The sequence below is a fragment of the Ictidomys tridecemlineatus genome, chromosome 2 (assembly GCF_052094955.1).
Source record: "Ictidomys tridecemlineatus isolate mIctTri1 chromosome 2, mIctTri1.hap1, whole genome shotgun sequence".
Lineage (NCBI taxonomy): Eukaryota > Metazoa > Chordata > Mammalia > Rodentia > Sciuridae > Ictidomys > Ictidomys tridecemlineatus.
In genome coordinates, this window is record NC_135478.1 from 69662098 (window position 1) to 69734186 (window position 72089).

At 43.4% G+C, this 72089-nt stretch overlaps 2 pseudogenes; both read right to left on the reverse strand.

The window, feature by feature from the left end:
• Positions 1-520: 520 nt before the first annotated feature.
• Positions 521-5849, reverse strand: LOC144368170 (endonuclease V-like; annotated as a pseudogene).
• Positions 5850-25869: 20020 nt separating this feature from the next.
• Positions 25870-27364, reverse strand: LOC101960088 (transcriptional repressor p66-alpha pseudogene; annotated as a pseudogene).
• Positions 27365-72089: the final 44725 nt, after the last annotated feature.

Consider the following 72089-nt stretch of genomic DNA (forward strand, 5'->3'; position numbering starts at 1 on the left):
AAATAGGGCCTGGAAGCCAGGCTGTTACTGCAGCCTGTGCTACTGCTTACTTACATATTGGGCCTAAATTTCTTCAACTATACAATCCAGTACCTGCCTCGTGGTGAGGCTGCCATCGGACTTTGCTAGCCCATCTATAGTCCTCACAACAGGACTGTGTTGTGACACCTGGGACCAGAATTACTGTACTGCCTCACAGATGAGAAAAAGAGGGCCAGGCTGCATGTGATATAGCTAGTTGTGAAGAGCTACCAGAGGCCATGTCATTTCTGTGAAACCCAAGGCAGGATCCCTTGAATGTAAAGTGGACTATGAGAAGCTGGGATAACCCTGCAAGGAGACAAGTTTTGGGTCAGTTATTTCCAGAGAGTTCCCAAAAAGCCAGGAGTCTGTCTCACTCTCCTCCCCCTTTAGAGACCTCTCCTGTGTTCCTGGCCAGTTCATAGCCACAACACTGCAGCAGAAAGAGGCTGGCCACTAAAAGCAGTAACCTGTGAGCAGCCTGAGCCTCCCCTAGTGCTCACCTCTTCTGCACTTGTGCAGATGGCATGAAGTGACCCAGAGTCCTTCAAATGTGTTCTCAAGAGCAGATGACACTCTGAAGGAGATAGAGCTTGGTAAGATGTGATGGCGATTCTGAGCCAGACTCTGGACACACCTTTCCTGACCAACAGTCTGCAATACCCTCACACCTCAGGCCCAGCTTTCCATATATTAGGAATAACAGCCACTGGTGTGTGGGTGACAGGGATGCCAAGAACCTCAGTGTTGAGGCTCTGAAACAGATGAATAGGGTCCTAGGGTCCTCCCTATATGAGCAGCTCCCCACATGAGTGAAGTCTGAAGACTTCACTCAACTCTCTTTTGAGGACTCCCAGTAGAGCTAGTCTATCATTCCAACTGTGACTCCTGCCATTTATAGAATGTTCAGCAAGGATATCAGAGTGAAAGAGGGCTTATGTGTCACAAGTGGAGACTGGGAAAGACCCTGGTGAGAAGAGATATGGAACAGGGCACAGTCCCAAGTGGGACCTTGGCCTCAAGAAGCCCCCATGATCCTAGCTCAGATGGGTTTAGCTTAGCTTTGGGGCCACATGACTCATAGACAGCAGCAGCTAATCTTCAAATGGCTTCTGCTTCACTGTGGAAGAAGGTGAGATGGGCAGTGAATGTCTGAGAGGCAGCAGCCCAGCATGACAGGAATACTTGCACCTGGCACTGGCAATGTAGCAGTATCTATGACCAGGTGTCCACCAAGCAGTAGGAGGGAGACTCAACTCCAAGACCATCTCTCACATTATCTAGGAGGGCTGAGAGGCCAATAGGCCGAGAAAGAAAATGCGAGGCCTGCAGGACCCATACCCATCCCAGTAGATACAGGGACACGGGCTTCTGGATGCAAGGGGCTTTTCTCTGATTTGTGAGTTTAGGACTTAGTGGGCTCTTCTTCAGCTCAAGGCACATGACCCTGTCTATTTCTAGGTGGACAAAGTACTTTTCATGTGGCTGACACCTCAGCTGCAAGAACAGGGGTCATTCATTGGTAAGCTGAGAAGAGGACAGAGACCTGCCCAGCAGGTCTGGGATAGCAAAATCCAGAGTTCTGGGGTTGAGGGCCTCTGAGCGAATCTCCTGGATTTTTTTCTCATTAGGCCAATGCAAAAGAATGTAAGAGAAAAGGCCTCTTGGGGATGGGGATGTACTCAGGTTAGACAGCCCAGCCTAAGACTTCAGCAACATCCTGGATGGGAGAGAGTGAGGCTTTTGCTGGTGGACATCCACAAGCCCACTCATCCACCACCTCTTTGCAAAGCTGCCCCAGGAACACAGCCATGGTGGTATGCAGGCTGCTGTTGCCACCTAGAGGTCATTCTGCACACCTGCAATCAGGCCCAGGCAGGGCTGAAGCCCACTTTCAAAAGAATGTGCTTGGTGGTTGCCTCCATCCACTCAGTACAGGCAACAGGCCCAGAAGTTGGGAGATCAGAATTAGCAGAAAGAGAGGGGAGGCTTCTGGTCCCTCTGCCCCACCTCGCAGTAGTCTCCAAGGCTGTGCTGAGAAAGGAAGGTACAGACCATATCCCCAACTCCTGCCAAAGGCCCAAGGGCCTGGTAGTACACTGGGAGCTGCTGCCCCAAAAGACAGATCTGAAAGCCCTGAACACTGGCTTCTGAATCCCTGCAGTGAGGTCTGCAGTATGAAAGCTTAAGATACAAACTGGCTCCTGTTTGCTTTATACACTCCCCCACCCACCGTCATCTGGCTGAGCTGCCTAATCAAACTCCTACCTGAGCCAGGGCCTTTGCAAATGCTGTTCCTGAGCCAGATATCTTCTTTATCATGGCTTCCCTTAGATTTTCACCTTATGGCTTCTGTGGAACACTTACTGGCATGTGACTGGCATCCCCTCATCATAACTGAATGTGAAAGTGAGCTGTGGGCATCATGTGCTCAGCTGTAGGCTTAGTTCCTCTCAGCTGAGCCAACTGGCTCATTAGAGTGCTGATCCCCTGACCTCTGAGCACCAGTTTAGGTGTTGAGTACCTGGTATAGCCACACCCTAGAGTTCCTGATGCCATAAGTCTTCCTCAGTGCTCTCCCCCAGTGTTCCTGCATGTGTCCTCAGCTAAGAAATGCTCCTTCTGAGCTCCTGATTGGGGACTAGTGGAGCACCCTGCCATCAGAGATAACATCAAATGATCCTCCAGAAAACTTGGTACCTGGGTGAAGGAGGTTGAAGTACAGGAGAAGCTGAGTGTCGGGCACAGTGGCTTCTGAAGTACAGGCCGGGAATTCTCAGTATAGAATTCCTGAGAACTCTGCATCCTCCTGTCTACCCTCCTGTCTCTAGGGACCATTATGTACATACCAGGTTCCCCAGCAAGGGGCTCATGGGATTGTCCTCAGCCCAGGGCCTTCTTGTCCTCAAACTACTGCTCTGTGACTCCAACTGAGCTGAAAAATGGTGAGAAGTTTAGGAGAAAGTGCTGGACCCCACCTGGTACAAGGGTTCTGGAATCTGGCACCTGCAGCAGCATCAGGTTAAGTGCACAGATGTCTCCAGGCTCATCTTGTGGCCCACAGAGATGTAAAGAAGCTTGGTGCTAAGGCTGTGTCTCTTCACAGCCTATAGCATGAAAGGTAGGTCAGAGAAATATGGGACACATGCCCTTGGGTCCAGGCAAGCCACAGGGGCTAAAGGCTCTGATGAGGTCCTGAGTGTAAGCAGGAAACTCTTGGACTCCTGTCCCTTAGGCTCCTTCCCAGTGCCTGTACCCAGGCACGGTGGGCAAGTGCTGACAGCAGAGGGTCTGAAGTGCATGTGTGCGACTGCATGCACTGCCTCTGACCTCGCAGAGTAGGGTGAAGGTCCAAGCCAGTCACCATTCCCAAGATAGTGCCAGAGCCTCCTGAGAGAAGGAAAGCATCTCCTTCAGTCCACAGAAGCTGAATCTAGAAAATGGGTAGAAAATTTTAAAAGAACTTCTTTCCTTGGTGAAGTGCTGATGTGAGCCTCTTTCTCTTAAAAACCTAGTTACAAGCCAGGAAAGGGAAGGGCTCTATCTTGCATGGATACTGTACCCAAGGAAAGCCATCTGCTGAGACAGCCTTGAGTGTATCTAAGGCCTGACCTTAAAACAGGATTTGAGATGGGCAGAAGCTCATTTTGGAACATAGCACTGGTAAGTAGAGGAGTGGTCTGGGGCACAAGGGGCCACCCTGGCAGCAGGCTATGGCCAGGACTGAGCTTTTACCTTCCTTCTGCTTCCTCTCCTACCAGGAGATTGGGCATGTGTGGGTCACCTCCATACTTTCCTTTGGCAGGGAAAAGGTGAGCCCAGAGTGTATCACATTGGCCTGGGTAGAGTCTGGACCTCTGCACACTCCACTGATGTTGATGGAGTGAGTGCTCCTCACAAGCTCCTGAGCTAGAGGAAAGGACAGATTGGGTCTCAGCTCTTGGAATTTGCTGTCCAATGGAAGAGCCAAAGTGTTAATGTCACCTTCCCAGTTCAGTTTGCAGGGCCAGAGGAGGGAGATGAAGGAGTGAGAAAGAGTGGATGTAGTCACAGTCAGGAGCAGCAGTCCAAAGCATAGGCAGCACCATGAGCAGGGGCTGGAGGCTGAGCTAGGTGAGCACCCAAGGGGGACAGGCAGCTGGGATGGCCTCGGGGTGACTGGAGAACAAAATCTACAGTAACCTATGTGAGTGTGGTAACAGCACAGAGGTGGAGATGGAAGACTAATCATAGCAAAGGGAGAAGTCCAGGAGCCCAAGGGGTTGTAAGCTACAGGCTAGGATGTACTACCCAGGGCCTCATGGATGGAGGCACCAAGAGAACACCAGGTGTGCTTTACTCCAGGCCAGGATTTAGGCACAGAGAGGTATGCAGAAGGTAGCTGACCAATCCTTCCCATCCCCAGGGCCATTCCAGGCACCTTCTGGCTGGGCTCAGGCTGTCCAGCCCTCCTTACCTTTTCATTGTGCAGGGTGCTGTTCTCCAGCCCATCTACATGCAGGAGTTTCTTGGCCACTCCAGCACAGGTCAGCTCTGTGAAGACACCAAGGTAGAAGGCCACTCCAAAGCTTGGCAGTTGGCAGAGGAGGGTGAACTGGTGAAGTGGGGTTGGCCAGCAGTAAGCCATGCAGCCTGCAAATGGGCACAGTATGAGAGATTAACAGAATCTCACCATCTGCAGACCTGCAGAGCACTCAGGGCCCAGACTCCAAGACCCTCTGTGCCCTGACTTCATTGGTGAGGTTGGTACAGAGGAAGCCTTCTTCCTTTACAGGCCTAGTAGCCTAATTAGCATCCTCACAACACTTCACCCTCTTCTTCCTTTCATCTTATGGCAATTTTCTTTTTCCTCTCCCCTTTACTGCTGCCCTCAGGCCTATGTATATGTTCCCATGCCCTGGGTTTCCATGCCCAAAAGCAGCCTGCTGCTCTCAAGACTAGCATCCAGGTCAACATGAGTTTATCCTTTGGCTTTGGGGCCATGGGGTCCAAGGGCAGTGGCCAGGATGATCAACAACCTCAGCACCCTCCTGGACCAAGGTCTATTTATCCACAGTCCTGATTATGCAAAGAGGCCATTCTGTCCACTTCATGGATGGTAGTGAGGGTAGGGCTCTCTGAGTTCAGACCCTGTGACTTTTCTCAGTGGCCAGGTTGGCACTAGATCATGGTCCTGGAGATGGGCCAGTGTAGGGTGCTGTGGAGAAGAGGAGGGTAGGCAGTGAAGGTGGGGTAAAAAGGGGGCTCTTCTCTGGGTGGGGGATCTGTCCTGTGTCTCATGGCCTGATGGTGAAAATGAGTCCAGAATGGAGCCATCAAAGTTCTGCTGGCAGAAGATGCTCTTGCCATGGGGTTGGAAGTGCCCTCTCTGGTCCTTCCCAGCACCCACCCTGACCTCTTTTGGGAGCAAGAGTACCTTGATGGTAGAGCATCAAATTTCCACACACAAGGAGGACCTACAGAGCCACAGGGGAGTCACAGTCAGCTAAGCTGATTCTCACTCCTCAGTATGGGCTGTCCTTGAGGCAGCACTAAAAGGAACTGCCCAGGGGTCCAGGTTTTTAGAAAATTCTCTTCTTTTCTGGCTCTGGGTATTGGTGGCTCACAGGAGCCTCCCCCTGTGACCAGGCTGAAGCAGAGGGGCCACTTTACTGCCCTGAAATGAGGCATCTGCCTGGGGCATGAGGCCTGGCTTCTATAGCCATTGCACCAAATCCACCAGGAAGGACAACTCTTGGAAGGCCATGAGGCTAACCATTCATCTCTCTTCATACACCAACTGCCACCAGGCATGCAGGTCAGCAGGCACCCGAGGCCACCTGCTTCCTGCCTCCATTTTCTCTGCCCTGTTGCTCACTTCCAAAAACAAACCTCCCATCTCTACCCCACCCATGGCCTCCTTCTCTGCCTCACCCATGGGTAGGACATGCAAGGTAAAAGATTTGAAAAAAGTGACAAGATAACCTTCCCCAAAAATGGTGGTGGGGATTGAGTTCAAAGGTGAGTTCTCAGTTCAAAGGTGCCCACCTGGGACCTGGTATGTTTGAGGATCCCCAACTCCATTTCCCAGGAGCTGTTCTAAAGGTGGTGGTTAGCCTCACCCCTGCTTGCCCCTTCCCTCCTGGCCTTCTTGTAAGTCAATGCTGACTTTACCACTTGCAATGGCTGCTGGAGGCTCAAAGACAAGGCACTGGAAGGCACTAGCATGAAGGCAGCATCATGTGGACACTGGGAGAGATGAGAAACGCTGGGTCTCCTGGAGGCTGTGACAATGAGGTTACCACACTGACTTTATGAAAAGACCTCTAATAATCTAATAAGTTGGGCATGCCTTCAGAGCTAGGAAGTCTGAGAGAATAGGGGTTTGCAGGGACAAGATAGCGTAGAGACACAGAGGGAGGAGGGGAGTGCACCCTGGTGTGCAGCTGCAAGGACAGAAGATGAACTGACTCTGAAGACTTTTCCCTTGATGTTAGGAGGTGTGGGTGTGGAGGACAGAGGGCTCAGATGGACCGGGCATTCTGGAATGACTGGGAACAACCCAGAAAGCTTTTAAAGTTCAGCTCCTTTTCTTAGGCTTCTCTGGCAAACAGACTGTTTCAAACCCCAAAGACCCTACCCTACAGTGGAAGAGGGTGGCTGGTTATAACCTGGTAGAGCATATAGGTCAACCTCTGCTCTAGAGCAGATAGGTAAACCTCTGCCTACAGCACATGAGTGTGGGGCTCTTCACTCTCTTTTCATTTGTCTCCCTGGCCTGAGCTACTTTGTAGCTTGGTCTGTTCATTTTCCCCAGGGGGCACAGTGACATCTGTAATAGGCTCATCTTATGTCATAGGCCTCAGAAATGAGAGGGGGCTTTCCTTTCTTGCTCTCTGGTTTTTGGAGCTTGTGTGGAGAAATTCTAATTAAGCCAACCTGAGAGGACTGTGGGTGTAGGGAATAGGGTGTGGGAAAGATAGTAGTGGTGGGAGCCCAGCCTACAGGGTCATATCAAACAGGGGACACATCACAAAGGGCTGCAAGCCACTGTCAATAAGTGTTTACTTGATTTACCTTGAGGTTATAGGAAGGACACTGAAGTCCAGTTAAGAGGACTTATGGTGACATGATTCCACTTTTTTTAAAGGAAATTACTCCTAGCCTTGTGTATCAAGGAGTAAGATTTGGGGTGGGGAGCCCATGGCCATTTGCCTTAGTAACCTACAGAGGCAGAGATGGCAGAACAGACAGGGAAGAGGGTAAGGGGAGGCAGACAAGAGGGCAGATTCCAGCAAGATTTAAAAAGCTGAAACTATGAAGATGACATCAGACAAGATGTGAGAGGAAGGGAGGAATCCAAGAAGAGACTGAGATTTGCAGCTTGGGCAGGTCTGAGTGTGTGCTGCCTGTCACTGAGGTGAGCACCCAAAGCTGACAACCATACTTGGAGGTAAAGACCATGAGTTGGTCATTAGCAGTCACAGAATTCCCTTAATCTTTTATCTTTTCATTTTTTCCCTTTCAAACACTTCTCACCTGTTAATGAAATTCTATGAAAGGTGAGCTGCAGATGTGGCTTAGTAGTAGAGTACTTGCCTGGCAATATGCCAGGTCCTGAGTTTGGACCCCAGTATCAAAAAGGAGAAAAGGAAACAAAGAAACCTATATACCATTAAGCTCTGAGAGAGCTCTGCATTTTATTAATATTGGCTTTAGGTCTTATTTTATTTATTTACTTATTTACTGCTGTGTTGTCTAAGCTCTCACACTCCTGGACTCAAGCCATCTTCCTGCCTCAGTCTCCTGAGGAGCTGGGACTGTAGGTGTGTACTTCCACCCATGGTTAGATCATATTTTAAAGCAACAGCACATATAAATCCATCTGTTGCAACACAGGCTGCCCTTTCTGGTCAAGTTCCCCCTTGGCTCCCAGGTAATCACATTCCTAAGCTTCTCTGAGGTTTTCTGTGCCTGTGTAAACATCCTGCAGATCACTGGCATTAACCACTGTATGGCAGCACCCATGAAAATTCAGATACCTGTTTCCAATAAGGGGTACTTAATGTGTATTTGGGTTTTCACAATTCTGAAAGTGATTTTCAGTGCTGTACTAATACTCTAGCATATGTTTGCTTCAGTAAAAACAGGAATTTGGGCTGGGGAATGCTGGTATGAATAAAGCTCTGAGTTCCACCTGAGCACCACAAAATAAATCAAAGTGTCTCCAGGACTTTCATTTAGAAATGCACATCTCCAGCAATGCAGGACAGTGAATTTAATGATTTAATGGCTGTTTCTGAGAGTTTGTGGTCAGGTATAATATTGAAGCCAGAATTAGACACTCAGATAGGCAAGGGTCAATCCAGAGAATGGAAGGATTGAAATGTTAATTCCTTCAGAACACTTCCTCCACCCTTATCAACATAACCCGCCCTGTTCCAACCTGTTTCTAAGGTAACCCGTCCCAGGGATATATAGGGAGATTTAATAAGCCCTCTTCCTGCCTAAATCACTCTGCTTTGGCTCCTCCAGCCCATCTGCATCTCACCTTTTGGCCATCCATCTCCTGAGCCTTGTCACTTACACAGGAAGGAGAGAGATAAGGGAGAAGAGATCTGGAGAACAAAGAAAGCCTAGGACATATAAAAAGGCAGAACACCCTCACTTCTTGGGATACCAGGATACTGGCTATGGCCCCCTTTGTCCCTCCTGGGAGAAGTCTATGTTATCCCTTTTTAAATAAACCCTGCTTTGTACACTTGCCTCTGCATGTTTCTCTAATGTTCAAACTTCAACATTTGAGGAAGCAGAACTTGTCACTGGTAACCTGTGGTATCAATGTTAGTACAGATGTTCCTATAGGAAGTAGTCCACTGGGCATTATACAAGTAAAGACTGATCCCTATTTCTACTTTGCTGAGGTTATATTTTTTCTAAATTATACATTTTGTCAAATGTTCTCTATACCTATTGGAATTATCACTTATTGTTTAGCTTATATAACTGATGATATTTATAGATATTTTTGAGCTATCCTTGAATTCCCAGAATTTATCATATTTGGAAATGATGTGTGTTAATTATCCTGATAAATTTGATTTGTTAATTAACAAACAAACTCAGCAATGGGCAAAAGACTTAGCCATTTCTTCAAAGATACATAAATACCCAAAAAGCACAAGAAAAGGTGCTCAACAAAACTAACTATTATGGCAATGCATACTCTGAGGACCAGGTTAGAAGCTCAGTGGTAGATCACTTGCCTAGCATGTGTGAAGCACTGGGTTCTATCCTCAACACCACATTAAAATTAAGAAATAAATAAAAGTATTCTAAAAAATTGAAATGTTCATTATTTAAAAAAACCCAACAAAACAAAACAAAATTCTGAACCAGGCAAGGTGGCACATACCCAGCAACAAAGAAGGCTGAGGCAGGAGAATCATGTGTTCAAGGCCAGTCTCAGCAACTTAGCCAAATCCTGACTCAAAATTTTAAAAGGGGCTGAAATGTAGCTCAGTGGTGGAGCACCCCTGCATTCAATCTCCAGCACCTACCCCCCAAAAAGAGAGAGAGAAAAATTTAATAAATTGATACAGTGAGTCATCTTCTAGGTATATATCCAAAAGAATTAAAGCAGATCTCAAATGTTGATGAACACCAAAGTTCACAGCAATCATAACAGCCAGAAGATGCAGAAGGTGGAAGCAGCCTGAGTGTCTATTAACATATGAGTGGACAGTCTCAGTATCCACCCATATAGTAGCATTCATTATCTAGCTATAAGAAAGTTGAATGCTGATACATTTCACCATATAGATGAACCTTGAAAACATCATGCTAGGTGACACAAGCCAGACAAATGCTGAGCTATTCTATTTATGTGAGGTATCTGAGGCAGTCAGAGTGACAGAAAGTAGAGCAGGAATCTCCAGGGGCTGGGGTGGGGCAGGGGAGTCCTTGTTGGGTGGGGAAGGTGAGGACACTCTGGAGCAGGATCTGGTGGCTGTGTAACACCTCTATGCTTGAAACCACTGACAATACATTTAAAAGTGGTTACACGGTGCATTTGGTGTAATGGGTATTTTAGCACATTTTTTTAAAAAAAGCAGCAGGGGCCCAGTGGTGGGGTGATAGTTAGGAACATTAGGGATAGGACAGAAGGGAAAGCCAGTTCCCAGTTACCTGTAGAAAATATGCATGAGTCACAAGAATTGGTCTCCCTAGCATCTTTCTCTGCAGCTGGCCTACTGCCTAACAGCTACCTCTGTGTACAATGTCTAACCCTCCTGTCAGAGCTGACAAGAAGACTTGAATACCGATCACATGCTGGCTATTGTCAGCTTTTACCAATACCCAGGGTGTATAGGCTAACTGTAGGGGGCAGCTCTGAAGTGGCCATCTGCAGGAGGTTTGACTGGAGTTCTCAGGCATCCCTCAGCTTCCAGCCAGAGAAGAGAAACTTGTAGCAAAGATCAATGCACGACAGCACCCTTCCCAGGCATCAGGTAGCCAATGAATGGCCCTGGAGCTTCTCTATAGCTGGAGGAGACACACAGAGCAGAGGCCAGTGTACAGCACAGACTTTAAGTTTGTAAACTAACTGGGTACCATCTGTGGTTGAGATTATTTGCACAGGGATCTGACTAGAAGAAAGTGATCCAGAAACCCATGAAGTTTTTGAAGTCATTTCATTGGGGAAAAAAGTCTCCCACCATCTATAAACATCCACATGCTGGCTCTCAGGATCAGAAGACCCATCTGTCAGCTAGCAGGCTACCTGACCACCGGAGACCACACTGGACCTGGATAAGTGGCCAGTACATCCCCAGAGGTCTGAAAGTGCTGCATGGGACAGTAAAACTTGGAGAGAACTGTGTCCAGGCCATGTGGGAAGGTAGTCAAGGATGCCTCTGGGACAGGAGTCCCTTGTGTTTCTCCTTTGCCAGCAGAGTAATAAAACTTGTTTTTCCTTTTTCTCAAGGGAAAAATAAAACCGTCTATGATTAATGGTACATAAGCACACTCTGCAAACAGTTTCTCGCTGCCTTTCAACTAGATGAGGCCAAGGTACTTAGTTTAGAGCCATGAAATATGAGCTGGTGTGTGTGTGTGTGTGTGTGTGTGTCTGTGTGTCTGTGTGTCTGTGTGTGTGTGTATGTGCATGCATGCAAAAGTGTGCTCACTGGGCTGTGTTTAAAAGGCACTGTGTGCAGGAGCTGAGGTAAGCTTCAGTGGCAGGAAGCCAACCTAGCATACATCAAGCCCTTGGTTCCATCCCTGGCATTGCCACTCCCTTCTTTTTCTCTCCAGTATATGACAGCAAGAACAGGCTTCAAAGACCAGCAGCTGGAAGTTGGATGTAAAGGAGGACAGAGGGTCAAATGGGAAGCAATATGGGCACCTGGCTCCTTGGAGCTGTGAGCAAGCCCTGGCCTACACAGGCTGTCCTGCACAAGGCCTCTGACATTTTGGTCAAGTTTTTATGCCCATCTCTTTCTGTGTACCTGCCTGCATTTCAAAGGCTACATACCTGTCTATAATTGCCTTTCTCAGACACTTGGACAGTGGACACTTTGGAGGGCAATGGGATGAGATCATGAAACAATTACCCTAGCCCAGGCCACGGGGTAAAAGAGGTGGGAACCTTGTTGTGCTGAGTGACCATTGTTACTGGATAGCCTGGCTACAGAGATGGTGGCTTTCTCTGAGGGGCACAGGTTATGCTATCATTGGCTTTATCTGGTGTTGGGAGCAGAGGCTCAGTGGTTTCCTGTTTCCATGGTCCCATGGATAGCATATATTTTGATGTCCCAGCTCCAGTGGCACTCTCTTGCACCACTGTCATCCTGCCGAGTATGATGGTGACTTTGGCCCCAAGGGCTAGGCTACTGGCTTGCTCTAGGTCATCCTGTAGGTGGGTGGAGCCTAATCCTTCAGCTCTTGCAAAGCATCTGCAAGCAAGTTCCTGAAGAAATCCCTTTCTGTACAGTCATTCCTGTCCCTAAGTAATATGCCCTGACTCAGCTATCAGGGAGGGCAAATTCTTGAACTGAGCTTATCTATGCAATGGCCAGCTGATGAGCCACATTCCCCCATGGGACTGGATGAGGGCCCAGCACTAACCTGCAGGTGAGGGCATAGTGGACTCCCAAACTCTGCATTCCACCAAGAGAAGTGCCCAGTGCTCACATTGTCTAGTGAAAGATGTACTTGTGTCACCAGCTGACACAGCTCAGGAATCTGGCTCTCGGTCCCCAGAAGCATGTGCTACACAAAGAGTGCAATGGAGAAAACCTGATTCCACTGGGTTCTTTCAAGAGAGGGTGTTATACACTCAGCTCCAAAAAAGGACTCTGAGGCAGGAGGAGGGGATGAGAAGGCAGGTGTGAGGCAACACTGAAGGATGAACTGACAGGAAAAGTTATCCACCAGCCCTGTCCTCAGCACTCCCACAGCTCTCCATGCAGGCAGGACTTGGGGTCTCACTTTGCTACCTCAGCATATGAGGTACTGCCACTGTGCCCACTGTCTCATAATCCTGCACACGGTGAGTCCCTCTTGATCCTCATGGCCCAGCACAGGTTGGGACCCTCCCCAACCATGAAGGCCTGCCCCTCTGCTTGCCCTATCTGCCTCTGTCTGTTCTCATGGCTCCCTGCCACCAAAGTGGTTCTCAAAGTGCAGCTTAAAAACCTGCCTGACTTTCTGTGGCCCTGGGGCACCATGGCCTTCCTGAATGTGTTTTTTCTGTTTCTCCAGCACTAACGAGATGCCTGGCACTTGACATGGTTCATCAACGTAAGAGTGAGTGCACAAAAAGCCCCTCCCATGGCAAGAGCACCTGCTTACCCTCCTGCCAACTGTACCAGGACCTGGATTCCACTGATGGGCACAGGCCAAGCATGCCAGGGTGAGCCGGGCTCCAGGTCTCACCTGACCTCTTCAGTGACAGCTCTGGCTGTGCTCCTGCTGTCTTGAAAGTACCAATCTGGGCAGACAAGCTCCAGTGGTATAAACAGCTTCTTTCCCAGATGCATCCAGGCCTGGGAACTTGGCTTTAGGGTGTGTCTTGTCAGAATTTCAGCACAAGTCATTGCAGCAAACACATCTAGTGTCTGAGAAGATCAGAGCAACCATGTGACCCCACAGGGTCCCTGCTTCTCCACCCACCTGCTTCATTGGCTGTAGTTCCCATAGGCCAGAGCTTCTGGCAGGAGCAGTGTGTCCTTGCATTCTAGGTTTTTAACCTGCTCTTTTGGGTCTTGGGAAACAGGAAGCACTAGCCAGCTGTTCCCAAAATCTCTCAGATATGCCCCTGAAGGGTCTTTTCTTGTGCTCCTGTGGACAGACCAGGGACTGGGCCTCCCTCCCAACTCACTGCCAACTGTGTTATGCTTTTGTGCAGCTTCAGTGAGGCTCTGCAGAACCTGCAGGTGGATGGTCACAATTCTGGAGAATTTGTGCAGCCAGGTCCTGAAATGCAGATAGGCAAGGTGCACCCACAGCAAGCAGAGCCCATCCTTGGGCCTCCCTGAGGCTGCTCATAGCTCACAGATACAGGACCATAGGACCATCTGCAGAAATTGAGGTTTTAAAAATTTTTCAATATGTATTTTTAAATCATAAAGATATGTTTTCCTATGGGAAATCAAAACTATTCAAAAATCATGAGAAAGAAAATTACAAGCCAGACTTCCTATCTGCTGACTTGCTTTTCAGTACAGCCTCTAGCCATTTTCCCAGCTGTGTCTTTCCTCAGAATCATCCTCAAATCAGAATCACTCTGTTCCTGGTTTTTTTCCGCTCAGGATTAGATTATAAGAGTACTTCTATCACTTATTTTCTGTGAAAATATTGTTTTCAATGGTTGCAATAAAAATTATAGCTAGTTCTCCAAGAGGTATATCAGTAATTTCACCAGGAGATAGAATAGCACAGTTATTAATAATACCCAGCCTGCATGATAAATTTTCCAGTCATACTGTAGAAAGAGATTCCAGGGTATTAGACTCCATAGGTGTAGATTGGGCTATGCTGTCTTTAAATTTAGATTCTTGCCCAAAAAGTAAATACTTAAGGATGTGAATTTAATGGGGTACTGGACACAGGTGCAGACCTTAACATCATATGTCGTCAAGAGTGGCCAAAACATTGGCCATTACAACAGGCCACTCAAATGCTTCGAGGCCTAGGAGTGGCAACTAATCCCCATAGAAGTGCAATGGTATTAGATTGGAAGAATCCTGAAGGATGTGAAGGAACTATACAGCCATATGCATTGGATCATCTTCCTATAAATTTATGGGGACGAGATGTCCTAGATCAATTAGGTTTGATATTAACAAATAACATCAATCCAAATGTGCCCACTATTAGGGCTAGACAAGGTTTTAGGAAAGAAAAATGATTAGGAGAACAAGAAAAAGATATAGCAGCACAAATTAAAATAGATCAAGGAATAAACAGACAAGGATTGGGTTTTCAGAAGGGGTCACTGGGACAATAAAAATTACTTGGAAATTAGAAAGACTAGTATGGGTTCCTCAGTGGCCCCTGACTAAAGAAAGATACAAGTAGCCTATGACCTGGTCAAACAACAATTAGTGAAGGGACATATACAACCTTCTGTATCTCCCCATAATACTCCCATTTTTGTCATTAAAAAGAAATTTGGTAAATGGAGATTATTGCAAGATTTAAGAGCCATTAATAATGAGATGGTTATTATGGTACCTGCTCAGTTGGGGATTCCCCAATTGTCTGCTTTGCCAAAAACCTGGTATGTTTTAGCTATACATATTAAAGATTGTTTTTTTTTCAATTCCAATTCATCCTGAGGATAGTCCACGTTTTGCATTTACTATCCCTGCACTGAATCATGAAGGTCCCGATTAGAGATATTAATGGAAAGTACTCCCTCAAGGGATGGCTAACAGTCCAACTATGTGTCAAATTTATGTTAAAAAAAAAGCAATCCAGCCACTTAGAAATCAAAATTCTGAACTACAAATATTTCACTATATGGATGATGTATTGTTAGCACACAAATATAAAAACACATTGCTAGAATGTTATGCCACACTTACGGGCCACCAAATGCTGCAATCCGGCTGGGCACGAGCCGCCACAAAGCCTTGTAAGTTCAAACAGCAACTACTTTATTTTAACTCTCACCAGCACTGCTTGCATGCTTTTCCGCCAACGCCACCCATGCGGCCCTTCCAGAAACCCCCCACACCGGAAATCCCTCCTCTGGCACTTCCCCAAACAATGGAAACTCTCTGGGAATCCCCATGAGAACTCCAAAGTAGTGGGCATCCAAGGCAGCAAGAGCCACCCCATTGCCCAAAGGTCAAATATACAATACACTCAATCCAGCATCACAGCAATTATATATAGCTTAACTCAAATCATTATCTCAATGGTTCGCTGGTGTCACCTTTCAAACATTCCCTCTGGCAAATGCCGGGTGTCATTCTGAATGGCCTTGGCTCTCAACAGTTTATAGAATAGCGAAAGTATGCAACCACCCAACCTGTATGACAACAAATGAATGCATAAAAAATAGGGTATAGTTTTTAATTTATCAGATGACTTATCATCAAATATTACATATACATACCATATCCAAAAATGCTGGAAGAATATTTTTTTCAGCAATTGTGTGATCCATTTTCTCTTTTGACACATTATATGTAACTAAATATAATGAGATTAAGTCTTTCTCAGCAGCAGTAGGGCAATAAAAAATTGTGTTGATAACTTTATGTCTTTTTTCTTTCTTTGAAAAATATTCAAGAGGCTTATCAATAAAAGATCAGCAAGTTGAGTTTCCAAATATCTCTTATATTTAAAAGTTTTAAGCTTTCATTTGCAGAAAAATAATTACAAATAATACACTGAGGCCTATCATTTTCAAAAGTATTTTGCATTTGATAAAACTATATATATATATATATATATATATATATATATATATATATATATATATATATATATATATATATTCTTTTTTGAAAGTTTTTAATTGATTTTTTAAAATAAATGACAGTATAATGCATTACAATTCTTATTACACATATACAGTGCCATAGTCCAGCAAGAGGTGACAAACAACTTGAAGTTTGAAGCAGGAACTACTTTATTTTGAGTGAACTCAGCAGGAACTGAGTGGGAAATCAAAGTAGTGGGCACCCAAGGTAGCAGGAGCCGCCTCTCTGCCAGACAGCAGAGGTATACATGCTTAACTAATTACACACAGCTTAACTTAATTAACATCATCTAGATACAGCAGTCAGCCAATAAGGAATCTTTATCATCATAATGGCTCTCTGGTGTTGCTTCACAAACCCACTCCTCCTGGCAAACTGCCAGGAGCCATTTTGACTTGATTCGTGGCCCTCAACAATACAGCACAATTTTTCATATCTCTAGTTGTATATAAAGTATGTTCACACCAATTCATGTCTTCACACATGTACTTTGGATAATGATGTCCATCACATTTCACCACCCTTGCTAACCCCCTTTCCCCTCCCTTGCCCTCCCACCTCTCGGCTCTATGTAAAGTTCCTCTATTCCTCCCATGCTCCCTCTCTCTACACCACTATAAATCAGTCTCCTAATATCAGAAAAAAAAAACATTTGGCATTTGTTTTTGGCGGGTTGAATATCTTCTCTTAGCATTATCTTCTCCAAAGGATAAAATCATATTTAAGTAATCTTCATTATAACCTCTTGTAATTATTTTTTTTTTTTGAAATGTGGCTCAAATGAAAAAGTTGAATTTGGAAGATCATAGTCAATATTTTTTACAATGGCCTCAATTTTCACACTTCCAGTTGCAGAACATACTTTCTGACATTTCATTTCATTATTCCTCTTTCTTCTAATAAAGAAATGATCCATTTTAACAATAATTTATTCAAGTTTGATTAAAATGTTATAACTGCTAGTAATTCAAAAATAAATAAAAGGAAAAAATATATAGCCTATATATTTATAACATCTTTACAAATATGTACTGAAAGTCTGCAAATTAATCTCAGATTTCACATCCAGTTGCAAGTCATGGTAATGTAAAGCCAGACTGCACATTAACCTTGTTGTCATGGACACCAAGTGACACCCATTACCAAATTACTGAAAGCCATTCCTTAGTCAATATATACTCTATTTATCATATTCCTTCTATCAATATTTTTCTCATATATTAAATTGGATCTCAATATTCCTAAAGATGTGCATTATTTAAGCAAAAAATCTATACAAAGCAGTCTGGGACTTTATATTTTATTGTCTTTTAAAAACATTCTTACAGTTACTCACAGAATTGATTTCATGACTCTAACAGGTCACTGTGAAAAACATTGATAAAAAGACATTTTTGTGATTTCTTCTGTGTTGGTGGCTTGAGTATTTGCTTGATAATGAAAGAAACTGATATGCTAGATATTGTTGGCTTTTACAGGAACTTCTTGAAGTGGTAGGAATATATCTTTGATTTTCATTCCTGCTACTTTTGAAAGAAATAATTCTTGAGAATGCCAGTTATAGTCAGATCTAGTGAGGTTCCAATAAGTTTTTCCATGGCTATCTTTACTATGAGTTTGGAGCTGATGATAGTGTTCTATGAAGCTTTTCTGAAATATATTCTTTACCTCCAGCCACCAGAATCAGGGCTGGCCCAGTGTCACAGGCTTCACATTTCACCCATGCAGTGGCAGCTTAGTGTATCTCCTATTCATTATCATTTGTATTCTTAATTACGGACATTCCAATTGGTGTGAGATGAAATCTGAGTGTAGTTTTGGTTTGCATTTCCTTAATTGCTAATTATGTTGAATATTTTCAGTTATTTCTTGGCAATTTCTATTTCTTCTTTTGAGAAGTATCTGTTTAATTCATTCCATTATTTATTAACTGGGTAATTTGGTTTTCTATTGTTAAGTTTGTTGAACTTTGCATATATTCTAGACATTAATCCTGCGTCAGAAGAGTAGTTAGTAAAGATTTTATCCCATTCTGTGGGTTCTCTCTTCACATTTATAATTGCTCCCTTAATTTGATGTCATCTCCCTTATTAACCCTTAGCAGCATTTCTTGGGCTTTAAGGGTTCTATTGAGAAATTCAATGCCTGTGCCTAAAAGCTGGAGTCTGGACCCTACACTTTCTTCTAGAAGTTGCATAGACTCTGGTCAAAGTTTGAAGTCATTGATCCAGACTAAGTTGATTTCAGGGTCAGAGATAAGGGTCTCATTTTATTCTTTTACATACAAACAGTTGTCCCAGCAGCATTTGTAAAAAAGGTTGTATATCTTAAATGTATGTTTTTGGCACCTTTAATAAGGATCCGATGACTGTATCTGTGTGGTTTTGTCTCTTTTCTGTTTTATACCATTGTTCTGTGTATCTGTTTTTAGGCCAGTACCAATGCCTGTTTCACTCATGTTCTGCTAGGTACACCCTGGATCACATGGTAGGTGATTGCTGGGGCAATATGTCAATGCTTGCTGTGATATCCATGCTCCCGCAGCAGCACCTATAGTGTGGCTGCTTCAAGATGTCTCCTGCATTGGTTCAAAATGGGCAGTTGAGAGAAACAGAGCCCTTTTTAAAACACCAATTCAGGTTGCAGCCTCTGGATCAGCTAAGTTCAGGCTGCTTTTCTGATCTCAGGTTCTTTTCCATATCAAATCTATCCACAGTTTTCCCTCCCTCTATGGTGATCCAGTACTTTTACCACTGCCACCATTGAGGATGTAGCTCAATGGTGAACCATAAATGGATCAATCCCTCATGCAATATGTACATTTATATTTTTGCTTATACATAAATTTATACCATAGTTTTAAGAAATCCCTCAAAATTTACCATCTAGGAAAAAACTCAGACATATACAAGACAACTCAACCAGGCAAATGATCCTAAAAGATAAAAAAAAAAAATTGAAGGAGATCTTGTAAGAATAACAAGGAGAGATTGCTTTTAAGGGCTCACAGAAGGCCTTTTTAAAATAATTTGTTCTTCTTTACTATACATCACAGTAGAATGTATTATGACATATTACACAAACACATAGCATCACTTCCCATTCACGTGGTTGTACATGATGTGGAGTTACACTGGTTGTCTATTCATATGTGAACATAGGAATGTGATGTCCAAGTCATTCTATTGTCTTTCCCATTCTTATCCCTGCTCACTTCCCTTCATTCCTTTGTGGAATCCAAAGTATTTCTATTTTTCCCTCCCCTTTCATTATGTATTAGCATCTGCCTATCAGAGAGAACACTTGGCCTTTGCCTTTTGGGATTGGCTTATTTCATCTGCACAACAGTCTCCAATTTCATTCTTTTACTGGAAAATATCACAATTTCATTCTTCTTTATACTTGAGTAACATTGCATTGTGTATAAATACCACAATTTCAAAACACATCTTAAAATACTATTTCCTATGGAATTTGCCCCACGGTTAAGAAATTAAAGAGCTGGAAGACAAGTTTGGAGAAGAAGAAGAAATGACTGGAGCCAAGCTAGGGTAAAATGAGTACACTCTTACCAAAGCAGGAGCCACAGACAATATATATTTGTGGAAAAGTCATATCCTAAGAATTCACAAGTGAGAACTCCCAATGAGATGTTAGAATTTTCATAGCTTTAGCAGTGAAAGCAGTAGACTTGATGAGCAGGAAGACAAACAGAAACATTGAGACAAAGCCATAATGTAAAATAGAGAAAGAGAGGGAGGATGAAACAAAGTACCAAGAATACAAGTATCCCCAGCTCAAAACCTAGGACAACTAACTCTAGTGCACTGGGGAAGAAATATCACAGGACACTGACATCAGAGGGTGAACATTGTAGGCCATTGAGAAGTATCTGTTTTTACTTTCTAAATTGAACATTATCAGTACCAAAAGATTACATAGTAAATCTAATCAACATACAAATATCCTGTACCTATATATAGCAAATAATTATTCATCACTTAGGATATCATGTACAATAACTTCTTCTTACTTCTTATTACCATTTCCTCACTATTTAAGTAGATGGTTTTTGGTCTAACAGTAGCCAGATCTAGGGCATACCTATCAACATGGTGGGGATGGAGCTTCTCCTCCTTCTGTAATGGGCTCCTCATAATGCCCCAGGAGAGGCAGCAGAGCTCTGAATCCATCCCTTACTCTCAATGTGGAGGTCCCTAGTAATTTCAGAGTAGGGTAAAAATAGCAGGAAAATGTTCTACTCACTGAAACAGAAATGTTAATTTATATTAAAAATAATCTCCCTAACTTGCATTAAAACTAATATTTAGAAATAATACAATGCAAATAATGCAACCAGTTAATGAACTACTCAGGGGCACTCGAACACTGAGCCACATCCCCACCCCTATCTTATATTTTTATTTAGAGACAGAAATACTTAGTGTCTCACTTTTACTGAGGCTGCCTTAAACTCAAGATCTTTCTGCCTCAGCCTCTGGAGCTGCAGGGATTAGAAGTGTATGCCACTGCACTCATCTTATATTAAGTTTAAAGTGTTTAGCAGTTACTCACTATATGTCAGGCATAACTCTTGTGAGTATTAGAAATATAGATTTGTATCCATGCAGACAGACTGTTCTTCATCTCCCACAATATCTTTATTCATAAATGATTAAATTGTTTATTTTACAGTTGTGAAAATTCAGAACCAAGACAAATAGGTTAAATAAAATTTTTGTTTACTGTAATATTAGTATTGATGATGGATACAAGGGCAATGAAAACATTACAGAAGCAAAACATATCTGGAATAAATGAGGAGAAATAAGTAGGAGATAGGTACCGGATTTCAAAGTGCATATCATGCAGCATGGAAAATAAAGTTTATGCTTAAACCTAATGGTATTCTTTTGATCAAGAAGAATAAAATGGCATCCTTCATGTTGGACAGGGAACAATATATTATTTAGATGTTTTATATCGTATAAGGGTACACATATTGCTTTCCAAAAAGCAATAATTTGGTCTCAGATTACTCATCAGGATGAAATCTTAGTTTAAAATAAAATGATTTTGTTTCCACTTACACTGAAATTTTATTACTGGAATAACTTGCTATGATGAAAGTACCTATTATTTTTATGCATTTTCCCCCACAGGAATTGAGAAGTGAAAAAATAATCCTTCAATAAGGGAAATATAAACAAAACCAGTTTATAACTTTATCTTGTATATCAGATATTCTCAATTTCATATGAGACATATTTATTCCCAAGGTAAAAATGTACTGGTTTAGCTTAGTTAAATATAATACAATTTATTGAGTACAGCTGTAAAAGTGATAAGCAACTTGCATGATGTTATCCCAAAACTCTATAAAATAAGTCTTCTCCCTGTTTGCACATAGGTACAATCCCTTTCTGCTACTCTACTGATGTCTCTTGTATTTTAATGGTACTCCCCCAACACTTTTACTTTTTTTGGGGGGGTGCAGGAGGAGTATCAGTAATTGAAGCCAGGGGCACTTAAACCTTAAGCCACATACTCAGACCTTTTTATTTTTTACTTTGAGACTGTGTCTTGCTGAATTGCTTAGGGACTTGCTAAGTGGCTGAGGCTGGCTTTGAATTTATTATCATCTTGCCTCAGCTTCCTGAGCTGCTGGGAATAAAGGCATGCACCACTGTTCCCAGGAAGTATATTAATTTTTGCATAATCACATAAATGCAGAAATGAGTAAAAACTAAGATGCTAGACATTAAAACTTTGATAGATTCAAGTCTTTTTTAAGTTAATAAGGAGTATTGCCACATTTTTAATAAAATAATGGGATTTTTTTCTTAATAAAATTTGATTGTAAAAAATAGAAGTATTCAAAATTACTCCATTGACATCAGAACTGTCAAAAGTACAAAACTGAGTGCATAATATAAGTTAGTCATTGTTAATTGTATTCAACAATTAAAGGACTCAGCTGGGTGTTGTGGCACACACTTATCCTAGTTACTTAGGAGGCTGTCCCAGGAGGATCACAAGTTTAAGGCCTACTTCAGCAACTTAGTGAGTCCCTGGGTCAAAATAAAGATAGATGGTGGTAATGGGGAAGTAGCTCAATGATAAGAGTGCCCCTCAGTTCACTCTCCTGTACTGAAAAAAGAAAAATTGAAGGAATCTATGTTTATATGTTTCTATCTTAAAACAGTTTCAGTTTGTTTAAAACAGTTCAAAATCATATAGAATATTTATGATTCTATGTACATTACAATAGTCAAGTTATGCAACCAGCACAGGTGCCCATCAACATAAGAATGGATAAAAATGTGTGGTATATATAAACAAGAGAATTGTACTCAGCCATAAAGTAGAATGAAATCATGGCATTTGTTGGCAAATTAATGGAACTGGAGAACATCATGCTAAGCAAAATAAGCCAGATTCAGAAAGTCAAGTGTTGAATATTTTCTTTTATGAAGAAGCTAGAGAGAAGTAAAAAGAAATTCAAAAAGAAAAATAGAAGGGAAATCAATAGATGAAGTTGCTTGAGAGGGAGGGAGAAGGAGAACATATGGGGACATACTAGTGAACAAATCTAACAAATTATGCTTGATTTTTGTAAATGTACCACAGTGAATCCTGCATGTACACACACACACACACACACACACACACACACACACACACACACACACATATATATATATACATATATTGCATTAATTTAAATAATAATGGTAGAAGTGGGGAGAGCAAGTAAATCAGGTGTACTCTGAATGAGATTGATCAAATTATGAAAGTATGAATGTGGCATAATGAATTGCACCAATAAATAATTTAAAGAAACAAAGACCACTATAAAATAATAGCTTACAACTGGAATGTCCTCACATGTCTCTGGAAATGGCACAGATTGTTGTGAACACTTTAAAAATCTCCATATGTGTCAGTTTAAAAATAGATTTATTTTAATTTAAAAATGAAAGAAATTCAATAATCTTAAAAATATTATAGAACTAGGTAACAGTGGCATACAATTATGTGGTTGGCATTGATAATGCCTTTCAACACTTTGTCTTTATCAGATGAATGGGGAGAATATTAAAATTTGGGCTGTTACTCAGTTATTGTTGAATGAAATAGGAGCTGTAAAATAATAAGTGATGAGCAAGTATGTTACTGTTTCTGAGCTTTTAAACCTGATTCACCAGGAAGTGACTCTAGCCTGAAAAGTGGCATTTCTCTCAATGTAGGAAATTTCTTATCTCAGATCGAGTTGCCTACCTCTCTAGACACTGTTTCTTATCATGGGAGTTCCAAGGGCTTGATTACGATTACAAAAAGTTCAAATACTGCATTATTGAGTACCAAAAGTTTATGAACCAAATGTGAGGAGAATATGGATGAAGTGGCAAGCTGAGTCTAGGGTATGTGGACAGTGTGCTAAACTAATGCTTATGATCTCCCTCTGTCTCTCCCTTCCCTTCTTCCTTCCCACATTTAAATCTCTCACTGCAGGTGTTTCAAAAATTTTAAATGATTCTTAATCATGATTTTCAAGGTTCCTTGTATAATTTTCTATTTTAATTTTTCATTTTCCTGGTTTCAAAAATATAGTGTTTCACTAATCAATGAGATAAGACCTTGAAATCTTAAAAAGAACATAATTATCTTGTTAAGAGCTCTTTGAATCCAGGAGCTCAAAGGCACCTTAGAAATCACTCTTTTGGGTGTATCATGTACTTTGAAATGCCTAATCACTTTTCCTCCACCTAGGTACATTTTTATTTGATGATTCAACCCAATCTTAGTTTATATTTCATTTTAAAAAATATCATTTCATCAACTGTATTATAAGTTAATATTAAAGATAAGTTTACTATAAGATTCAAATATGTCTCTCTTTATAGATATGATCACATCAGAACTTTCCTTATGTTCTATGGTGAAATATGTTCCAAATTAATAGTATCTAGCTAAAGATAAAAATATTCAAAATGGAAATTTTAAAATTCTATGGATGGAATAGGTTGTTAATAGATGATACAGTAGGTAATTCCTTAGCATCAACTGGATGAATCAATTTTTCATTTATTATGATCATTTTTCCTACAGAGAGGATGTGTGCCTAATCATTTTGAATGATTCACAGGTAAACATAAATATGGGGAACTGGAACCAAAATTGTTGGTCTTCAGTAGATCAGAGATTTGCCTCATTAACATATTTTTCATAGATATGTTGCTGAAGTTTATAAATAGATGCAATTAAAGGCTGCCATTTTTTAAATCATCATAAATTTTGTCTTTCTTTCATATAAGTACAGTTGCATTTTTTTTGGGGGGGGCGGTTAAATGAGCCTTTATTGGAATGTTGTAGCAGTTGTGTTTGGAGAAGGTGATCCTACAGAATAAGGATTTTAAACTAAAATCCTTGAATGTATCAGTAGGAAAATGGGCTGGAGAGTAACTAGGGAATGATGGTGCCCAGTCTTCTTGTAGGTAGGTACACAGATGTGCATGTACATGGGATACCCTCACTTGGGCACAGGGGTGGCCCAGCATGTGGTAGACGCAGAATGGCTTCCACTTTTCCTCACAAAACCAATTTTTAAGAAAAAGGGCCAGAAATAAAAAGAAAATAAAACTGAAAGCAGACCTGATTCTTTTAAAAAACATTTATATAGATTCTAAAGTAAAATAGTGAGAGAAATGAAGCCTGAAAGCAGACCTTGACAGCAACCCCCAACTTTAAGGTAAGGCTCTAAATAATCCCAAGTGGAAATCCTTAAGTCTGAGGAAAAGCAGCTTGCCACACACCTGGACAGCACCTTCCAGCTTGGACACACCTGTGCTAGCTCACTGAAAGGTGCACATGCCAGGGTGGCTTCAGATTGTGTCCATCAAAAAGATAGGAAAAGAAAAGGAAAAAAATTAATAAAATAACCACAAAAACAATAACAACAGAAACCCCACAGCAGCCCTCCCCCCTAACTTCCTGCTCAGGCTCCTGGGTGTGGCTGCCAGTTGATTCTCTCCTCCCTGATTTTAGGGCAGCACACCACTTCAGGAATCCCTGGGTCCCTGGCTGGGTCTGGCTGCAGTGTGTTCTTCTGCTACATGTGGGAAGTCTGGGGGTCTCAAACGAGCAGCAATGGAGGCTTTCAGCTGAAGCAAGAGCCATGTTGGCTGTCCCTGTGTCCATTAGTCATCTGGGTTGGGCCAGTCATCTCTGCTGGGGGGCTGAAGCACCATTAGTGAATCACCTTCCAGGTAATCACCTGTCATGCACACAGGCCTGGTGGGTCTGTGTGCATGACAGGGACCCCTGGACCTGCATGGTTTACATTAAACTCCATCATCATGAGATTATTAGGAAAAACAAAACAAAACAAAACTTTAACCTATAGGTTGCCATGGGGGAGGTGGTCGAAGACTGGGAGACTAAGATGGGGAAAAGCAAAAAAGAAAATGAAATGCCTTGCTTGGCTTTAGAAGCCCTGGGTGCCAGCCTCACCTGAGTGTGTCACAGTGTCCAAGATGAACAGGTAGTGTGTGCCTACCTGGAGTGGAGAGAGAAGGCCACAAGAACAGCCAGCCCCTGAGGTCCACTTTTCTGCTGTGTTGGGCAAACTAAAGGCAAAGAAAGTAAGGAAGGAAGCCCACAGAAAGGTCCCTCAGTTCTGATCCCTGCCCACCATGAAGCAGCACCCCTTTTTCCAGCTGTGATGAGGCTCTGCAACCAAGGATTAATATCTTGCTTCAGTAGCAGAGTGGCCATCACTCGCTCTCAGAGGGCAGTGTGGTGTATCCTTTTAGAACAAGGGCCAGTTGGGAGGGAGGAGGAGCCTGTCCTCCACTGGGCCTGGCTCACACTATTTCCACCTGGCCGACTGGGGTATGGAGCATGGTGGAATCATGCAGAAGAGGTATTTTCGCTGGAGATCCACAGCAGAGGACATCTAATGAACTGCCAAGTTTGGACTGACAAATGTCAGGGTCCCCCCTGTGCTCAGGAGCGTTTTCTTCCAGTTGGAGGTGACACTGCTCTTGGCCGTACCTGCAGCTCTCTAGGAATGTCTGCCAGTCCTGCTGACCAGGGTTGTGGCCGAGGCTGTGTTCTGCAGTTTGGGTGACTGGCCGAATGTGTGCAGTACACCGTGGGGTGTTGTGGCTGAGCTTCAGGACAGCTGGCTAGAGGCCTGTACAGCCCTGTTACTCCAGTCTTGGGCCTTTTATGAACCTGCTTCAGGGCTAAGTGGGGAGCAGCAGTGGGATCAGCCTTGGTGGTGGTTGTGGTGGCCATGCCCTGCTGCACAAGGTGCTGTTTAATCTCTTGCTCCTGTTGCAGCGCCTTCACAAAGGCAGCCTTCAGGCTCTAGTATGCTCCACCTTGAGTGCCTTCTTCTGGTTGGATGTCATACAATTCTCTCACATGATGGCCCCACCCTTCTCCTCCTGCCAATGGCATGTGAAGTCTGTATTGTGCTGTGCACACATGTAGGACTCCCGGGATAGCACAGCAGCAGCTGCAGCAGCCAACATCCTGCCTGCTTGTGTCTCCAGTAGGTTCTGCACTACCTCCTCCAGGCCAACAAGGTATATGAACTCATTGTTGGCAGCACTTGGCAGAAAATTCATCTCTGTGGCTGGGGAATCGGGTGGGGGGATCCCCAGCAGTGTCTTCTCTAGTTGTTTGCCTAGTGCAAGCTTGGTGACCACCTATCGGCTGGCTGGAAACTCACCAGAAGTAACCACAGAAGCAACACTGGTAGGGATGGAGTTGGCCTGAGCGGAGGCAGCTGTTGTCCCCTTCAGTGATGCTGGGGTGGGCTGTGGGAGGTTGACAGCAGATTGGTGTTGGAGACATTGGTGACATGGATGAGTCCCTGCTGGATGATTTTCTGTCCCTGAATTTGAATTTGCACACTGGGCACAGAAGCGGGGGTGTGGGGGGGTAGAAGAAGAGGCGGTGGCCCTGTGGTGGAATGTTGCCGGATGTTATGGATTTGCTGGGACCCCCTGACAAGTGGGGGCATGATGATCTGTTATGTCCCCTAAAGTCCCAGCTTAGAAAACACCTGTTGCCCGCCACGGACCGGGGGTGGCGGGATGACACTCGAGTTGAAGAGGTCTGAATTGATGTCTTGCCAACGGGAAGGTTCTGAGTGTCTCACACGAATGGGGGAGGGGTAGTCACAGTGCTCCCATTGGAGCCCGTGGGCTTCCGGGAGGTGGCTTCTTTTGGTATTTGACTCTGCCGCAACTTTTTCAACAATACAAGCTTTGCTTCTTCTAATCTTAGCTCTCCTTTTAGCTGCTTGATCATTCTTTCTTGTTTGTCAGGACTACTTTTCAGGAGAGCCTAACTGCTGGTCTCCTTCAAGGCTGTCTTGGTCAGTACATTCACCCTTGGGTTTGAAGGTTGCTCATTGTCAGAGAGCACAATCGCATGGGGAGAGGGCGGTCTCTTTTCAGACTTCATGTCACTGTGTGAGGTTCACATATCCACTGGCCCGTCACTCACCAGTCCCTCACCTCTTCACATTATGGTGGCCTCTGTTGCCCTCAGCAATCCTTGGGCTGGACCTGCTCCTGGCTCAGGTGTCATTCTTGTATCTCCATCAGAGTTTAAGTCTGAAGCTGACGATCTTCTCTCCATTTTCATTTTCTTGCTCTCCACATCATCCTCTATAGGGTCTGGTTCAAGGCTCATTTCTGATTTAGTGTTCGCCATGCCTCCTCAGTAATTCTAAAGGGCTGCGGGTCCTCTGGGCAATGCATGGGTTCGCGGGTGTTGCGGGGCCAGGCGGCGGAGGGGCCAGGGGCACCAGGCCACGAGTATTTGTTATGCCAGTGGGGCCACCTGTGCCCGCGGCTGCTGCCCCACCCATCTGCCTGCCAGACCGGGCCGCCGGCCAGATCTGCAGTTTATTTTTTGAATAGTGGATATTATTTGATTGCTGATGCAGACTTACAGATACGTGATCCAGAAGAAAATAATCCTTTAATATTATAGTAAGAAAAATATGTGACTTTTTAAAAACCATGGTGTTTATATGCTAAATATGAACTTATAACCTTATGGACTCCCAACAAAGTTTGTAATTAACTGTTATTATTGTTTATATGAATTATACAACATGATATTTGTTGGTAGATAATGTTATCTTAATATATCAGTTAATCCTTTGGAAAGTAATTATTTATTTGATGATGATATCTTAGAAGAAAGTATCCTGACTGCTGTTTTTTTTCTTGTTTCTTAATGCAATTCCTGGCATGTAGCAGGTACTGAATGAATGTTGAATGTATGAGTGAATTTAAAGAGGCTAGTTTTTAAGTCGGTAGCACTGTTTATATCTATTCACTTAATAGTGTTGGATTTCTTCATTTTATATATATATATATATATATATATATATATATATATATAGAGAGAGAGAGAGAGAGAGAGAGAGAGAGAGAGTAATATATCACAATCTTACTAAAGAGTAATTTAGGGTATCTCTCCTATTAAAGAATGGATACAAAATTTAGATTATATTCATTGTTGCTGATAAATACTCAGATGCAAGCACAAACTGGAAATAGTTTCATTGGAAGTAGTTTTCCAGTCATAAAAATACTTAGTTATGGTGCACCAATGGTAATTCGATAAAGAAAATAATAGTATAATCTGCTGGAAGATTGCAACTACTCTTAAATTTATGAGTTATTTGAGTTATTTTCACATCTTTTATCATAACAGAGAAAACTATTTGAGACAAATTTATATCTTGGAGCTAGTATGCTTGCACTGAAAGGATACTGTGTTTGGTGTGAGGAATTTAATAAAAAGAATGGCTGACTAAAAGAAAAAAAAACCTGAATAGGGTTTAGGAGAAATGTATTTAAAATTAGTACTCAAAAAATAATCCACATTTACTTTTGTTTGAAGTTTTTATACTTAAAGTGCTTCAATGCAGTTAAATTATAAGATTAGCAGATATTAGATTTAAATGAAATGAATTTCCTTTCTATTAAAATATTTAAATAAAATGGCTTTTCCACATAATTTGGTTAGCAATAGACAAAAGGTTATAGCTGTGAATATGTATAAGCAATGTACTTTAAAGGAAAAATTATTACATTGAAATATTAATTTGTATTTTTGCTTATTCTCTTATTACTAAATATATATATTTTTTGAATCCTTTGTTGAAATCTGGAATCAATTAAAGAGAGCTTGGCAAAGAAACTTTGAATCTAAGAGTGTAGGATTTGATTGTTGTTTAGAGATTAGTGAGTCATTGCATAGTTTTGAGCAAGGGAATGATCTACAATCAATCATTTTATAGTCAAAGCTATAAATACAATCATAATATGTAAAGCTATGCCATAATTTTTATGAAATTTGTAATCATAACCAAATCTTGTCAACCACAGTTACCTAGGAGGTGTGTTTATACAGAATGTGTTTATACAGAATTATTTAATCTAAGATTTTTTTCCAATGAACTTGACAAGCTTATTTTATAGATGTTAATTCATTTCAGGAGTTGGAAATTCTATGTCTGATTTTATTTAAAATATTTTCCTAGTTATTCATAATAGAAGTTGAGCATGTGTGTATGTGTGTTTGCACAAATTCTTGTGGTCTAACATTCAAGATTTGTTTGGGTGGGGTGATGAAGGACAGTAGAAAAGTTATTAACATCTTTAGAATTCAATGTTGTATGCATAATTTGAATCTATCTGGAAAACAATGGAAATGATTTTTACCATCTCAAATTTTTAATTAATTTATCAAGGGTGGAAATAAATACAGTGAAAAATTTAGCACTCAAATTCAAATGACTATCGAACAGGTGGCAAATTTTTTCCTCCACCTACCATGCAACTTTATCTCAAGAAATGCATCATTTAGCAAATGCTGCTGCTAGCAGATAATTCTCTTTCAGAACAGGAAAAACAAATGGAGGGGGAGAAATTCTTTAAAGAAAATCTTTTTCTTGATTTTCTTTTTAAATTGTGAATGTGAGAAATATGTATTTTATTTTCTTGGGGGATGGGTGGTGGAAAGCAAGAGTGAGTGCACTGATTAACCCACCTATTTTGCAGTATTGTTAACCATTCCTGGCTTTAGTTTTGTTTTGTCTTGTTGCTCTTTTTTTTATACCAAAGTACTGGTAGTAACTTTCCGGTGTGATAATTATATTAACCTGGGAGCTTAAAACATTTGTATAATACTTTAGACACTAGCTAAAGAGACCCTATTCTTAGTGAAATTGTGCTATTAGAATACATTTTTAGACTTAACCTCTGTAAGGAAATGGTGGCAAGCAAAAGGTTGCACTGAGAAACCAATTGGTAACCAAATACAAAAAAAGGTCAAGATATTGTTCATATACTTTTGCATTTTTACTATTCTCCGATTCATTTGTTTGGTGTGAGCTAGAAGCTAATGTGCCAATGCATGAGTTGGTATACACAGCCTCTACTAAGAAAAGTTATATTTCCCTGTATTTTTGAAACTAATAATTTCAAAAAGCACTAAAATTTAGTTTCCTATTCCTTCCTAATAAAATTTGACCTTACCTACCTTTGTGTATAACATGAATTGGGGTTTGCAGTGATAGAAACAAAGAAAATGAAATGTACATTTTATATTTTACTGGAACAACTCCTTATTTTTTAAGTAGTAAAGTACTTAATTGCATTTGAGTTCAAATCCCAAATAATCTCCCAGTGTCCAAAACAAATTCTTCCCAATAATCTCCCAATGCTCAAAACAAATACTTCCCAATAATCTCCCAATGCCCCAAACAGGAAAAGTTTGTTTTGGGCATTGGTATATTATTTGGGCTTTGAACTCAAATGCAATTAAGAGGAGATCTTCTCTTTCCTATATGACAAGTCAATTTGCTATAGTAAATTATAATAATGCAACATTCTTTATAGAATCTCTAATAAATTCTTTGTAGAAAATATATTTGAACCAGATTGACAGAGAACTCTTGCTGTAGCCCATCTAGCACGTATGAATGTTGTATAAAATCCTTCAATGTCATGATATTTTCTATTAAAATAAAAATAAAAGATTTGTCCATTAGGTGGCTTTAAATTTTTCTTTTCAAATATTCATTTGTATGAACATTCCATGTAGACAGTAGGGACTTAATATATTTCTGTACTAGAAACTTGAAAGGATGTCTTCTACTCTGCTCTGGTCATTTTATAGGTATAGAGTCTTTGTTTTAATTTGCATATTCTGGATTACTGATGAAGTTTAACCATTTTTGTTAATCATTAATATTTCATGTTTGTGAATTATGTGCTCATATCATTTACATACATTTCTCTTAGAGTACTTGTTAAAACATGGAAATTCTGAGGCACAATTACAATGTTGGCCTCATTTCGTGAACATGCAACATGCTTAAAATGTTTTTCTCATTTGTCTTAAAACAAAAATGCAAAGAAATGACATAGTCTATGTATGTCCAATTTGACAATGTTTACAATTGTTTCAGCAAAATGATACAGAGATGTCTCTATCTGTAACCTAATGGCTGTTCAAAAAAGCAATTGTTTTCTGTGAGCAAGCACAGTTGACTGATGCATCCCCAATTTTGTGAAAGATTACTTTTGTGTTCTGGGGGTGGTCACATTGTTTTGAAAATAGCATTTGTACAGTGGATAGAAGTGTCTTGGCAGAGATATGCAGATTTAATATTGTAGGAAGAAAAATATACTTTATTTTTAGAAAGAAAATTGATGAATATAATCTTTCTCCAGAATAACTTTGTAGTGTTGATGAAATGGGAGTATTGAGACAGGATTCACTACATTCTAAACTTCATATTGATCCAAATAACAACTGTTTTAAGCAGAATTAATAAATCATTGTTTTTACATGAACTTATATAAAATCAAATCTTGTCTATATAATAGTCTTATAAACTTAAAAGCCAATATCTGCTTATCTGCTGTAAACATTTGATCTTTAAGTGATGGATGTGAGGATGCCACAGGAACTCTATTTCATAGCCATGGAAGAGTCAGTGGTAATTAATAATCATACTATGTTTTTGTATTGATAACATCACTACATGGAATCAAGAAGAGAGGGCCAGGGAATTATTTAAAATATAAAATTTATTTAGAAATATTTCATGAGGCACTCAGTTTCTCTACATCATGGTATCTCAACTTTAGCAGTGTTGACCTTTTTTTCTTTCTGTACAACTTTGATGTACAGAACTGTCCTGTGAGTTATGTTTAGAAGCATCCCAAGAAATGAAAGTAATTGTGTGCCCTCCCCAATTGCTATAGTGAAAAATGCCTCTAGACATAGCTGAACACATATGTGTGGAGGTAAGCAAATATCTTTCACTCCTCCCTCCTTCATTGAGAACCACTGTCCTGTATGTTGTTTTTAATCATATGAATTGAAAGACAATTTTCTTTTAAAAAGATTTTTTGTTGTTGTTGTTTTGGTTCATGGAATTACTCAGATAATCATTCCTTTAAGTGTAGTCTGATATAATTGTGGCCTGGGGTTGCAGAGAGGTGTCACCTCCTTACAACGTTGAGGAACAATGCTCTTCACATCTAGTCAGTAAACTTAATGAAAAGGAGATGGAAGGGAATATTAATTCTACTAAGAATGGTGACATATTATGCACTGTTACTGACACAGAAATTATAGTAAGTGTTTTAAATGTTAAAAGGTCAATACATACTGACAAAAAATCATAAAGAAGATGAATTTACTGAAAGCTTCCTCAGCTTCTGAAGTGATTAATTAGGAAGCCAGTTACATTATATTGCCAAGAAAGGACTGCATTTTCACATTCTGACTTTCAATTTTAAGAGAAAAAGACAAATGACAAGTAAACAAGTTGTTATCTGTAGTTTATTCATAAAAGCAATTTCCAGGGTATATCATAAGGGCAATGTTGTTTCAGCTTTACCCCTGTTTCTTTTACATCTGCAGTTTTGATAAATGATAATTGATAGTTATTTAAGCATTCCAATGTTCATTCAGGAGACATGTATTAAGCTTCTCATGCCAGGATCTGTGTAGAAAATACAGATACTAATAAAAGATTCTGCTTGAATATCCTATTAAAATAATTCTCGATGAATAGAAAACTTCTGAATATAGATACTACTCAGCATCAATATATTTTTTGACTTTTCAAACTGATTCTGTAATTTTAAATGTTGTCTGCAAAAGTTATTGAGAAGTATAGGTGAAGATATGTATTAATATTTCTGTTATGATTATGATCTGTGAGGCTTAAGGTTTTTTTTATCATTTTCATGAGATCATCTAAGAGTTTTTACATTTTAGATTCTTTTAGCATTGAAAATTTAATTTTGTTATGAAGCAGGTGGTTACATTTTTTTTCTTCCATCTGACAGTTATTAATTTGGTCAGGTGACAGGATTTTAGTTTTTGTGGGTTTTTATGAACTTTATATTTTTTCTCTTTAGATTCTTTGTCTATCTTTCAACCATTAAATAATATACGCTGTCTGGTTGCATATAAAATACTGTAAGATTTTCATTTAAATTGCATTAAATTTCCAGAACAGTTAGTAGATAATTAATTCTAATATTGAGTCCCCCAAAAGGTGAACTTAGTGCATGTTGACATTAGGTTTTCTTTTATGTCCTTCAACAATGTTTGTAACCCTCACAACAAAAGTCCTGCTTATTAATTTCTTTTTGTTTCCTGTTGTTACAATAATTTTTTTCTAATTAGCTTCCACTCTGTACTGGGAAGCTATTAATTTTTGTGTATTCATCTTTTGTCCTAGAAATTTGCTCTCCTTTCTTGTTCTTATAGAAAACCAAATATTTTTGGCTTTTTTGTTCTTTTTCTTGTGTCCTTCTTCCTTATCTTGTGTTATTGCAAGGATTTCCAGTACAATTTTGAACAGGACTCAAACTAACAGGCACAATTATCTTGCTCTTGCTTTGATAGTACTACATCTAAAATGTCACCATTCATGTGATATTTACTGTATTTTTTTTCTAAATATATTTCGTAAGGTTAGAATGATAACCTTCTATTTCTTGTTTACCAAAATTTTATTTTTTAAATCAAATTTAGTGTCTATTATATCATAAGCTTTTTCTAAATATCTTCTGAAATGATAACACGTTTTTCTTTTTCCCTCAGCCATGTAATGTAGTTAATTATATTGACAAATCTTCTGATAGTTAACCAGTCTTTTATACCAGCACTAGGTCTTTCTAGGTAATATATTTTTGTTTTGTTTAAAACATATAAGTTAAAAATCACAGTGCATTTAATGCAAGATGATGAGAATTGATGTGTTTTACAAGAAATAAAATCATTTTCTCAGACCTAGAACTTAATTATTTGATTACTGTAATTAAACAATATTATGAACTTTCCCTATTTCATCTATGATTTGAAATGTGAAGCAGTTTTTAAGTTGGTATAATTTAATGATATATATATATATATATATATATATATATATATATATATATATATATATATATATATATATAAATTTTGGTTTATATTTTCCCCTTTTTAAAATAATTGGCTTTAATACTATTTGGTTAAGCTCTCTTAATATGAGAGATCATGTGTATCTGAGATACATATGAGATTTAAATAAAATTTATTGTCATTTCATCATGTATCTTGTCTCCTAAAACAGCATTTGTATAATCAGAATCTCAAGCTCAGTACTCAAGTTAATTTTGCCTTCACATGTAATGTGGGCTTATCTCTTTTATGAAAGCATATCACTAACTTTTCTGTCTTCCCATGGTTTTTCAATCAAGTGGCACAGAACTTTGTGTGGACTGGTTAAATTTGCTTAAAAACAATTTTTCAGAAAGTTGTATTAGTTTTAGTGCAAATCCCTGTTATTAAATATCAAACAATAAGTCCAAAAATTTATACAAAAGATGATTTGTTCATGCATTCTATGGGGTTTCTACATTCGTTCCTTTAAAATAAATGAAACATAACTTGATTTACAAAAGGATTAAAACATGATTAAGCTTCAGGAGTGATGTCATGTGAAATGCCTAGATGGGAAATAATAGATAATTTATTTTTCTTTTTTAAATATTGAAATGTTTTAAATTAAATTACTTTATGGCAATTATTTTCAGTTTAATTCACCTGACTATGATTAGAAATGAATAGGTTAAAAAATACCTGGAACAACAGCTGATTTTGACTTTTATTCTTGCAGTTAGATCTTTGGTGGTGGTTTGTGTAGTCATTAGTTAAGTAAGGATAATCAACTATTGTACGGTAATGGGAATTATTCATATATTTAAGGAAATTAGAAAAAAAATTGCAGTATGCAAAAAAAAGATGTCATGAGATAAATTATCCATATCCTATTTTTTGGGAGGGGGGCATTAGTAATAAGTGAATTCTGAATTAATCTAAAATGTATTTACTTTGAGTGTCTCTTTTATTGAATATTTATTAATTTTAATTAATTTTAAATTGGCTATAATTCACAATTGAAACAAAATTTTAAGAAATCTTATGAATGAATTTTATTCTATACATTTTAATCTAGGAATAAGTACATAATTTTTGTGTACTTAGTAGAGATAAATGTATAATTCATATAGTAATTTCCTGCTCAATACAGTAAGAATCTGTAGTTTGCATTCTTATTAGTCCAATCTCATACTGTTTAAGATAGATCAGATCAAATTTATCTTTAACATTTGAAAAGAGAAAGAAGCATGCCACATGTCAGAAGTCTAGACTTGAACTGTCCAGTGGAAGTTTCCATAGTGAATAAAATCTACATTTTCTAACATCATACCCAGAAACAATATAAGGATATTGAGCATTAGAAATGTAGCTAGTACCACGGAGAACTACATTTTGAATTTTATTTAATTTTAATTAATTTGGTCTTGCATACATGTATTCACATGTGTCCAGTGTCTACCATATTAGACAGTGCTGGTGTAGAATCAGGTTCTCCAACATTATTCCACTACTACAACATCAATATAACTCTGTTTTTATAAAATAGGCATACCGAATTTGAAGTTCAAATATTTATTATTAAAATCTGTTTGGCTAATATTTCACATGTGGATCAACTTGCCTTTTAAACAGCATACTCCCATAAACTAGAAAGATTCTGAACAAAGCAAATGCTGAAGAATTTTTATTGTGTGTAGGAAAAACTGATGAAGAGCTAGTACATTTAACCAGTATATTTATACCAGTTTCCATGCCAACAGAACTTTGATTATTGGGATATTTGATGGTAATTTACACAATGGAATAAATATGAAATACACATCCTAAGGCCATTCATATTCTCTATTAATGTTAAAAAATCCTGAACTAAGTTTACTTGTTAGTAATCTTAGTTTAAATAAAAATGTTCCTAAGACCCTGTTATAGAACTAAGTGGGCCATAAAAATAAATTTATATTTGAAACATGAATTGTTTGTCAATTAGATCTGTTACTGAGGTCCATATTTTCAAAGGAAATTAAGCTATCCATTAAGTTTATACAATGATGTCACATTAATATTTTTAAAGCCAGAAATAATCAGAAACCACTTTTTTACATGGTGAATGACTACTGTTATAAAATAAATCCTTACTAGAGATGACCACCACTCCCGAGAGCATTTCCTGGGGACAAGAGGCAGCCTCCAATCATATCAGAGCATCTCACCTCAATTTTTGGCAAAAGGAAGTCATCTTAACAATCAAATCATTCAAAGATTGGGAAGATCATAGAGACATGTGGATTCCAGGATAGAGGGGGTCTGTCCCTTGGAAAGAAGGTGCTGAGGACAGCGACACAGCACAGCTTCACCCTCGTCCAATGGCTTCCTGCCAGGCTGAGCTGGCTGGGGCAGAGCCTACTGTGGCTGACTCCAGAGTGAAACCCACCCTGCTGTGACAAAAGCATCCACAGTGTCCCTTGCAAGGGACTTCGGAAAGCACAGTCCTCTCGGCCTCCCAGAATGACTATTTCTAAAGTGACCTTCAGAACACTGTGTGGCTGCCATCAGATGGCAGAAAGCAGATGACAAGAAACCAAAAAAGAAAAAGAAAAACAGCAGGAAGGAAAATCGTCATGCAGACCGACCATTTAGAAAACGTCCCTGCTGCAGGCGTCTGAACGTGCTCACCTCGCATTTCTCTAGACACCCCGCAAAGAATCTCTCCCCCAAGTACTTATATTATGTGAACTTTTGAGAGCCGGGAATATTCTGTGTGCCTTAAATGTGCTTATGTTTTGTTCTGTGTCCCACTACCCACCCCAAAGCCCTGAAGTCTAGTTAGATGCTGTCATTTCCATTTTAAGCCAAATTCAGAGAGAACTCATTTTGTTCCTAAATAACACAGAAACCTCATAAGCAGCAGATGAGAATTCCTCTGAAATAGCTTCTAAATTTAAATAAAATTAACTCTATTAACTTTTTGTACAACTCAAAAAGAAATTTAAATTTTTAAAAAAATTTAAATCCACTAGTACATTTTTCAATAACTTAACTGGTATGTCCCAATGATTATGAATGAATACAACACTAGCAGATAGATTTATTCCCAGGTAGCACAACATTTTCAGTTATTTTCCTGGGAACAGATCTCAGGTGGATTGCTGAGAGGCTGATTATAACTGTGGCATCCACACAGCCACCCTAGGGTGTTCGAAGGACAAAGCACTGGAGCACGCTGGGAGAAAGCAAGGTAAATATTTCATGATCTTGTCATTTTTTGAGTTAATTAAGAAACAATATAGTGGAGAAAATAATAATAATATATTTGTTGATAGGCATTTTCACAATATTCAGGTCTAGTGAGTCCATACAAACAAAAATGATACTAGATGAAATACTCACCATAGCAAATTATGTAAAAATGCATTAATTTTTTAAAAAAACTAAAAAGAAAATTTGATATATGAAAAAACATATCACAAGAATAGAGAATTGTCAACTGCAAGAGGAGGCTATAAGACCTGACAATCTTTAGTTATATTTTGAAGTCTTACATCATAATAAATAGCTTCTTTTTTCTTTTAGGGCACATGGTGTTCCTCAAAAAATCTATTGAGGCTCATTTTCTACCTAGTACTGCTCAGTTTAAAAAAATTCTTCTACAATTCATTTATACATGAAAGGAAGTCCATATTAAATTGTCCAATCCAGTGTGCTATGCTTCTGGATCTTCTGATTCTAGTCCACTCAAGAATCTCTCACTAATCTCCATTGAAAATACCCTCACAGACACACCCAAAATAATGTTTTACTGGGTTTCCAATATTCATTCCATATATCATTATGCAGCTATCTCATATACAACTGTTAAAGCACCAATCCCTTTTCTGCCTAGCGTCAAATTTCTACTCTTCTCATGTAAATACCCCCCTACCCCCGTGTATCCACAATGGGAACTGTGGTTTTGGGAATTTCAACTTTCAGTATTTCAAAATTCAGAAACTTAACTTTTGGGGATTGCCATTTGGGGGACTTTAGATGTTCAGAACTGGTATCACTTGACTTAAGGGAGGAGACTTAAAAATAAACCAAACTCCATTAACGTACTAATAAAAATGCTTATACAACAGTATGTTTGAACTATTGAATAGGAAAATATTAATTTAACAAAAGGGGAATGCATTAATTTTTAGAAATAGAATGTATACTTAGAATACTCAGGAAATTAGAAAAATTTAAATACAATAATTTAGCAAAATAGCAGGACATAAAACCAGTTCATAAAACCAGCATTGTTCCTCTTTTCTACAGTTTAGATGGTAACCTTCCAAGATTAACAATGAAAGCAACATAAGGTAGCTCAATAGTTATTATAGTTCTCTATGCTAAATGCAGTCTGTTAAGTACCTCACTAACAGAACCTTGGAAAACTCAAGTTCAGGTATGATAGCCACGTATTTTGAAGCCTAAATTGTATAACAACCTATTTTTCAAAGCAGTGATGTAGAATACAAGGGTGGGAGTCTGCATGGAGAATATAAAGATGGACACAAATTACAAGAATTTTCCATATATATTTAATACAATTCAAGCAAAGGAGATACAATTAAACTGGAAGACATGAGGTCTTGGGTCACTGCAAAGGTATATATTATCACAAGAATAGTTCATCAGGATTTTCCATATTCCTTTGGCACAATCCAAAACCAAATTTTTATCAGTTCATATTAATTATACAGAACAACGAGTTTCATTGTGGTATATTCACACTTGTATATTCATAATTGCCCTTCTCACCCACTCTCCCTTCAATCCTCCCCCCATGATGCCCTTTTTATTAATAGTCTCCCTTCTACTTTATCTTTTTTTACTGTAGATCATACATGGCAATACATGTAATATTTTTATTGAGTCTAGCTTATTCCTTTGTCAGAGACCAGCTCCAACAGGGGGTCTCAGAAGACGAAGGGATGGTGAGGAGTCGGCAAAAGAGGGGGTGGAGAAACAACACAGACACCAAAGTGAAGGTGTTGATCCCAATTTTCACTTGTGAAGTTGGTCATATATACTTTTCATTTTGGCAGGCTTACAGTACTTTGTGGTTACAAAACAGGAATCATTCAAACAAACAAAATATTACGTAGTTACAATTAGAATAGAAGAATGTACCTTGGCTTATGCATAAGGAAGCATTTGTACTTTCAGTTTGAGTTTTGCGTTGAGCTGTTTCTGCTTAGTTGACTTTTAATAATAGTTACAAATGTCCCAAACTATTGGCCTATACCTTGACTATACTTTCTTGACTTATTGACTGGAACCAGTGCCATGGTTACGGCAAGTGGTTGACTTGTTATTACTTTTAATCAAACAAAAGTAAGAGCACAAACCATTGTGCACAGGAACAAGAATAAGTTGCCCAGTACTAAGCACTAATCTGTCTTCTTAACATTAATTTTTCTTCTCTAGATTTTAATTTAATTTCTCAAAAACTTCCCTGACAGAAATATGGGGAGTTTTTCATTAGACATTAACAATTTACACTCCACAGCTGAATCATTGCATTTAGAGCAAACAGATCTATGCTTTAGAAGTTGTTGCATTAATTGGGAAAGTCATGTTTTTTTCCCTTTATACTTAATGGTCATATGAGAAATTGCAACTATACTTATTAAAGGAATACAAAAACAAATCAGCCCATTCCCAGAAACATAGTGCGCTCCTCCAGAGGATGGATGCCTTGCGCCATCCACCTCAGTAGGGCCTTGCCATTGCCTGAGTCAGGGGAGGGGCACAGCATTCCTTATACCATGATTTTCTCCAGTTCTATCCATTTGCCTACAGATCACGATTTCATTTTTCTCAATAGTTGAATAATACTCCATTGTGTATATAGTCTCCATTTTCTTTATTCATTCATCCATTAACAGGCACCTAGGCTGATAGCACATAACAGTTAATGTGATATGTGCTGCAACAAACATAGTTATGCAGGTATCCTTCAGGTATATACCCAGGAGTAGTACAGTTAGATCATATGATATTTCTATTTTTAGGTTTTGAGGAAACTCCCCACTAATTACCACAGTGGCTGTACTAGTTTACACTCCCATCAACAGTGTATAAGGGTTCCTGACTTCTAACAGGTCCATATCAGCATTTATTTTTTGTTTGTTTTTGTGTTTGTACTGGGGATTGAACACAGGGGCACTTTATCATTGAGCTACATTCTCTATCCTTTTTATTTATTTTGATTCAAGGACTCAGTAAGTTGCTGAGGCTGGCCTCAAATTTGTGATCTTTCTGCCTTAGCCTCTCAAGTCACTGAGATTACAGGCATATGCTACAGTGTCCAGCTATTTTTTATATTCTTGATGCTAGCCATTCTGACTGGGGTAAGATGGAATCTTTTTTTTTAGTTGTAGATAGACACAATATCTTTATTTATTTATTTTTATGTGGTGCTGAACTTTGAAGTGCCTCATATATGCTAGGCAAGTGTTCTACCACTGGACCACAACTCCAGTCTGGAGAAAGAATCTTCTTCTTGTTGTTGTTTAAATATATATTTTTTTAGTTGTAGGTGAACACAATACTTTCATTTTATTCTTATGTGGTGCTGAGAATTGAACCCAATGCCTAATGCATGCTAGGTGAGCACTGTACCACTGAGCCACAACCCCAGCTCCCACAAGATGAAACCTTAATGTAGTTTTGATTTGCATCTTCCTGACAGATATAGATGCACGTTTTTCCATGTAATTATTGGACATTTGTACCTCTTTGAGAAGTGTCTGTTCATTTGCCCATCCAATGATTGGGCTCTTTGTTTTTAAGATGCTAAGTATTTTGAGTTCTTTATATATTTTGAGTTTTTTTTATATGGATATTAATCCTCTGTTGAAGGAGCTGGCAAAGATTTTCTTCCATTTTATAGGCTCTCTCTTCACTCTAATATAAATTTTTTTGAATAATTTGACTTCCCAGGTTCTCTACAGTAGTATTTGGATATAGGTTATAAATATTCTAGTCACTTAAAGGGCAAGAACCCCATAAATATTAAAACTAGCATTTAATCTCTTATAAGCTTAGTTAATAAGACTCCATTCCCTCAGAATCTGAAATGCTTAAGACAAAATAATAAAATAAAACCTTCAACCTCACAAAGCAAAAGACCAAACTGGAGGCAACAACAACTCTTCATCACACATGTGGCCTGTTCACATTTCTCTACAATATCCTTTTCATATAATGCCATTTGTTATCATTAGATACTTAAGATATTTTATAGTAGTGATGGATGACAAATGAATACACTGATATTAATTTCATCAAGGACAAAAGATATATTTAAAGAAAATATTAAAATTCTTGAATAGACTGCTGATTCAACTTTCTATATTAATGGGAATGTGCTCTATTTATGCGGTACAATATGACAGCCACTAGACACAGACGGCTACTGAGTATTTCAATTGTGACTAGTGAGACTCCAAAACTTAAGTATTATTTTTATTATTATTACTTTTGATGGTATCAGGACTCAACCCAAGGACTCACACATGCTAGGCACGTAAGTGCTCTACCATTGAGCTCCATCTCCAGCCTACGAACTAAAATTCTTATTTTATATACTTTTGCTTAATTTAAACTTAAATAGCTTCAGAGAAATAAAGGAAGGGATCACTAATGCTTTTGATTGGTAAAATTTAGCAAAGATAGCACCATTGAAGTGAATGTATAGATTCTGCCACAGCCTCTCAAGTCACTGAGATTACAGGCATATACTACAGTGTCCAGCTATTTTTTATATTCTCGATACTAGCCATTCTGACTGGGGTAAGATGGAATCTTTTTTTTTTTTTTAGTTGTAGATAGACACAATATCTTTATTTATTTATTTTTATGTATTTTTTAAAAGTCCTTTGGGATAACTCACAGAACTTGATAGATTTATGACAAAACTGTTACAAAAATAGGAAATCCAAAGAATCCTAGGAAGTAAAAAATAAAAGAAAAATTAACTGTGATGAAAGCAAATACATACTAGATTTTAAAACATGCTAGAACAGCCCCTTCCCAAAAACTTACCAAAAACAAACATTATTTAAAAAAAAAAAACAACCTACAACATCAAGAGAGAATATTAAAAAAGACAAATATCAAGTGATAAATACCTATTTTTGGAAGGTAGAAAACAGATTCAGAAAAAATCATTAAACTGGGCTTGGAGGCTCAGTTTACCAGAAAGGCTAAAATAGAATTGCAATTTCAAGCATTGTGAGACACATCTCAAAATAAAATGTAAAAAAGGTTGGGCATGTAGCTCAATGGGAGACTCCCCTGGGTTTCAATTCCCAGAAATAAAAAATTTTAAAAAATTAAATATTTGTTTCTTTAGTTTTTGGGTGGACACAGTATCTTCATTTCACATTTATGTGGTGCTGAGAACCAAACCCAGTGCCTCACACACTCTAGGCGAGTGCGCTACCAATTGAGCCACATCCCCAGCCCCAGGAAAATTTTGAAAAAGGTCACTAACTCAGAAGCTCAGAAATCCAAGGGAGTTCCTAAAAGAAGCTAGTATATTTTCTCCAAAGTGCTTTAAAATCTTAGAAGTCAGAAATATAAAATTCATAGATGAATCGTGTATTTACAAGACTTAAAATTTTATATGAAAGTACGTAAAGTAGTCTGATGTCCAAGGAACCTACCTCTCTACTCCTTGCCATTAAAGGACTATGAATTCTCCCTCTTGAGACATCAGACTTTGGTCTCTGAAGAAACTGAAAGGAGCAAGCTCCAACTTAACAGAGTCAGGTATGGTATAGGACAAGAATGAGGCACCTCACCAAGAAATAAGTAAATAAAAGGTTTTTGAGGGTGAGACCTAAGACCTACTATCCACATAGGTTCCAATAATACCTAGTAGCTAAACTCCTTCTCCCAAGGAAAGTAATTGGAAAATAATTTTTCTGGAAAGGTGAATAAATCCGAAGAAGGGGCACTTAAACATGACTGACGTCGAGGGCTCTCCCCACAAGAAAGGCAATTCACCTAAATAACACTGTCCAAGAGTGAAGGCTGGAACATCCTTTAGGGAAGAGTTCATGTCAATCCACCAAAACTACAAATAGAGAGCTTTGCGTAACATTCTTAATGTCATGCTTTTAAAAAACTGTTCACTTACTGAACCCCTTAGGCACTGGAGAAAAGGTTCCATTCAATAAGAGCGACAAAAACAAAGATGACAAAAGACACACAATAGAAAATACAGACACAGAACAAAACTTCAAAAGAGCTCTGACACCCTTAAAGGAAAAACAGCTAACATGACTGAGTGCTTTCTGTGTACCAGGGACTATTCTAAGTGATGTACTGGTATTATTGCTTTTAATTTTCATACAGCTCTTAAAAAAAGTTTATTGCTATCTTCATTGCTGAAATTAGAGATAATATCACACACACAAACCAAAAGGATGTTAAGAAAGTTCAAAGATCAAAACACTGAAATTGAAATGATGACAATCAAAACAGGAGGAAAAAAGAAATGAAGATAAAATGAAGGATTCTCCTGAAAAATAGAACAAAAGACAAAGAAAATGGAAAACAGATGGCAAATATTACAATAAATAAATAAGCCTAATATCCAATTGCAATCATTCCAGAAGGGGAGACCAGGGAAAATCAAAGAGGGGAATATCAAAGAAATAATGTTTAAAAGCATTCATAGAACTGAAGGACAGCCAGGATGGCAATTATCAAGAATACAAGTAATAACAAATATCGGCAGGGATGTGGGGAGAAAGGTATACTAATATATTGCTGGTGGCACTGCAAATTGGTGCATGGATATTTCTCAGAAAACTTGGAATAGAACCACCATTTGACCCAGTAATCCCACTCCTCGGCATATACCCAAAGAACTTAAAATCAGAATGCTATAGTGATGTGGCCACATCAATGGTGATAACAGCTCAATTCACAATAGCTATGCTATGAAACCTACCTACCTACGTGCCTTTAACAGATGAATGGATAAAGAAATTGTGGTATAAATATAGAATTAGTCAACCATAAAGAAGTATAAAATTATGGCATTTGTCGGTATGTGGATGGAACTGAAGACTATCATGCTAAATGAAATGAACCAATCCCTAAAAACCAAAGGCTGAATGTTCTCTGCTCTATGGGTGCTAACACACAATAGGGGATGGGGGAAACAACAGAAGTTCATTGGATTAGGCAAAGGGGAATGAAAGGAAGGGAGGGGAATAGAATAAAATTAATTGGACATACTCTATACAACCATAAAAATGGAAAGTTATATTTCATATATGTATAATAAGTCAAAATACATTTACTGTCATATATAACTAAAAAGAAAATAAATTTAAAAAATGAACTGAAAGAAACAAATATACCACTATATAAAAATATAAGTGAAAATTTTTAAATATATATTATCGAAACGTTAGATCAGAGATAAAAAGCTTCTAAAAGAGGAAAAATGAGACAAATATAAAGTCAAGAATCAGAATAACATTGAAACTGCCAAAAAAATCAAGCAATGTATTCAGATTATATTCAACCTGAAATTCCTTCAACTAATCATTTTCATATAGATTTCCAAATCTTATGTCCCCAATATCTTTTCTCAAGAGACTAACAATATTACTAAAATGAAGGGATGGGGCTGGTTCAGAGGCAGAGCACTTGCTTTGCACAAGGGAGTCAGTGGCTTCATTTCTCAGCACCACATAAAAAATAAATGAACAAAATAAAGATATTGTGTCCATGTATAACTAAAAAAAATCATTTTTTTAAATTAAGGTATAATCCAAAAAAGAAAACATGGGATGCAGGAAAAAGGAGTTCTAAGAACAGAGAAGGGCAAAAGGAAGTTCTAAGACAATGGCTGGGTATATATATATATCTATGAGTTTATATATATGAGGTTTATATATATGAGGTCCCGGGAGGAGATGAGCCCAAAGCCCAGAGCTTGGGAGGAGCTGAGCCAGGACTGGAGTCTGAGTGTGCTGGGTCCTGAGGGCCACCGCCCTGGGCATGGGAAGGCAGCCCAGGCTTGGGGCCTAAGTTGGATGGTGTCAGGCTGGGGCAGGGCAGGGCTAAACAGGGAAGCAGGGCGCAGCCTGCAGGAGGGAGAGGGGGGGGGTCTTTTTGTGGGCGTGCTTGTGCCTGCGCGCTTCTCTCTCTCTCTCTCTCTCTCTCTCTCTCTCTCTCTCTCTCTCTCTCTCTCTTTTTCTGGCGGCTGTTCTGCTTCCTCAGCAAGCCTCTCCCTCCCCCTCCACTCGGGATTTCTTTCTTCTTTTCCTTATTCCTCATTGACATCTTCTTTTTTTAAGGGAGACTCAATTAGCGTCGAGTTCCTCCTCCTGCTCCCTCCCGCCCCTGCCCTCCCCCATTCCCCTCCCCTGCCCTCCCCCGCCCTGCCCTCCCCCATCCCCCTCCCCTGCCCTCCCCCTCCCCTTACCCTCCCCCTCCCCTCGCCTCCCCTCCCCCATCCCCCTCCCCTTCCCCTCCCCCTCCCCTCCTCTCCCCCATCCATCCCTCCCTCCTCTCCCTCCTATCCCTCCTCTCCCTCCTCTCGGTGGTATAGGACAAGCGATCTGACAAATGCACTTGAGAACAAAGCACCAGGCTAATTGGGAGCCTGCTCAGGAAGCAGGAGCTGAGCTGAGATAATGGGTTGCAATAGCCCAGCAGGATGATGCTTCCTCAGCCTGTGGCCGGTGGGTGCAGGCTCAGGCTGGCCGGTGGACAGGCGGGCACTGGACGTTGCTTGTCCAGGGTGGTGAGGGCCAGGCTTTGGTGAGGGCCAAGCTTCGGTACCCAAGTCTGTCTTCTTCTGGCCTTCTCTGGAGCCTCTCAGTTTTCAGTGAGGACAATCTGAGGGTCAGCCAGGATCACACACTCAATGACAGGAACCCCACAGGTTAAGGGCAAAGCTGAGGCCAGAATCCAAGACTCGCGCTCCCTGGCTTCCCTTCTCCTGGCTTGGCCATGCTGGGTCCAGTCCGAGTGGGTGGGAGGAATGGCTGCTGGATATACAGAACAGTGCCTGGGATCCCTAGAGTGTAAGGCAGAGCCCTCCAGGGTGACCAGGGAAGGGGCAGCTTGGACTGCTCTGGCATGTTGAGCAAGACAGAACATGGACATGATGCCTATCAGAGGAACAGGTCAGATGTCACTTGGATAGCCTCTGCCTTGGCTTCCTGGAGCTTATCCAGAGCTCAACTCCAGACTTAGGAGGAAGGGGAACAGGCAGGAGGAGGGCCTAGGATGGGCAGAAATCCCCCTCCACAGGCCAGTCCTCTCAGCCTCCCTCCCTGCCCCCACTGACAAGCCCTCGCCCTGAAGCCAATCATGGCCTGGGGCCTGGCTATGAGAATACCTGTGAACCTTTACTCCTTGACCCAGTTGTCAAGTTGACTGTCCTTCCAAGACCCAGGTGTGAGCATGTGTCCACTTGGCTTCTCTTGTCCACCCAATCCGTTGCCTGCTCCTCTAGAGCCAGGCTCAGAGGCTCTTGGTTTGGTGGGGGTGTCCAAGAAACTGAGAGAAACCATGTCTGTGTGGTGACATTGGAGTCCAAGAAGTCATGGGAGCAGATAAGATGTCAGGGCTTGGCCTCAGGGAAGGCCTCGAAGAGGAGGTGATATGTGAACTAGGCTTGAACAATCAGTCAGGTGTAGATGACAGAGGATAGAAACGGGTTCCCTTCAGCCTTGGGCAAGCTGGAATGTGCTCTGCTGTTCTAGTGATTCTTTACAACTTTGGGATCCTGGGGCCAGAAGGAGGCACTTGCCAGACCAGGCACATGGGCTAGGCTGCACTTGAATATAGACCCCGGTTCTTTACCACCTTGCGCAGTGATGGGACCTAAGACAGGACCATCAGCCATGTCGCACCTGACTTCCCTATCCCTTTATCAGTCGTGGGCCAAGACCACCTGATGTGACCTCAAGTTCCACACTGCACAGACTCCCAAGTCTTCCTTGGTTTTCTTTTTTGTTTTTGTTTGTACTAGAGATTGAACCCAGGGGCACTTAAACCCTGAGCCACACCCCAGGGCCCTTTTTGTATTTTATTGAGAGACAGAGTTTCAGTGAGTTGCTTAGGGCCTTACTAAATGCTGAGGTTAGTTTTGAACTCACAATCCTCCTGCCTCAGCCTCTGGAGCTGCTAGTACCATAGGCGTGGGTCACCGTGCCTGGCCCCAGGTCTTCCTTTGGTCTTCTTTGTGAACCTTATCTCTGCCCACTGCTCCAATCTGTTCCCAACCCTGGACCTCACTCTCTAACTACAGGAATTCCAGAGATGGAAGGCCCTTTCTATCTTCACATTTGCTTCAAATGCAGCTTGAAGATCACCTTCCTTTGGTGACTTTTCACCTCCTGAGCTGTTCCAGGACTTACTATAACCTTCTTGGAATTTTCTTTTTGTAGGGACTCCAAGTGGCATCCAGTCTCGGTTTTCTGAGCATGCCTCCCTAGGCTCATCCAGAGCCACTGTGGAGGGCATCCAGGTTGTAAACTGCACAAGGATCCTGGCCAAGGGTGAGCGGGGGCTGAAGTCCAACCTGCCTTCTGCTTACCAACCCTGTGCATGCTGCTCCAGAGGGCCTCTGCCTACAGAGGGTGCCCTTTTCTAATGAGCACAAAGGTGCTGAACGGGTGGGTGGGGCCCTGGCTCCTTTTCCCACTCCCATCCCCACCACAAGGCCCAGGAGGAGGAAGGGGACTGGAGATGATGAACTCTGTGATCCTGTCCCAGCTGAGAGCCTGGGTTTGTGAGCTGCGACACAGATCTGGTGAGCAGAGCCAGCTCGGGAAAGAGGCTGTTCTGGGTATGCAAAGGGACTGTGTGTGAGGATTAGTGAGAGGAAATGAAAATTGGGGATGGCCCTCAGGGGAATTGACTACAGATGATGTCAGAGAAGAGGTGGCCTCCTGGAGAACAAGGGACCCGGATGGCTGCAGAATGGCGTGATGGGAGGGGGGCAGGAGGTGTGGGAAGGAGGGGCTCTTTCTACTGTCCCAAGCAGGGAGGCAAAGCAGCTTCTTTTGGGCCCCATTCATACCACCTGGCTCTTTGCCCCTAACTGCCTCCTAGCTCTGCTGGCACCTGGGGACCTGGGGAGGTGTATTCCTGTGGAGGCCCTCAGGTAGGGAAGGCTGGGAGGAGGGCAACCTCAGGATGGCTCTCACCTTCTGGCAGCACACTTCGCAGCTTGCACAGGGCTGGCTTCTCCCCACAGGGTCACCCTTTAAAGTGATATTGAGAGTTCCCAAGAGATGGCTGTGTCTTTATCGCTTCCCCCTGCCTTGGGATGGAGACAGGTGGCTCCTGTGATGTCCTCCTCCCACTGGTTTCTTCTCTGTCTTCCAGCCCAGCCCCTACCCGCCCTGGGGCCTTGAGCCAAGAAGTCCACATTGATTCAGGGGCTTCTCTGGAGTAGAGATAGAGGCTGAGCCTGGCTCCATCTGCTTCGGTTGGGTTCTACTCATTGGGTGGTTTTGGGGGAAGAAAAAAAGCAGTAGTGACCATGGGCTTCCACCTCCAATTGGTAACATCCACCTTGGGCTGGGAACATTCCTGGGTTCCATTCTCTCCAGACGAGTAGATTGGAAATTAGGTGGATTGCTACTCCCACCATCTTGGGAGCCAACAGAGAAATGTCACCCCAGCCTCTCCTCGCCTAGCTCTGATGTTACTTCCCCATCCATTTGGCTTCCAGCTCTTTAGTCCAGGAGACTGCAGAGTGCACTTGGCTGGCTGCCTCTGTGGGGAGTCCCACATTCTAGAAGTCCTTCTTGAGGTCTGACATGAAGCCTTCTTGCTGCAACCAGCTCATTTTTTTTCTCCTCATTATGTCCACAGAAGTGTCAGAGGGAGTCGTCTCATTTAAGATCACGCTGTGAATGGAACTGAGTCAGATAGTCCTGGTTCTGCTGCTTCCTGGCAACTTGGCGCTTTTCTCATCTGTGAAATGGGGTGACTGGGCAAAAGTGTGGCCTGTGGTACATGCCAAGAAATCCAAAGCTCCTTCCTGCCTGTACCTTCCTCTGTGGCTCTCTGAGAGAGGCAGAGGGTGGCTGGCCATTGCCTTTTGGGGACCTCTACCATGCTTGTCTGCATTCTAGTCCAGAGATTTTATTCTTTTGGCTTGGTCCCCTTTACTAGGAAGCCTCATTGACATAGAATGAAGGAAGGGACCAGAGTCTCTGTGACCCCTTGGTCATTTGGCTCACACTTGGGGATCACTGTCATTCCCCACATGTAAGATCTTTCTAGAAACCCAGCCAAGAAAGGCTCTTTCTTCTTCCATCCCTTCCCCAGAGGGGAGAATTAGTGTTGGAACCAATGAGGAAAATGAGGCTGTGTTCAGTGACTTCTCTCAGGTCACACAGCTGTGGGACAGACACAGGATTCGAATCCACCAGCCCACACCCATTGTCCCTGGCCACGACACACTGACTACTTAGGATTCCCAAAACACTCCCAGTGTTTTCCTGCTACTGTTTTTTCCTCACTCCAATTCTTTAGCCTGGAATGTTTGTTCACCCAGTGCTGCCCTGAACCCCCCACTTCCACCCCTTCTCACCTCCTGGGCCTGTGCAGATCCTCCTTATTCTTCAGAGCTGCAACACCTCTTCTGATTCCCAGAATCTGGGGGGCTTTCTGGGCTCCCAGAGAGCTTCGCTCCTCTCTTTTGGCACTAGACGCCATGCCCACAGAACAAGATGAATCTTGAAGATCACCGAGTCAAACTGTCTCTGTGCTCGGAGAAGAAACCCAGGAGAGCCAGGGATAAGACGGGGCTCATGTACACACTTGCTCTTCTCCCCAACCCTCTGACCACTGTTTCAGTCTCTTACCTGTTGAAGGTCCTCAGGCCTCTAGGACCCCCTCCCTCCTCTGCCTCCCTTCCCCCACCTCTTCTTCTCTCACCTCCTCAGCTCTCCTTTCCTTTTCCTACCCCTTCCTTTCTTCTTTCTCTCCTTATTGGAAGTTGATCTATGACCAAGGCCTTAAGGAAAGTATTTCAAGGGTTGGGGGTACTAGGGATGAAACCCAGAGTTTCTGTACATCTGAGCTATATCTCGAGTTCTTTTTATTATTTATTTATTTATTTATTTATATTTCTGGGTGGGGTCTCTCTAAATTGCTGAGGCTGGCCTCAAACTTGTGATCCTCCTGCCTAAGCCTCCTGAGTGGCTAATGAGATTTTGAAGAACACCAACATTTGGCCTCCAGCCAAGATAAATTAGTGCAGAGCTTCTGGGCATAGGGCCCAGGCAATGGCATTTTTATAAGCTCTCCAGGTGATTCCAATGTGAAGCCAGGGTTGAGAATCTCCTCTTTGGGGAAACTTTATAAGGATAGACCCTGAAGGTATGTTCAAGTCACCTACCTTTTGCCTTAAATGTCTGTTCCCCTATCAAGCTTTGGGGTTTGCTGATCATTTTGGCAATTCTGGCTGCTGAGTGTATGGGGTACTTCCCAGCCCTGAGAGGCCAGCTGTGCCCCCCTCTTTCCTCCCTTCCTTCCTCCTGCATGTGGATATTAAGGAGAAGAAGAGGGAACCTCCAGCTGTCCCTTGTTTGGGGGTGTGTGTGGGAAGCTTTCTGTGTGCCTTGAATCTGATCAGCCCTAAGTTCACACAGCCTCCTTGGCCAAGGAAAGGAAGGCATGGGGGCCATGAGGGAAGGTAGGTTTCTTCACCATGGGACACATGTCACCCTTCCATCTAAAACAGCGACTTCCTAGGAGCAGATCCAGCTGAACCGGTTCCCTTCCTCTTGCCAAGATGGAACTGGGTATCTATCATGGAGAGCAGGCTTTCTCTTCCAGGAACATTCCTCCACCAGCCTCCTTTCCTTACCTTGGCTAGGCAAATCCAGATGGCAAACTAGAAAGTTCTATCTGATGCTGCTGGGTCAACAAGTGTGGAGAGCAAGGAAGGCCTGAGAAAGGAGGGTCACCCTTTGATAGGACTCTTGGACCAGAAAGATCTTTCAAAGCCAAGGGATGCTGAATTGGAGACTGGAAAAACCCCAGTTCATCCAGGGTCTGCTCAGAGCCTGCAAGGAAATGCACAGGCCAGGCCTGATCTGGGCTTCAGGAAGATTCCTGGGGCCTTAATGGGAAAGCTCTTGCCAGAGGGATGAAGCAGGGGCAGAAACAGAAAGTGACAGGCAGATTCACATCTTTATCCTGAAAGCCGCTGGGAGGTATGGATGTGTAGGTTCTCCTGAACTTACAATGGCCAGGGCCCAATAAACTCACTGTAAGTGGAAAAGAATCCTAAGTAAAATATGCACTCACTGTGCCTCCAGAACATTGTGGCTTAGCAACACAGCACACTGTAGAGGATCAGTTGTTTCCTCTTGTGATCATATGACTGAGGGGAGGCTTCTGCTCTCTGCCCCTGCCCAGCATCATGAAGGGTACTGTATTGCATACCACCATCCCAGAAAAAGATCACAATTTGAAGTGCAGTTTCTACCAAATATGTATCAGGTTTGCACCATCATAAAGCCAAAAAAGGCATTAGTTGAATCATCATAAGTTGGGAACTATCTGAACCTGAAGGACAGTACGTAAGTGAGATGACAAATTGGAGATATATGTCTGGGTGTGGTGGTGCCCATCTGTAATCTCAGTGACATGGAAGGCTGATGTAGGTGGATTGCAAGTTTAAACCCAGCCTCAGCAACTTAGTGAGACCTGGTCTCTAAATATAAAAAATAAAAAGGGGTCAGGGATGTGGTTCAATCCCTGGTCCCATATTTTCTTTCTATCTATCTATCTATCTATCTATCTATCTATCTATCTATCTATCCCTATCTATCTATATCTATCTATCTATATCTATCTATATATCTATATCTATCTATCTATATCTATATCTATATCTATATCTATATCTATATCTATATCTATATCTATATCTATCTATCTATATATATATATATATATATACATTATTTTTGCCTTCATGGTTTTCTTGGTTGGAGGCTGGCTTGGGGCATGAAGGGTTGAAGACCCAAAGATGAAGGAGTATCTTCAGACTAGCAGAAAGGTCTCAGTTCATAAGGTTGGTGAGACAGCCATGAAAGAACTAGATTTTTTTTTTGTAGCAGAGATTGTACCCAGGAGTTCTTAACCATTGGACCACATCCCCAACCCTTATTTGTTTTTTTTTAATTTTTAAATTTTGAGACACAGTCTCACTAAGTTGATGAAGTTGCCCTTGAACTTTAGATCCTCCTCCCTCAGCCTCCTGAGCCATTGCACCTGGCTTAATGAAGCAGTTTGAATGTCAAGGTGAGGAAGACTGGGCAATCTTTTGGATATTTATGGCACAGTTTCACTTGCTCACTTAACATGTTCTAATGGCTCCCAGCATTCTTAGGATGCAGGCTAAATTCCCTCCAATAGCCCGTAAGGCCTAGGTGCTCAGGTGCCTAGTGATTTCTGCAGGCTCATCTCCCTATCCCCCAATTTATAACTTTACCTCTCTATATCCAGAGCATGATGTGATCAAGTTTCTCAATTGCTGAACGTTCTCTTTTACTTCTGGCCTTTGTACACAGTCTCAGCTCTGTGAGAGGACTTCACTGATCCACATACAGGATTTGATTAATGGCTTCCTTCCTTTTATTCCTTCTTTTCCTCTTTCCTTTTTGGTAATGGGAATTGAACTCAGGGATACTCTACTACTAAGCTACATCCCAAGTTCTTTGTATTTTGTATTTTAAGACAAGAGTCTCACTAAGTTGCTGAGGCTGGTCTCAAACTTGCAATCCTCCTGACTCAGCCTCCTGAGTCACTGAGATTACATATATGAACCATTGTGCCTGGCCATATACTCCTCTTCTGGGTTCCCTCAGCCCCTGGGATTACACCCATCTCAACTTCTTGTCAACTGATAAGTGATTTTTCTGCTTACTTATTGGATGAGACTATAAACTGAAGTGGGTGCAGGGATCGTAACTTGCTCACTGCTGTACCCCATCTTCTCAGGCAGTACCTGGTACCACCTGTTCATATATGTTGAAGGGACAAAGTTAGGTGAGGAATATCAAATATGATGTCCAGCTGATGAGTGGTGACATTATTCCTAGAGTTCAAGGATAAATTGTGTTTTAGGAATGTGGCTGTGGGGGAGGGGAAAGAAGAGCTTTTCTTTAGATCCAGTTGAGCTGGAGGTGTCTGAGGGTCACCCTGGAGGACACATGCAGCAGGCTGTCCACTCTGTGGGCCAGGAGCTCAAAAGGAGCAGTTTGGACTGGAATGGTCTGCCAAGAGGTAGGAGCTAAAACTGTGGGAATGAATTTGAAACTTGGTGTTTTTGATTCCTAAGTCAACATCCAGCCAAGAACCAGTCTATTTTGAAACACTGGTGGCCAAGGACATGACAGGAAGAGATGGAGGGAGGCGGTGGGAGGTGGCGCCCTCCCCCTGTGGGGTTCAGGGGGATCCCTCCTCTGGAACTGCCCCAGCTGTCACACACCTCTGCAGGGAGAGAGGGCCCGGCTGGGGAGGTGGCTTGGGAAGGAAGGCTGGACAGAGTAGAGGTCCTGCTGGCCTCTCTCTGTAGTCCCCACCCCTCCAGGTGCTCCCAGTTCTCCCTGGGGCCTTCCTCTGGCTGGAGACATGGAACCTGGTTGGTGGTGTGTTCCCCCATCTCCACAGGCTCCTAACACCCCTTTCCCTCCTGCCTCTCCCCTGCCCTAGGCCAGCCTCTGTAACGCAATGCACCTTCTCTTTCCTCAGGCGGGCCAGGAACCGTGCCAAGCGTTGTGCTTCCTGGTTTGGGGATGACTCTGGCTTCCCTCCCCAGATTCCCCGCCCTTACCCCAGAGTCACGCCATAAGCTGAGCAACAGAGGAACTGAGGGCCATGAAGACCCTTGAGCCGGAGAGCCATGGAGGCAGGCCCAGTCCCCAACTCCTGATGCCAGCCAGGTGGGATTCTAGTGAGAGGGGCAAGGAGCAGCGTCAGAGCTAGAGGTGCTGCGGACAAACTGTCAGGACTGGGGACTGCTCAGAAACCTGGCAGGCTAACATCAGCACAATATGACCACACCTCAGAAACCAAGGAGTTCATAAGTATGGATTATGTTGCAAGGTCAAGCTCATTTTGCAGCAGGCCAAGTCTTCTCCTGTGCAGACTCTGAGTTCTCCACTACAAAGGAAGGAAATATTTGAGATCTATGGGCCTAACATCAAGTCCTGGTGTCACCTCTTCCTTGCTGGACAACTTGGAGCAAGGAAGTCACTTTGCTAGTGGAAACCTCAGTTTGCTCATCTGTACAATGGGGACAAGAATAAGCACATTGGGAGTGCTTTGGGAACAGTCAGGGGCTGTCATAGGAGGGGTGTTGTATTTATCTACATAGCTTGGGTGGAGAAGAAAAAGGTGGCTTTTTGCTTCTCTGTCATCTGAGGGCCCATTCCCCAGTTTCTTCCACTTGATACAGTGGGATTTCTTGAAGCCTTGGCCCATGGAGGGTCAGGATTCAGAACGCTAGGTTCCTGTGTGGCTGGAGGATTTTCTGCAAGCAGCTAGACTCTTTGGAGCCCCAGAGAGGTGTACAAGGAGGGGCAGAGAAAGGGCAATCTTGCTCCTCCACTTCCCCTCCAAACTGCTCTCCCTCCTTGTGGCTGACATGATCAAAGCAGAGGTTCCCACAAAGGTGAGGCCCAAAGGCCCAGCAAGGCCCTTCCCACATTTGGAGTGGGGAGGGGATTGCAGAACAAATGTGGCCACAAGGAGGGCTGGTGCGTGTGTAATGGAGAACAGGGCTGGGTGGGAAGATTCTGGAATGAGTTCCTTGGTTGCTGAGGGTTTGCTCTTTTCTCTCAGTTGCTGGGAGGCCTTGGTCTTCACCCCCTCCCCTGTGCTCCCTGCAGAGCTGTGCCCACAGCCCCCACTCAGGCCCAGTAGGAAAGAAGAGCAGGCCACCTACCTGGCTGGCCACAGAGTGCATTAGCAGGCCACCCCCTGAGCAGCTGGCAACACTCCGCCTCCCGAGTGCCCCCTTGCCTCTCGGTGGGATGTGCACCCACGGGGCCCCTCGATTCCTGGGCTGACAATTGGAGAAGTCTTCTGCTGCCCCTGATGGCCCAAGTGTCTGACGTGTCCCATGCCTGGGTATTGCCCGCCCCTTGCGTGCATAAAATGCGGCCTGTGCTAGGGGGCAGGGGTGTCGTCCTCCTGGACCAGGACAGGGACTCCTGTGTGGCAGGAGGGCTGTGCCCTGGCCTGGGCTGGCTGGAGAAGAAAGCAGCTCTAAGGCCTCCTGCAAGGTAAGATGGGAACAGAAACAGTCGCTTTGTTCTAGAGAAGAGGAATAAAGATGCTGTCTCTCCTGGGTTCACTCCAGTATCCCAGGAGCTTGTCTGCCAACTCGACCAGTAAATGTGCCTTCCAAACAATGCCCAGGCCAGCCCACCCTATGTCCCACTTCCCATCCTTGGTGGAGATCTTGGGGGAGATGCCTCTGACCATTGTTTCCAGAGATGGCTCACTCGGGTCAGGCCTAGGACAGGCTGGGGTCCTCGGCCCCCACACCCTATAGGGAGGCACATGCTGTCCCAGAGAAACAGTCCTTCCAGCCTTTGTTCTTGGCTGGGCAGGAAGACACAAGGACACTAGGGCTGGGTGAAAGGCAAGCATTGGGTAGATAGTTTCCCTTTTGATTTCCCTTGGGAAGGGTTTTGAATGAGAGGAGACTGAGGTAAGGAGCAGATACTTGGCTCAGGATCATGGCAGAGTTAGAATGGCACCATAACATAGAAGGGACCCTAGAGTTGATTTAGTTACCCTCTTGAATTGTAGGGAATGGGTTTGTCTTGATCAGGGTTGTGTCCTCAAAAATGAGATCCATGCCTGGCACAAAGTAAGTGTTCAATAAATATTTGTTGGGTGTATGACTCTCTCTGCGTTCCAATCTGATTTTCCATTCACATCACCAAAAGCTGACAATTCTCCTGGTGCTCTGGACTGGGAGTTCTGTTATATCCCTCCCTCTGTTCTTCCTTCCTTCCTTCTTCCCCTCCTTCCCTCCCTCTTTTCTTTTTTCTTTTCTGTTTCTTGCTCTTTCTTTCTTTCAGCACTGGGGATTGAGCCCGGGGTGCTCTTCCACTGAGACACATCCCCAGCACTCTTTATTTTTTATTTTGAGACAGGACCTCAAAAAAGGTGGCTGAGGCTAGTCTCCAACATGCAATCCTGCTGCCTCAGCCTCCCCAGTCACAGGCCTATGTCACTATGTCTGACTAGCCACATTACTCTAGTCACATTGCTTGTTAGCTAAAGGATGGCAGGACTTGGTTTCTTTCTTTACAAAATGGAGATGGTTGTTTCCATCGCTAAGTTGTTGAGAGTCATTTTCCTGAGGTATCTTTGGGAGTTGTCCTGGTGCATAGTTTAAATATTGTTCTTTCCCCTTTCTTCTCTCTGAGTCTTCTGTTCCATCAGCCTTAGACATTCCTTATTATTTCCTGTAATCCTCCCAACAAGCACTATCAGACGTGGTGTTGGCAAGATCCTCATTTTATAGATGTTGAAACTGAGGCCAGATGAGAGCCATTGTGGTCACATAGAATGGGCGAGTCAGGGTCTGAACAGCATTCTGTCTGGTTCCTCATGTTTTTCTCTGATGTAATACTTGTCCCTTCCCACAGATGACAGCTTCTGTCTGACTCTAGCCTTGGGATGTCAGGCTCTTCTCTATATTTCTAAAGGCCTTGCTTTCTTCAGCTATCTCATGGGAACAATTATCCCACATGCCCCACCCTTGATGACAACCAGATTGGATTGACCACTGGTTGCCATCCCTCTGAGTGACTCCTAGACCGTGTGCCTTGGACTGCCATTCTCCAGGCATTCTTGGGGAGGTAGCTGAAACCCCCACCCTTTTGTGCTCTTTCCAGGAAATATATCTGAAAGCAAGGGAGTGAGAGGGACATTATTAGAGGGATAACGTTGGGTCAACTGTTGTTTATTAAAGCAGCAGCAAATCATTTTAAAAACTATAAGCAACAAATGACTTTTGACACTATACAAATGAGGACACCCCAGTGTACTGCGGCTCCTCAGGGAGAACTGCTGGTGTTTCTGATTGTTCTTTCGGGAATGTGTAAAGTCTCATGCAAATGGGAGCAATGACTAGCATTGTTCTTATAATTAGCATTGTTCTTATTCTGGGAGGGAGGGTATTCTGTAAAGATTAATACCAGAGTCTCAGAAGCCAAACCACTTGGGTTAAAATGCTGGCTCAGCCACTTCCTGGCTGTATAACAGCAGGCCAGTTACTTGTTAGCTTGCAACCTCAGTTTGTCCACCTGCTAAATGGGAATAATAACAGTATCCACTTACCAAGGTTGTGTGAGAATCAAATGAGATAAGTTAAAAGTGCTTAGCGCAGTGGCTAGTTCAATGGTCCACAAACTACAACTGCCGGGCAAGTCTGTTTTGCTGCCTGTGTTTATAAATAAAGTTTTATTGGACACAGCCATTATTGATTAGCTTACCCATCATCCATGGATGGTTTGTGCTACAAAAAGAGAGATGAGTGGTTGCAACATTAACTCTATAGCCTGCGAAGCATAAGATGTTCATTCTCTGGTCCCAGGCAGAAAGAGTCTGCCAACCCTTGTGCTAGTTAATAGGTGAATTACCCAGTAAATATTAGCTGCTGTTACTCCACTTCATTTAATTCTTCCAACAGCTCATTCATTGTGAACATGAGGATCCAACTCCAGAGAGGGGAAGTGACTTGTCCAAGGCCACACAGCTAGGATGGTTCAGGACTGGGAGTTGAACTTTCAGCTCCAGGAACTTTCTAGAATGTGATACTGACTGCTGCAGTCTGGCTGGGCATAATAACTGAGCTGCCACAAAGCCTTGTAGATTCAAACAGCAACTCTTTATTCCCCAACTCTCACCGGCACTGCACACACCACATGGGAACACATTCCCTCCACCAGGCTCCATCCAATCTCCCTGAACCTCCGGGGAAACTTATGGGAACTCCAAAGTAGCCGACGACCAGGCAGCAAGAGCCCCCCTATTGCCCACAGTAAAGGTCAAATATACAATATATAATCAATCCAGCATCACAGCGATTATACACAGCTTAACTCAAATCATCATCTCAATGGTTCCCTGGCATCACCTTTCAACCATTCCCTCTGGCAAATGCCAGGCATCATTCTGACTGGGCCATGGCTCTCAACAACTGACCAGGGATTCTCCCATGCTTGGAGTCCTTGGGCTTTGAGTTCTTCCCAAATTAGTACTTAGGAGGAACTGGCTTAGCTCCCTAGGCAAGGACGGCCCACTCCAAGCCCAGGAACACCTCCTCTCTCTCTCTCTGACCAAGGCTCTCCCCAGCTAGCAGGCACATAACAGCTTTGTTGCCCCATTTAGGCCTTTCAACAGCCTTGTCTGCCTTCCTCTCCTTGGGCCCATGGCCTTGCTAGGCTGGACTGCATTGGACAACTCCCTGGTGATTGATGTTTCTGTTCCCCCCTCAGGACTCTGTGGTCTGCTTATTGGCCTTGCCATTGTCCTTGTAATGGACTGTTCTGAGGCCATTTCCATTTCCTTTGGTGTGTTCTCCTGTCCCATAGCAACTATGACATGATTATGTTGTTTTCCCTTATCCTTAATCCTCTCAAACTACCTAGTTATCTTTAATTTCCTGTCCATTTCCCATATCGGGGAGTTAAGTGGAGCTGAGTCAGGCCCACAGTGATGGAGTAGCATGGGAAAGCTCAGAGATGCTCACCCTGGGTCCCTGGAGCCCAGAGAGGTAGCTTGGGCCCCGGAGCCTGTGAAGGCTGGCAGGATATACCACCCCCAGGCTGGACCCTCTCTGCTCCAAACCAGAAATCATGAGCAGACAGCAGCGCTGGGTTTCTGGGTCCTTCCTCCCATTTGGGCAATCTAGGTTCTTTTGAACTAGTAGGATCAATAACCTCCAAAGTTTCCACCTCCCCAGCCACCTATAACAAATAATGCACTCTCAGATACCTGTCCCAGTGTCCCTAAGTCTCATGAACCCAGCAGTGATAGCCCAGGACAAATTCTACCTAGACTGTGCTGTGTGTGTGTGTGTGTGTGTGTGTGTGTGTGTGTGTGTGTGTGTGTATGCATGCATATATGTGCAGTCTTGCACACGTCCCCATGACCACAGACTTCCTTTGGCATAGAGTCTGGCATATGCTAGACACTCAGGATGTGGCATTTCCTGCCTCTCTTTGGTGACCATCGTGCTTAAGGTTCAGCAGAACTAGACAGATCAGCACACAGTAGACATTTATTAAATGACTAGATTGACGAAGTGTGTTCTTCCTAAAAGTGTCCTCTGTGCATTTCTACATGTGCACATGTGTGCGTGTGTGTGAAATGGCTGCACCTTGGGCATGGAGTGTGTGTAGAGTATGTGTTATATGTGGGCAACAGTGTGCATGACATGCTGCTGTTTGTCCCCAGGGGGTTGGGTGCAGTCAGGAAAGCACAGTCAGAATCTGGGGCGCATACTCAGAAGTCAGAGTGACCCAGATGTGAGTCCCCGCTCTGCACTTTCTCATGGTATCACCTTGGTCCATCAATCTATGGAAGTCCTAGCTTTGCTTCCTGTCAAAAAGGGAAACACATTTCAAATACCAAACGCACAGGGATGTAGGGAGCTTAAATGCTCCAGTGTAGATCAAACTCCTACTATGTGAACGACACATGCAGAGTGCCCTATAGGAGACAGTGGCTGATGGTGAGGATGATCATTAGGATGTGGAGCAGCTTGCCTGTCAGGGGCACATGGCGGTGCCCAAATGGAAATGCAAGCGTGTGCATGTGCTTGCTGTTGTGGAATGTTGTATGATGACGAGTCTAGAAGGATTGGGTAGCCCCTGGAGACCCCCCTTGGGAAGGGAAACTCAAAAAGCAGGGGCACAGATTTCTCCAGGTACAGGGTGATCTGGGAGCTGCTGAGGCTTGGCAAGAAGTGTCTGATGACCTTTTCTTTTTAATACTGCGACTGAATTCCAAAGACACCTCACCACTGAGCTAAGCCCCCAGTACCTTTTAGTTTTAAGACAGGGTCTCACTGAGTGGCTGAAGCTGTCCCCAAACTTGCCATCTTCCTGCCTCAGCCTTTCTGAGGTGGTGGGATTCCAAGTGTGTGCCACTGCGTCCAGCAGCATCTGGTGACTCACGGACCGTCTTCCCCCTGAGTAGCAGAAGGAATGGGGTGAAGGGGGCTGAGGACTGTTAAGCTGGAGACTCAAGAAGCAGCCTCTGGCAGGGCAGCCTGAGTTTCCCCCGAGGACCTCCGTGGCTCTTTCCGGAGCACGTCAAACCTTGGCTTATCCCAGAGAGGGAAGGAGAGCCAGAGAGGGCTGGCAGGCAGGCTGCAGCACAGGCTGGTGAAGGTAGAGACTTTGCAGGGCTGCATAAGGCTGAAGAGCAATAAGGAGCAGCAGGGAGCAGGGGGTGGGGAGGAGATGGAAGGGAAGAGGAAATCCCCCTCCCCCTCCCCCTGCACCTGCTGCTGTCCCTTATAGGCTTCCATTATAACCCCCCAAGGCCACGGGGCCAATCTTAAGGGCCACCTCCAATGCCTGAGCTTCAGCTGAGAACATGGAAGGGAACCAGAACTGCAGGGTGACTGAGGGGTGCCAGAATATGTGGGAGACATGATCCTTAATCCAGAAAAGAATGTGAGAGCCAGATACCCTAGCTCTAGCCCCAGTTCTCCTCCAGGACACTGTCCCGCTGTCAGGCCCTCTCCTGGGGCTTCCATGTCTCAGGGCAGCATCATCCAGCCTGACTAGGGGTCCTCGTCACTTCTGAGGCTCTGCTGAGGGTCATCTGGATGGGAGGCCACTGCCTTTATTGTTTGCAGTCCTGTCCCACTTCCACGCACTCTCCAGGATAGAACTGCACTCCGGCAAGGGATGCCTTCTTTGGCCATAGTTGATGTGAACATCAGAGGCCTCCATACTCCTGCACTCTGGGTATTGATCCTCACTGTCTTTATTTTCTGTCTTAGAACCTATCAATTTTCTCTAGGCCTTTGAATGCAGGGACCAAACTGATATATCTCATTAATGATAAAAAATAGTAATGATTTTTGTCATTCTCAGAAATGACGGTGATTACCACCAATAAACACGCTGAAAGTGTCAATGGTGGTGATGAAAGTGTCAGTAACAATGGCATTGATGGTGACGGTGGTGATGAAGGTCATGGTGAGGATAACAATAGTCAGTGATGTAGATGATGAGAGTGGTGGTGAGTGTGCTGGTGGTAATGGTGTTAATAGACTTGGTAACGTTGACAGAGGTAGTGATGATGGTGGAGGTGATGGTGGAGGTGATTTGGTGGAGATGATGTTGGTGGAAGTGATAAAGGTAAAAGGGATGATGGTGGTGGAGGTGATGAAGGTAGAAGAGATGATGGTGCTGAAGGTGATGACAGTGATGTTAGAGGTAGAAATGGCAGCAAGGGAAAAGAGGAGGGTGAAAATGATGATTGAGATAGTGACAACCGTGGTGATGACAGACAGGGATAAGAGTGCAGATGTGGTGATGGTGTCCATGAAGGTGGTGTGATGGCGGCTGTAGTGCTTGTTGTCGTAGCAGTGCTGATGATGCTGACTGACACCGATGTCTGGGACATTGAGTGCAGTGAATGAGACAGTGTCAGGATAGTGGAACTGGAGGTGAGAATGGTTGTGATAGCAATACAAATGGCATTGAGGAGAGAGATGGTAGTGGCAGTGGTGATGACAAGCAGAGCAATTACAGAGGGCAATGATGGTGATGCTCTGATAACCAAGGATCTAAGAAGTCCACTTCCTACACCTCTTTTCATCCCTTTTCCTCTTCCTCCAGTAACTTTTGTCATACCCTCCATCTTACTTTGACTTTACTTTCCATTTTTCACAATTACTGTGGAATTAGAAAATGGGGCCAATAAATAAAGATACTGGGCAGCTGTTGGTTTTCAAAAGAGAAGCTGGGTTCCCCTGATCTCATTTGTTATCGGGGGTTTCTGAATTTAGAAAGTGGTGTCCCCCATTTTCACTAAAGTGAAACGGAGAAGAATTGGCCTCAGAGACTCAAGTTGGGAGTTATGAAGAGCGTCATGATGGTGGGGCAGGCCACACTGGAAGGTGATGTCAGGAAGGCTATGGAATGTCTTGCCTTTGAGATGGCTTAGAGCAAGAGAAGGCCCACACTGGTGCCAAGGAAGGATGATGAATGGCTTTGGGAGTCTGAACATTTACCTTGCCAGGCAGGGACAGGAAGTAGATTTGTCTAGTAAAACCTTGGGATGTGGGCTGGTGTGGTGGCTCAGTGGTAGAGCACTTGCCTTGCACACATGAGGCCCTGGGTTCAATTCTCAGCACCACGTAAAAAACTAAATAAATATTCTATCCACCTACAACTAAAAAATATTTAAGAAAACTTGGGAACCATCTCCAAGGCCAACATGAAGGAGATGAGAAGAGGAGGTCAGGGCAGCCAACAGGCAACACAGCCTCGTGGTTTGGAGAAATGCTGGAGTTCTTGTACAGATTTCTTGTTGTTGTGAGTGGGAGGCGACCGGGGATGTGGGCCTCTGTGGCGCTGCCTCTGGCCCTGCATCTGCCAAGAGGCCGCCCTCAAGGGACATTGTTTCCCTTCCCCTGGCAGGCTGCCATCAGAAGGAGGGGAAGAGGAAGGAAAGACAGAAGGGACCCTGCTGACACTTCCAGGGAAGAATCTGATTTCTCCCACAAACTCTCAGAGCTTTGCCTACTCTGCAGTTCCCCTTTCTAGGCCCTCACCTCAGTTCTGAAGGCCACTCCCTAAAGCCTTTGCAGGGACAAACTTTCTGTACCAAGTGGAAGGGTACCTAGGCAGCTGGTCACATGGCGAGGGTAGGGGATGCAGAATCTTGCCTCAAAACGTGGGTTTTAAAATGATAAGCAGAGCCAAGTCCTAATTCCAATACTTTCTCACTGTGTAACTTCAGACCTAGAAATGTCACTCTCTGAACCTCAGTTTCTTCCTCTGTAAAATGAGAGACTCTCTTACTGAGTTTATCAGGATTAAATGAGATAATATACACAAGGTATCTAATACACTACTTGGCCCCTGGTAGACAGATGTTCGAGAAGCATTTGTCTTTGTTCCCATATTCCTATCCCTTTCAGAAGAGAGCAAACATGCCTGAATCCCCTACCAAGAACCTTCCCAGGAGGGGATGCTTCCTACCTTACGATGACACCTGAGTCTCTTATCACTGAGTCTGAAAAAGTCCACATTCTATGATTAAGGAGCCCAGGCATCCTTGTTACACAGATGCTGGATTTGCAAGTGGTGGGTGGACTTGCAGGCAGTATGACCTTGGTGATTGCTTTGCTTTTCTGGGCCTCCGTTTCCTCATCTGAAAATAAGGTTAATACTCCCTGCTCTGCCAGCCTCACAGGGTTATTATTGGACTTGAATGAGATCATGCTTTGGGAACTGGAAAATGCTGGATATGTGTGGGTGAGAGGGAGAGAGGGAGAGAGTGAGGGAGGTGAGGCTCAGTCCTTGGAGACTGTGTCAACACCAAACTCTGGGGATTGCCTCTTGGAGATAACATTGTCAAAGTATTTGGTGGTTCAGGGGTGGCTGGGGACAGAGATTTAAAGCTCAGTTCTGAGACCATCTGTGTTCTGCTTGTGAGGAATGGGACAGGAGAGTTCATTTATGTACCTTGGCCGTGTCACATGTATGTATGTCAATTATGGGGTTTGCCTCAACTGCCTGGAGACATCTTGAACCAGGTGATGACCCAAAAGGCCAAAGGCCCCCCTCCTTCTTGTCCTCCCACCTTTTGGTCCTATTGAGACCTGAACTTGATTTGACCAGGCTGATTCTTTCCCACCCATCACAGGGCACTGTGGATCCCGTCCTTCTGGATGACCCAGAGTCAGAGGAGGGTTTTGTCCGAGTTGGGAGTTTGGAAGAGCTGCATATATTTCTGGCATCCTCCACCTGCAGGATGCACACAGGCCCTGTGTCTGAAGCCTGGATACTGTCCCCAGATGGCCAACTGCTTCACACCTTCAGTTCTTATCAGTGGATCTTCTTTTTCCTGACTAATGTCTAATTCTCCACTGCATCGTCTGGCCAACCAGGGTGCCCCATTTGTGCCTACAATGTGCCCCCTTTATAGGAGAGCAGTGTGGTGGGGACATGTCCCATAGCTGCAGTGTGATGTGAGTGTACTTGGAGACTTGGGTGTCCAGTGCTGGTGTGTGGTGGGGATGTGCTGGGTGTCACCACTTCGCCTCTGAGTGTGTTTCTTTGTCTGCTGTCCCAGCCTCTCCCTGAAAGTCTCATTTGAAAACCTTGTTCTTGGCCACCTCACAGCCGTGGCTCACCCTGTCTCACCTCCCAATCCCTGTTGCTGTCATCTTCCTCAGGTGAGAGCCTCGAGGAGCCTGCAGCTTCTCCTTCCACCCTGTCCCTCTGTCCACCCACCTTCCCGCCACAGCACCCCCCTCACCTCATGACTCTGCTTCTGTCTCGGGCCCCTGCTGGTGAGGCCTTCGGAGGCTCCCCCTCCCAACCCCAGCAGCCTGGACCCTGGACGCCCCCTCACCCTAACTCTGCTTGAGCCCTGCCAGGTCCCCACCCACCCAGCTCCATCCCATTAGCCCTCCCCAGTGGGGTGTCCTGCCTCAGCCAGCTGCTGCTGGGGACAACAGCCCAGCCACCCCTTGAGCTGCCGTTCCAACGGGGACCTCCGAGCATGGGTTTGATCAGCTGAGGCCGAACCCACACCCTTCCAGGAAAGGGCACCCCCAGCTCAGCTAGCGCTGGAGCCAGGGTCCCAAAGCAAGCCTGGCCTGGCCCAGCCCCGGGGAAGCACAGGGAGGTGACAGCTAGGAGAGGGGGGAGGGGAGTTCTTTCCCATGTGCGTGCATGTGTGTGTGTGCATGTGGCCAGGGAGTGGGCAGAGGGGAGGTGGTGACGTGTGTGTCATTCCCTCTGTTGGAAACTGCTGGGTGCCACAAGGGTGTCTGCTGCACTGTCACGGTAACACACTTATGGTATGCGCTGTGTGGCGGCAAACTGGAGTTATGCAGTGTGTTCATGCTTTGGAAATAGTGTGTGTGTGTGTGTGTGTGTGTGTGTGTGTGTGAGAGAGAGAGAGAGAGAGAGAGAGAGAGAGAGAGAGAGAGAGAGAGAGAGATGTGTGTAGGTCTGCTGCTACCCACATTGTAGGAGAGCGCTGTGGTGGGGACATGTCCCATAGCTGCCAGTGTGACATGGGTGTGCTTAGAGACTTGGGTGTCACAGTGCTGATGTGTGGTGGGGATATGCTGGGTGTCACTACATGTCTATGCCTGTAACCTGTGTGGCTTAAGGTTCATGAGCCCCCACCCAGTTCCCAGTATGTTTGGCTTAAAGCCTGGAGTGTCCAAGTTCAGGTGAATCAGAGCCAAATTTTTATATAAGATGTCCCACATCCCACCCCCTCCCCCTGGCCCACAGGTCAGGTCACCCTCAGTTCCTGTGGCTTGATCCAAACCATCAGCTGAAGTTCCCTTAATCCTCTGCTTATGATGACCAGAGCAGGAGGCAGAAGAAAGGCAAGGAGGGGACAGGGGAGAGGAGGAGGAGCAGGGGAGCAGACAGAGAGGAAGAGAGGGACAGAGAGAGAAAGAGAGAGATGGGGGGCAGAGAGGGTGTGAGGAACAATGCGGAACTACCTAAGTGAAATAAGCCAATCCCCAAACCACAGGCAGAATGTTCTCCCCGATCTGTGCATGCTGACTCTCAATAAGGGTGGGGGGCAGAATACAAGTTCAATGGAGTAGACACAGGGGCAGGAAGGGAAGGGATGGGGAATGGGAAAGGGAAAGATGGTGGAGTGCATGGGACAGAACTTTCCTATGCTCATATATGAACACACACAATGAAACTCCACATCTGTCCAACCACAGGAATGGGGAGCTGTACTCCATGTATGTACACTATGTTGAAATGCACTCTACTGTCATGTGTACCTAAAAAAAACAAATAAAAAGAATTGAAACAAAACAAACAAAAAACCTCAAACTACCTAAATGGTCAGGATAGGCCTCATGGAGAAAGTGCTTTTTGAACAAAAGCTTCAAGGAGGTGAGAAAATGGGTCACAAGAGCCTCTAGGGGAGGCTCATTCAAGGCAGACGGAACAGCTAGTGCCAGGGCCCAGAGGCAAGGCAGCCTGCGTGCTCAGACAACAAGCCCAGTGGCAGGGGCTGAGGAAGCCTACCCTGCATGCAGCCCTTTCTGCTCAGGACATTCATAGAGGCCTGTCCCAACCTCGAAAAGCATCTAGAAAGATATTGCCTGGGGCCTGAGTGTCCACGCATGCGCCTGCCTTATTCACATGTGTGCCTGCCTGAAAGTGAGCCGCGAGAGATTGCCCATGCGTGTCTGGATTGATGGACCTCTCGGGGCACATGAGTAACTGTTGCTGGTGAATGAGGACGTGGGAGTGTGTGTGTGTGATGAAGGACGTGCTCATGTACAGACGGCGGTGGGGGATTCTGGGCCACTCTCTGGATCTGGCTGGCCTTGGCTTGCCTGGTCCAGCACAGGCGCACCTACTGGCCCAGGTCTGCAGCTCACATCAGAGATCACCTGGCGCCAGGCTTCAACTGCAGCCTTCTTCTCACTCCTTGCCTGGCTCCAAGCCTCTCCCTTGAGGCCTTCAGGGCTTGTCCTGGGGAAGCAAAGAGCATGGTGAGGGAGATAAGCACCTATGAGGCCTTGAGACCTAGCATGATGGTGTTCCTGGGGCCTGGACTCTCACCCTGGCTGCCCAGAATGGGGAGGGTTAACAGTCCTGAAATAATCTAACCACTCTGTTCTCCCCCATGGCACAGCTGGGAGCTGTCTGTCAGTGTGTTGTCAGGAAAAGCAGAGCCAGAAGTCTTTTAGTAGAGGGAATTCCATCCAGGAGGGTTGATTCAGGTAGCATAGGTTTGGGGGCCAGATGGCCTGACTGTGTTGTCTACTTGCTATGTGACTTTAAGAAAGTTGCTTAAATTATCTGTGCCTTAGTGCCCCTATCTGTAAACTGGAAATGACAGTAACAGTACGTGGCTCCCAGGCTCAAATATTAAATGAGCCAATCTATGGAAAAGTGTTGAGAGCCACACTTGCCACACAGCAAGTGCGAGAAGTGGGGGGAGCGAGCAGGATGGTGGCTGTGGAGTACACATGGCATTTGGGGATTTGTGGGATCTAAGCCCACCTTACACGGGCACTTTCTGATCTCTGGATTTCAACTTGCCCCTAGCATCTGGTCAGGAAACCCTTGCAGCAGCCCTGGACACCCTGGTGGTATGATAGCACAGACACACAGCAGACTGCACATGGCCACTTGGCCCCCAGCTGGGGTTTCCGCCATCTTTTTCTCAGAGCTCCTGGACTATTCTGCTTCCAGAAACACCTGTTTGGATGTACACCAAACACTCAGCCCATTCCAGGCATGGCCCCAACCCTGTCATCTCAGCTCCTTGGAACATCCCGGTACACCTGCACAGAGGATGATTCCCAAAGGGTTGAAAAGCCATTAGCTCATTTGGCAGGCATGACAGTCCTGGGAGACTGAATTTCTTTTAATCTTTTTTTCCCCCTTGCATATAAAAATTGAGTCTCAGAGAGGTTAAGCGACTTGCCCAAGGACACACAGCTAATATATGTCAAAGCCAGGGCATAAATTCACAACTGTGTGACTCAAGACCCACATTCATAATCATGCCAATCATGGCCCTGGTAAGTCTGTGGACACGTCTTCCTCTCCCAGGGAAGTCCAAGCTTTGCTAGATCTCTGCATCCCTTTTCCCAGCAGTGCCCAGTAATGTCTAGCACAGAGCTGAGTTCCCAATGGGGTGCCCAGTGGACACCTGCAGAATGTGAGTGATCGCAAACCTGCCTGACTCAACCTACAGTCATGTTTTGTTTATTTTAGAATGCTTCCAGGAAGCCAAGGATGAGTCACCAGGCTTACAAAATAAGGCCATTTGACATAAAAATCCGGATTTCCCGGTCTTCTAGAAAAATTCTGGAGTCCTGCCAACCTTAGACTTGTTCAACATTGTTCATGGAGCAGCTGCTGCTGCACACAGGGCACATGATGAATCCTTCACAGGCCCCACCACCCTCTGTTGTCCCCACAGTAGCCACCCCTCAACCTACTTATACTGTTGTTTCTTGTCACTTGTACTTTTTCACTTTCATCCTGGACTTTTTTTTCCCCCCCTTGGTACCAGGAATTGAACTCAGAGGCACTTGACCACTGAGCCACTTCCTCAGCCCTATTTTATATTTTATTTAGAGACAGGGTCTCACTGAGGTGCTTAGCATCTTGCTTTTGCTGAGGCTGGCTTTGAACTCCCCATCCTCCTGCCTCAGCCTCCTGAGCTGCTGGGATGACAGGCGTGGGCCACCACACCTGGCACCATCCTTTAACGGGCATCTGGGCTGGTGACCCCTGGAACCAAGTGAGCCCAAAAGAAACTCTAGAGGTCTAGGCAGATGTCTATACCACATATGCTTCTCCTATGAGTAACGCTATTCAATAATCTGCCTACTCACCTCTCCAGGCCTGTCTCCCTCCACCCTATATATAGGCAAAGGACATAAGCCAGGAACTCAAACAGTTTCATTGCCCATAAATGAAGAGTTCAGGGCCAGGCACACTGGCTTGTGCCTGTCATCCCACCAGCTCAGGAGGCTGAGGCAGGAGAATCATGAGTTCAATGCCAGCATCAGCAATGGTGAGGCACTAAGCTACTCAGTGAGACCCTGTCTCTAAAGAAAATACAAAATAGGGCTGGGGATGTGGCTCCGTGGTCGAGTGCCCCTGAGTTCCAGCTGGCTGAGAGTATTTGGGGGATGGGTACCAGGGATTGAAACTGTCTGAGTTTCTGACTTCTCTCCTTCTCTCACATTTGGCTTCGTGGCCCTCCCCGGGGCTCCCAAATCTCCTGGGCTTTGCCCCACCCTGGCCCTTTCCCCAGATGCCTGCTACTGCAGCACCTTCCTCAGTGGTCTCCCCAAGTGGACAGGCAGGGCTGAGGGGCAGTAGATGGCAGCAGTTATGAGCACGGACTTTGGTCTCTTACTGCTTGACTTTGAAACCTGGCACTGCCATGTGGTAGGTGTGTACACTTGACTAAGTACCCTTGCCCTATTAGGCCTCAGTTTCCTTGTGTGAAATGAGGAAAAGGAGAACTTCAGCCTCCCAGCAGACTTTTGTGAGACAGAAAAGTCCATATGAAGCACTCAGAGAAGCACCGTCTTGTAGTAAATGTTCAATAAATGCAGCTACGCTCATTCATTTCTATAGCCTCAGCACCTGGTACAAAGAAGCCATTTATTTGGTGGTTGAATGAGTGATTGGGAATGTCCTGGGTCAGGGGCCACTAGGCTTCTTGGAAAGGGGCTTAGCTGGAAGATGAACTCCTCTCTACTGTCTAGAAGAGGACTGGGCAGATGGGGCGCCCAGGGAGCTGTTATTGGAAGCACTGCAACTTCAGGGCTAATGGTTGCTGCATGTGGCAGCTCATATCTGGTTCAGTTGCCAGCCTCCCCCCATCCATGTGGTTCTAATAGTCAGTTGACACCTCATTAGCCTAAGTCCAGGTCCAATTCTGCTGCCAGAGTGAGTGAGCAAGCCACTGGGGTCCAGAGTCTCCTTAGGGCAAGAGGGCCCACAACATGATACCGGCTCAGGGACCAGTCACTGTGTTTCCAATCAGCAATTAGTCTTCCTTTTTTCTTTTTATTTTTTATTTATTTATTTTTAGTTTTTGGTGGACACAACATCTTTGTTTGTATGTGGTGCTGAGGATCAAACCCGGGCCGCACGCATGCCAGGCGAGCGCGCTACCGCTTGAGCCATATCCCCAGCCCAGCAATTAGTCTTCAATGAATGGGGCTGCAAAATGATTGCTTTTCCGTCTGAATGGCGGCGTTGGCAGGGAGCCGGCAGAAATGGCCATATGGGGAGTGTTAAGCTGGAGTTACAAGAGGAGACATAAAGAAAGGAACCAAACACCCCAATTTGGGCCTGAATCATGGCCTTGGGCAAGCTGCACGGCTCCCAGCTGAGTGACAAATGAAAGCCAGGCCTAGGCTCCTGGTGGCACTAGTCCATGTTCTAGTGTCCCAACTGAATTTGGGAATGGCCAAGAGGATATTGTCTCAGGCCTCAGTTTCCCCATCTGTACCATGAAAGGACCCTCAAAGCTCTGGTGCTCTGAAAACACTTGTCCTGATGTCGCATTACTTAGTGGGAAGCAAGTCTGTGGGAAGATGCTCCCTGATAGCCCAGCTGGACCTCATATGTAAAATGGAGATGATCATTTCAACCTCCTGGACTGTAGACTTGTTGGGGTGGAAAAGAGTTTTGTACACTGTGAAGTGCTGTGCTTGGCAGCTGGGACTTGAGGCTGGGAAGTCGTGCCATAGGCTCCTGGGGGTTCTTGAATCTGAGCACCTGGCAGCCTGGTTTTCATATCTTGTATTTCCACCAACCAATCAGAGGAGGCAGAAGTCACGATAATAGAATCCACCCTATGAATTGAGCAACTCCTGGACTTGATCATGTGCCTTATCTCATCGAGTTCTCACTAGAACCCCATAGAACATGGATTGTTCTTACCATTCTCAGCTGACAGAACAGGATCTGATCTTCAGAGCAGTTTACTGACTGAAAGTTAAGCCCAAGCAAACTTGACTGTGAAGCTATTGCCCAAGGGCAAGAGAATCCCAGGCACAGGCCAGCAGATCTGATGGGGCCATTGGGGATACACATACTCAGTCTTCTGATGGTGCAGGTGGGGAGACTGAGACTCACAGAGGATGGGGACATTCCCAAGGTCAGACAGTGTATTTCTAGCTATTCTCGGCTTGGGACCCAGTTTACCCAGGTCCATTGGGTTGGTACACTATCTCCTCCCCTTGAACACCTCCCTCACTGTGTTGATTGTGTCTCCTAAATATGCTGCTGACCCACCAGCGTCAACTCTCCACCTACTCCATGCCTTCCTGGGGTCAAGTTCCCTCCTACTGCCCCCATGCTGTTGGCTCAGCTGAGGCAGATCAGATCCAGATGAATCTTCCAAGTGCACACTTTTGATCCTCTTTCTTCCTTGCTTAAAGACCCTCAATGGCTTCCTATGCCTGCTAAATGAGTCCCAAACACCTGTGCCATCCAGGGTCATCTACATAAAGCTTTAATCTACTTTTGCAGCTTTAACTCTATATTTCTGCTTAAAAATCTTATGTGTCAGCCAAACCGGACTCATCAGAGACTGATTTCCAGCTCCAGAGAGTTGTTGTGAGGATCCAATTAGTGGCTGTATGTCAATCCCTTGGCAGAGTACCTGGCATGGACAAGTGCCATAGTGGTGTTTGGTGAGCAGACACAAAAACAAATATGCGGGCCTGAAGAATCTGCACTCACCTCCAGGGTTCTGCTTCCCAGGTTCCCTTGGCCTGCAGTGTCCTCTCTGTCTCTCTCTGTA